Source organism: Microcaecilia unicolor, chromosome 3, assembly GCF_901765095.1.
Source record: "Microcaecilia unicolor chromosome 3, aMicUni1.1, whole genome shotgun sequence".
Lineage (NCBI taxonomy): Eukaryota > Metazoa > Chordata > Amphibia > Gymnophiona > Siphonopidae > Microcaecilia > Microcaecilia unicolor.
The window spans coordinates 213294638-213366726 of NC_044033.1; the positions used below are offsets into that span (position 1 = coordinate 213294638).

The 72089-nt window shown below is 44.3% G+C and overlaps 1 protein-coding gene across 2 annotated transcripts; it reads left to right on the top strand.

The window, feature by feature from the left end:
- Nucleotides 1–866: 866 nt before the first annotated feature.
- On the top strand, nt 867–51144 carry LOC115464955 (zinc finger protein 665-like). Of its 2 annotated transcripts, none has more exons than XM_030195349.1 (10): nt 867–926; nt 27358–27487; nt 28620–28733; nt 28887–29000; nt 32219–32326; nt 33402–33475; nt 34856–34982; nt 35906–36019; nt 36180–36290; nt 48833–51144. In XM_030195349.1, the coding sequence occupies exons 1-10, from the start codon at nt 903–905 to the stop codon at nt 50983–50985; spliced, it is 3069 nt and encodes a 1022-aa protein (XP_030051209.1). In that variant the 5' UTR covers nt 867–902; the 3' UTR covers nt 50986–51144. The 2 variants fall into 2 exon arrangements, with proteins under 2 accessions (XP_030051209.1, XP_030051210.1); XM_030195350.1 differs by lacking the exon at nt 867–926 and adding an exon at nt 18739–18946.
- Nucleotides 51145–72089: the final 20945 nt, after the last annotated feature.

Sequence of the window (72089 nt, forward strand, 5' to 3'; positions counted from 1 at the left end):
AAAAGGTGGATGAGGTGTGTGCCATGGGAAGGGGGTGAGGGCTGCAGGAAGGTGAATGGGGTTCTGTATGCCATGGAAGGGGGGGGCTGAAGAAAAGTGGATGTTGTGTGTTTGTGTGCAATGGGTGGGTGGGAGGGGGGTTGGAGAAAGGTGTATAGTTATGTGTGTGTACGGGGGGGGGGGTGAAGTGCTAGAACAAGGTGATTGGGGGATGTGTGCACCTGGTGGTGGGGGGGAGAAGCCAGTCCTTATAATGAGGGAATGCTGCACAAGAAAATTACAAATAGTGCAGAATCTTGCAGAATTTTCAAATATTGTGCGCAGAATTTTGAATTCTTTTTTGCACAGAATTTCCCCAGGAGTAAAAGAGGATTGTGCCTCTGGATCTTATTTCAGCATTTACTGAATTCAGGTTTGGAGGAGGGGGAGCAATCTGGGAAAAATATTAAAAGGACCCCCCCCCAAAAAAAAAAAAAAAAATAAAGGTGCCCAGAGTCCTTTAAAAGGTTAAAGCAACCCTGGATGCAATAGGTCTTAATTAGATTTCAAAATTTTTTCATGTCTCCACATGGCATCAGCTATTTCTACACATCCACCTTAAGGAGGCAAGATTTCCCTGCTCCCCACCTCCCCATCAGCCAAGCAGGTTTGGGCATGTGCTCCTTTTTCTTCATCTAATGTCTGCAACAGCCTTGTACAGGGGTAGGAAAGACTCAGATTCAAAGGAGAAACTTTCTGCCTCCCCAGGACTGAAAATCCCCACAAGCTCCAATCTCAGGTCTGAGGAAGGGAGTTTCTCTGAGACCCTCAGGAATCATCCCAGACCCAGCCTCCTCTGTCTTATTCATCTTTCTAGGAACAGCCTGGATCCATCTCTCAACAGCTGCAGAATTCAGACGGAAATGTCTGCCCCGCTTTCCGATCAGGTAAGAAATTCTCTCGTTTTGTTCACACACATGGCACCAGCTCTGAAAGGACAACTTTCCCCTGTGCAGTTCTTCCAACCCTCCTTGCTCGTAGCACAGAGAAAAGCAGGAAAAACCATTTGCACAGTAGGTGACGTCATGCAAGGATGCTGATCCCAAATTTGCTCCTCCAAGAATCCAGAAAAACCTGAAAGCCTTTCTGAGCATGCACAACCCTCTCGGATGGCCATATTTTTTAAAATTCTTTCCAACCCAGTAGAAGTTATAAAGAATTATACAAAAAGGATAGAGAACGTCAGGTGAAACTGATGTGCAGCAGTTCAACAACTAAGCGTCTTTGCCCTGGAGTAGTGGCCAGGGTTTTGTGATGCTCCCTTGAGGACACAACGCAGAACTTGTAGCTTTTTTATTTTTTTGTGCAGACTTGAAGCGGTGCAAAGTGGTAAAAAGACTGGAAGCAGTTCAAAGAAAAGCCACAAAAATGGTATGGGATTTGTGTTGCAAACCGTACGAGGAGAGACTTGCTGACCTGAACATTTATACCTTAGAGGAAAGACGAAACAGAGGTGACATGATACAGACGTTCAAATATTTGAAAAGTATTAATCTGCAAATGAACCTTTTTTGGAGACGGGAAGGCGGTAGAACTAGAGGACATGAATTGAGGTTGAAGGGGGGCAGACTCAGGACTAAGGAAGTATTTTTTCATAGACAGGGTGGTGGATACTTGGGATGCCCTCCCGTGGGAGGTGGTGGAGATGAAAACGTTAATGGAATTCAAACATGCGTTGGATAAACACAAAGGAATCCTGTTCAGAAGGAATGGTTCCACAGAAGCTTAGTGGAGATTGGGTGGCAACACTGGATAATTGGGAAGCAAAAGTAGTGCTGGCAGACTTCTACGGTCTGTGCCCTGAAAATGGCAAAGACAAATCAAGGTCAGGTATACGTATAAAGTATCACATACTGTTACCTAATGCTTGAAAAATGGCTCATTCCGTCAGCTGGCCCTGACCCCGACCCTAAAGGAACAGAGGGGATATGATATAGATCTTTAAATACTTAAAAAGGAATTACGGAAGAAACAAAGCTTTTCTAAATGAGTAGAAAAGCTAGAATTGGAAGACCATGATATGAAGCTACAGAGAAGCAGTGTCAAAAGCAACTTCAGAAAACATTTTCTTCACCAAAACAGTAGTGGATGCCCAAAATGCTGCTCTGAAAGAGGTGGTGGAAGCAAAACAAGTCCTAGAGTTCATAAAGGAATGGGATATACACTGCGGATCCCTATAAGGCAAAAACATGTACATCTAACACAGAGCAATACAAGAGTGGGAAAAGCAACCTCGATAATACAAGCGTAGGGAAAGGAACCTGCACGGTGCAGCTGGTATAACTCCAGCAACACAAGAGTGGGAAAAGCAACCTGCAAGTACACGGCAAATATAACCCCAAAAATCTTCCTGTGCAAGCTTGATGAATCATATTGGTCATTCTCTGCTGTCATCTATTACATTACTATGTTTTTCTTCAGTTTACCAGCAGCCTCATTAATTGGCCCCAGGTGCTTAATCGCCTTCACCATGGAATGATCCCAGACTGCTTGTCTCTCTCAGCTCATTTTTATTTAGAATTGTGCTCCATACTCCTCCTAGGGGGGGGGGGGGGGGAACATCTCCAAATAGGTTTGTTTTGGGTATATCATGACAGCAATGACCCTCACTCCTAAAAATTACTGAGTTGGAAATAGCGAGGGCTGCTCAAAAGAAAATGACATGCAAATGAGCTGCTCATAAAAACAGCAAGCACCTCAGCAGGGAGGAAGCCAATCGGTCACCCGAGCATGCACAGAACAGCCAATCGCATACAAGCTGCGCATATGAAAGCAGTGTGCAGCTTTTTTTGTTCGTTTTCAAACTTTTTTTTTTTTAATCGCCACCAGACCCTCGGCAGCAGTACAGGCAGAGAGGGAAGCAAGGGAGAGCGAGGCAAAGGCGAGAGTGAAGGGCTGCCGCCGTGCAGCGGGGAGGGCGGGCTCTACAGATGCCACAGCTCTCCTCAGCCATCCGGCAGTTGCTATTTCAGCAGGAATGGGAAGGAAACAGCAGTACCAGCAGCACCTGACCACCCGTAAAATTTCATCGTAAAGGTAGGTGGTCCTTTCTGTGCATGGCTAGAAAAACTGATGTACATCACTCGGAATGCACATTTGAATAGTAATTAGCTAATTTAAATAACTTTGCATGCAATTTTTGTTAGCTGTTACTGTGACAGGAAAAGAGCCCACACAATCCTTTTGTGCATGTCTTGCTGAACTCCGTGCTCGCTAAACTGGCTAGAACCAATATAAAAAGCACATTGCTGGATCGTTAAGTTTTCCGCATCTGGATCTCAGTTTCTTAAATTTACTGCTAACACCTGCCACAGTACTTGCATCATACCTACTACTACTACTACTATTTAGCATTTCTATAGCGCTACAAGGCATACGCAGCGCTGCACAAACATAGAAGAAAGACAGTCCCTGCTCAAAGAGCTTACAATCTAATAGACAAAAAATAAATAAAGTAAGCAAATCAAATCAATTAATGTGAACGGGAAGGAAGAGAGGAGGGTAGGTGGAGGCGAGTGGTTACAAGTGGTTACGAGTCAAAAGCAATGTTAAAGAGGTGGGCTTTCAGTCTAGATTTAAAGGTGGCCAAGGATGGGGCAAGACGTAGGGGCTCAGGAAGTTTATTCCAGGTGTAGGGTGCAGCGAGACAGAAGGCGCGAAGTCTGGAGTTGGCAGTAGTGGAGAAGGGAACAGATAAGAAGGATTTATCCATGGAGCGGAGTGCACGGGAAGGGGTGTAGGGAAGGACGAGTGTGGAGAGATACTGGGGAGCAGCAGAGTGAATACATTTATAAGTTAGTAGAAGAAGTTTGAACAGGATGCGAAAACGGATAGGGAGCCAGTGAAGGGTCTTGAGGAGAGGGGTAGTATGAGTAAAGCGACCCTGGCGGAAGATGAGACGGGCAGCAGAGTTTTGAACCGACTGGAGAGGGGAGAGGTGACTAAGTGGGAGGCCAGCAAGAAGCAGATTGCAGTAGTCTAAACGAGAGGTGACAAGGGTGTGGATGAGGGTTTTGGTAGAGTGCTCGGAAAGAAAGGGGCGGATTTTACGGATGTTGTAAAGAAAGAAATGACAGGTCTTGGCGGTCTGCTGGATATGAGCAGAGAAGAGAGAGAAGAGTCAAAGATGACCCCAAGGTTTCGAGCTGAGGAGACAGGGAGAATGAGAGAGCCATCAACAGAAATAGAAAACGGGGGGAGCGGGGAGGTGGGTTTGGGGGGGAAAATGAGAAGCTCGGTTTTGGTCATATTTAATTTCAGGTGGCGTTGAGACATCCAGGCAGCAATGTCAGACAAGCACGCTGAAACTTTGGTTTGGATGCAAGGTGAGATATCAGGGGTAGAAAGGTAGATTTGGGAGTCATCAGCATAGAGATGGTAGGAAAAGCCATGGGATGAGATTAATGAACCAAGGGAAGAAGTGTAGATAGAAAAGAGGAGGGGACCAAGAACAGAACCCTGAGGTACGCCGACAGGCAGAGGGATAGAAGTAGAAGAGGATCCACCAGAGTGAACACTAAAGGTGCGGAGGGAGAGGTAGGAAGAGAACCAGGAAAGGACAGAGCCCTGGAATCCAAGTGAGGACAGGGTATCGAGAAGTATGCTGTGATCGACAGTGTCAAAAGCAGCGGAAAGATCAAGAAGAATGAGGATGGAATATTGACCTCTGGATTTAGCCAGTAATAGGTCATTGGAGACTTTAGTAAGCGCAGTTTCGGTTGAGTGGAGAGGGCGAAAACCAGATTGTAATGGGTCAAGAATAGCATGTGAGGAGAGAAAATCAAGGCAGCGGCGGTGAACAGCATGCTCAAGTAATTTGGAGAGAAAAGGAAGGAGGGAGATGGGTCGGTAATTAGAGGGACAAGTAGGGTCAAGTGAAGGCTTCTTAAGGAGAGGTGTGACCACAGCATGTTTAAAGGCAGCAGGGACAGTCGCAGTGGAAAGTGAGAGGTTGAGAATTTGACAGATAAAAGGAATAAGAGTAGGAGAGATGGCATTAAGAAGGTGGGTGGGAATGGGATCAGAGGAACAGGTGGTACATTTTGAGGAAGAAAGGAGAAGTGTAGTTTCCTCAATAGTAACTTCAGGAAAGGAGGAAAGGGAATGAGGGGAAGGAGAGAGAGGGGAACGGACTAGTGGAGGGAGAGCTGGTGAGGAAGAGAAAGCAAGGTTTATCTTTTGAACCTTGTTGTGAAAGAATTCAGCAAAGACAGGGGCCCTTTTACCAAGCTGCGCAAGCATTTGCGCACACCCAACGCACGCCAAAATGGAGTTACCACACAGCTACTGTGTGGCTCTTGTGGTAATTTCATTTTTGGTGCGTGTCCGAAAAATTTTATTTTCGGACGTGCGCCAAGTGGCATTTGACGCGCGTAGGTTATTACTGCTCAGTTACCGAGCGAGTCTTTACCGCTAGGTCAATGGCTGGCGGTAAGGTCTCAGAGCCGAAACGGATGCGTGGCAATTTTGATTTTGCCGCACGTCCATTTTCGGCAAAAAGTTTGTAAAAAGGTCTTTTTCTTTTTTCTTTTTTTTTTTACAGGCACGCTGAAAAATGGATCGGCGTGCGTCCAAAACCCATGCCTATGTTACCGCAAGCCATTTCTCAGCGCATCTTAGTAAAAGGACCCCACAGCTTCCTTCTGGAGTTTGAAGGGTTTCACATGCCTAGGCAACCCATCCCTTTTAATCAAGCCTGTGACTCCCAGCGGAATGGGAAATATTTCTGTATCTGTCTTGCCGCATTTTCTTGGTCTCTCACTACATTCTTTGGTGTTCAAGAATCTTCTCCCTCTCCACCTGATTCACAGGGTGAAAAATATCATTTTAGTTGTTTCCTCTTTTACCGCTGCGTCCAGTTTCTTTGCATCCAGCTTTTTATTGGTTGAAACGGGGACGTCCCAGATGATCACAACCTTTTTCTCTTAGGGCAAAAACACAGCAATCATCAAGAAACTTCAAACAGCCCAAAACACTGCAGCCAGACTCATATTTGGTAAAACAAAATACGAAAGTGCCAAACCCCTAAGAGAAAAGCTACATTGGCTTCCACTCAAAGAACGTATTACGTTCAAGGTCTGCACTCTGGTTCATAAAATCATTCACGGAGATGCACCGGCCTACACGTCAGACCTCATTGACCTGCCACCCAGGAACACTAAAAGATCAGCACGCACATTCCTGAATCTTCACTTCCCCAGCTGTAAAGGACTAAAATACAGATTAACACATGCGTCCAGCTTTTCCTACATGAGCATGCAGCTGTGGAATGCATTGTCATTTAACGTGAAAAAAATGTGCGACCTAATCAACTTTCGGAAATCACTGAAGACTTATCTCTTCAATAAGGCATACCACCATGATCCATCATAGGAACTGTAACGCATCACCGTTTATCTGATATTCCGAACATAATCTTTCTATACTTGATTGCTTAATTCAATTATGTCATCCATGTTCTTTATGTAACACCAATTGTATCTTTTACTCTGGAATGGCGATTGCCATGATGGAACATTGTAAGCCACATTGAGCCTGCAAATAGGTGGGAAAATGTGGGATACAAATACAATAAATAAATAAATAAATCACAACCTTTTTCTCTTAGGGCAAAAACACAGTGGTGGGTTATGTAAATGTTTTCGTTTGTTTTTGGGGGTTCTTTTACTAAGGTGCACTGAAAAATGGCCTGCAGTAGTTTTTGGGTGCGCGCAGATCCATTTTTCAGCAGGCCTGTAAAAAAAAAAAAAAGGTCTTTTAAAATTTTTTTACCAAAAATGGACATGCGGCAAAATCAAAATTGGCGCGCATCCATTTTCAGTCTGACACCTCACTGCCAGCCATTGACCTACCTGCGTCAAATGCCACTTGGCACGTATCGGATGCGTGCCAAAAATGAAATTACCGCAAGAGCCATGCGGTAACTCCATTTTGGTGTGTGTTGGGTATACATAGGCGCTTACGTGGCTTAGTGAAAGGGCCCCTTCATTTGTTAACCCTTATTTCTTCGTATCTTTCAGGTATCAGCCACATTCGGTAACGTTGCTGCTTATTTCTGGGAAGAGGAATGGGGCATTCTGGGAGAAAGCCAGAAGGAGCTTTACAAGAAGGTCATCTTGGAGATTCATGGCATCCTCATAACACTGGGTAAATATGTCTTTTCTGTCGTTACCAGCCATAGACATCAGGGGCGTAGCCAGACACCCAATTTTGGGTGGGCCTGGGCCCAAGATGGGTGGGCAGAAGAACCTTACCTGTCCCACAAGTGGTTTGGTCTCTCTCTCTCTCTTGCCTGCATGCCAAATGGTCTCTCAAACATCCCCCCCCCCTACTACTACTACTATTTAGCATTTCTATAGCGCTACAAGGCGTACGCAGCGCTGCACAAACATAGAAGAAAGACAGTCCCTGCTCAAAGAGCTTACAATCTAATAGACAAAAAATAAAAATAAAGTAAGCAAATCAAATTAATTAATGTGAACGGGAAGGAAGAAAGGAGGGTAGGTGGAGGCGAGTGGTTACAAGTGGTTACGACTCAAAAGCAATGTTAAAGAGGTGGGCTTTCAGTCTAGATTTAAAAGTGGCCAAGGATGGGGCAAGACGTAGGGGCTCAGGAAGTTTATTCCAGGCGTAGGGTGCAGCGAGACAGAAGGCGCGAAGTCTGGAGTTGGCAGTAGTGGAGAAGGGAACAGATAAGAAGGATTTATCCATGGAGCGGAGTGCACGGGAAGGGGTGTAGGGAAGGACAAGTGTGGAGAGATACTGGGGAGCAGCAGAGTGAGTACATTTATAAGTTAGTAGAAGAAGTTTGAACAGGATGCGAAAACGGATAGGGAGCCAGTGAAGGGTCTTCAGGAGAGGGGTAGTATGAGTAAAGCGACCCTGGTGGAAGAAGAGACGGGCAGCAGAGTTTTGAACCGACTGGAGAGGGGAGAGGTGACTAAGTGGGAGGCCAGCAAGAAGCAGATTGCAGTAGTCTAAACGAGAGGTGACAAGGGTGTGGATGAGGGTTTTGGTAGAGTGCTTGGAAAGAAAGGGGCGGATTTTACGGATGTTATAAAGAAAGAAACGACAGGTCTTGGCAATCTGCTGGATATGAGTAGAGAAGGAGAGAGAAGAGTCAAAGATGACCCCAAGGTTTCCAGCTGAGGAGACAGGAAGAATGAGAGAGCCATCAACAGAAATAGAAAACGGGGGGAGCGGGGAGGTGGGTTTGGGGGGGAAAATGAGAAGCTCGGTTTTGGTCATATTTAATTTCAGGTGGCGTTGAGACATCCAGGCAGCAATGTCAGACAAGCACGCTGAAACTTTGGTTTGGATGCAAGGTGAGATATCAGGGGTAGAAAGGTAGATTTGGGAGTCATCAGCATAGAGATGGTAGGAAAAGCCATGGGATGAGATTAATGAACCAAGGGAAGAAGTGTAGATAGAAAAGAGGAGGGGACCAAGAACAGAACCCTGAGGTACGCTAACAGGCAGAGGGATAGAAGTAGAAGAGGATCCACCAGAGTGAACACTAAAGGTGCGGAGGGAGAGGTAGGAAGAGAACCAGGAAAGGACAGAGCCCTGGAATCCAAGTGAGGACAGGGTATCGAGAAGTATGCTGTGATACCTCCCCTGAATACCTTTTAAATAGCAGATTTTTACCAGCAGTGAGCAGCAACTAATACACACTGCTCATGTCGGCCCCCACAGCCTTCCCTCTGATGCAACTTCCTGTTTCCGCATAGGTGGGAATACGTCCGAGGGAAGGCTGTGGGGCCGGTTCGAGATGTATCAGTCACTGCTCGCTGCAGGTGAAGATCTGCTATTTACAAGGTATGCAGGAGGAACAGTTGTTGGGAGTTTTTAGCTGGTGGGGCTTGGGGATCCCTGCCAGCCACATCATAGGTGTGGTGCTACTGGGTTGGCTGCTGGGCCCACCCATAGCTACGCAGCTGATAGACATGTTGAATGTATAGAAGATTTTTTACATTGCTGGCCCAATTTACTGGAATAAGTTGCCGATGTGAATAAGGAATTTTACATATTTAAAAAATAAGTTTTAAAAAAGAGCTCAAGACATTATAATTTATGCAGGCTTACAGCTGGGGTGATGAATGATGATTTTGAAGACATTTTGTAATTTTGCTTGTATGTTTTAGGTTGCTTTTAAATTATGTATGTGATTATGTAATCTGCTCAGAGCTTTGGATCTAGCAGAATAAAAGTTTTTAAATAAATAATAATAATAATAAAAAAAATCAACCCAGAGAGAACATAAAAAAATGTACAGAGAAGACCAACCTTTTCAATGTACCAATTCTGGAGAATCTTTTGCATATAGAGCACAGTTTACAGACCGTCAGAAATTTCAGAAAGTAAATAAACCATTTAAATGCTCTGAATGTGATAAATGTTTCAGTCAGAGAGCCCACCTGCGACAACATAAAATGGTACATACAGGAGAGAAATCATTTAAATGCTCTGAATGTGATAAGTCTTTCATTCAGAAAGCCCACTTGCGAAAGCATGAAATGGTACATACAGGAGAGAAGCCATTTAAATGTTCTGAATGTAAAAAAGGCTTCATTGAGAAAACCCAGCTGCAAAAACATAAAATGACACATATCGAAAGAAAAGCACATGAAAGCTCTGAATATAATAAATATTATTCTCAAGAAACCACCCAGCAAAAAACGACAAATACAGATCAAAAAACATTTAAATGCTCAGAATGTGATAAGTCTTTCAGGCAGAAATCTGCTCTGTGGCTGCATAAGAAGGTACACACAGGAGAGAAACCATTTAAATGCTCTGAATGTGATAAATGTTTCAGTCAGAAAAGTCATCTACAACAACATAAAATGGTACACACTGGAGAGAAACCATTTACGTGTTCTGAATGTGATAAGTGTTTCATTCAGAAAATACACCTGGAACAACATAAAATGGTACATACTGGAGAGAAACCGTTCACATGTTTCCAATGTGATAAATGTTTTATTCAGAAAGCCTACCTGCAAAAGCATAAAATTGTACATATGGGGAAAAAAGTATTTAGATGTTCTGAATATGATAAGTATTTCTATCAGGAATCCACTCTGCAGAAGCATAAAAGGGTGCATACTAGAGAGAAGCGATTTAAGTGCTCTGACTGTAATAAATGTTTTTGTCAGAGAGGCCACTTGCAACGTCATAAAATGATACATACAGGAGAAAAACCATTTAAATGTTCTGAATGTGATAGGTATTTTAATCAAGAATCCAGCCTGCGACGGCATGAAATGATGCATACTGGAGAGAAACCTTTTAAATGCTCTGAATGTGATAAGAGCTTCACTCAGGAATCCAGCCTGCGGCGGCATAAAATGACACATACTGGACAAAAACCTTTTAAATGCTCTGAATGTGGTAAAAGGTTTACTCTGAAAGGTCACCTGCAACAGCATAAAATAACACATTCTGAAGAAAAACCATTTAAATGCTCTGAATGCGATAAGTGTTTTGGGCTCAAATTTGTACTCCGGCGGCATAAAATGACACATACTGGAGAGAAGCTATTTAAATGCTCTGAATGTAATAAATGTTTCCGTCAGACAGGCCACCTACGGCTGCATAAAATGATACATACAGGGGAGAAACCATTTAAATGCTCTGAATGTGATAAGTATTTTAGGCAGAAATCTACCCTGCATCTGCATGAAATAACACATAATAGAAAGAAACTATTTAGATACTCTGAACATAAGTATTTCAATCAGCAATCTACCCTGCAGCCGCATAATATGAAGGTTACTGGAGAGAAACGATTTAAATGTCCTGAACGTGATAACTGTTTCAATCAGAAACGCTGCTTGCAAGAGCATAAACTGACACATATGGGGTCAAAAAGAAGTACAGGGGGTCAAAAGGGATTGCAGCATAAAATTCAGCAGCAGCAGCTAGAGGATTGCTGTGCATCTCGCAGGGGTAGAAAATAAAGCTTTCTCATCAAGTTGTGCTGAGTACCCTTCACATGATGATTCTATTGTATAACATCTATTCTGAATCCCAGCAGGACAACACTACAACTGAAGTATGATTAGAATGAAAAGAAAGAATTCATACTGGTCACATGACACCCAGGGATAAAGAGATACCTACCCATAGCTTATGCACTGGAGTTAGAGATGATGGCTGCCATAATAAAGATACTGCAAATGAAGATAACAACCCTGATGCAGAAAAGGGAAAGGGTAGATTAGTTCATTGATCCACTGCAGTTGGAGATAAATCACAGGAGGTAATGAAAATGTTAAGAGGATTAACCACAATTAAGTGGCATAACAAGAGAACTGGAGGGAAGAGGAATATGGATGCCACAGCCTTTTAAAAAAACTTTATTTTTATTTCAAATCTTTCAAAATAACACTCAACTTTATATTATGTTGATATGATATCCTTAATGGGAGTGCCACATATGGACTTTGGATATAAGAAGGTGGGGGAGGGGGATAAAAGTCCACAGCCTTATTTTAAAGGAATTTTCAAGCATACTTGAATAGGTTGTCTATGCATCTTACGAACTCCAGAAGGAAGCTCACTTTGGCATGAACAAGCACTACAATGAGTGTTAGCAGTAAATTTGGAAGACTGAGATTTTATATATATATATATATATATATATATATCAAACATATAAACGGCGAGTGACCGACTCACTCGCAAATGCGCAGTAGAGACTTCCCTCTCTGTCCCGCCCCCGCGTCAATACGTGATGACGAGGGCGGGACAGAGAGGGAAACTGCGCCGCCGAGGTTGATACCGCTCCCCCCCCACCCGCCCACCTGAGGTCGCCGCTACCGTTACCCCCCCACACACACACACACCCGGCCTGGGCCCTCTCTCCGCTACTAAACTTACACATCCATTCGCCGGAACACAGCACGCACATCAGCTGAGCTGCCGTCGGCCCTTCCTTCTCTGCCTGTGTCCCGCCCTCCTGTGACGTAACGTCAGCGAGGGCGGGACACAGGCAGGGAAGGAAGGCCGACGGCAGCTCAGCTGATGTGCGTGCTGTGTTCCGGCGAATGGATGTGTAAGTTTAGTAGCGGAGAGAGAAAGGGCCCGGCCCGGGTGGAGGGATGGCGGCGACTCCGGGGGGGGGGGGGGGGGGAACGGTAGCGGTGGCGAGCTCGCGGGGAGGGAGGGAGGGAGGGGGAAGGAAGGAAAACCCCAATACCAGCCCGTTTTTACGGGCTCAACGGCTAGTAATATATATATAAGGTTCAAAGAAAAACGACCAAAATGATAAAGGGGATGGAACTCCTCCCATATGAGGAAATGAGGGAGGATATGATTGAGGTGTACAAAATCCCGAGTGGTGTGAAGTGGGTGCAGGTGAATGATTTTTCATTCATTCAAAAAGTACAAAGACCAGGGGACACTCAATGAAATTGCATGGAAATAATTTTAAAGCAAATGGGAGGAAATATTTTTTTCACTCAAAGAATAGTTAAGCTCTGGAACTTGTCACCGGAGGATATGGTAATGGAGGTTAGCATATCTGGGTTTAAAAATGGTTTGGACAAGTTCCTGGAGGAAACGTCCATAGTCTGTTATTTATTTATTTATTTATTTATTGCATTTGTATCCCACATTTTCCCACCTTTTTGCGGGTTCAGTGTGGCTTACAATATGATAAAAGTGAAGGAAATACAATTTGTTACAACTTGGTTATGGATTACATTGTGTAGAGTTAAGCGAGACAATCGAAGTAACGTTATGGAATATAACAATGGAACGCAGACATTGAAACCTTGGAAGGGGACAATGAGAGGCTTAAAGGGCAATATTAAGGCATGAAGACATATGGTAAACATATTTCTCTGATTGGAGGTATGAATGATGTGAGATTACGGGGATGAGATTGCAGAGTTGGATGTATGATGCATTAGTGAACAGTGAGTATGGACTTTATGTGTTTTGGCTCTTTCCGTATATTTTTTCAAAAAGATGAGATTGACATGGGGAAGCCACTGCTTGCCTCGGGATTGGTAGCATGGAATGTTGTTACTCTGTTTGGGATTCTCTCAGGTACTTGTGACCTGGATTGGCCACTGCTGGAAGTAGGATACTGGGCTAGATGGCTATTCTTATGTTCTTATACTCCACATATGTCTATGTTTATTAAAAACTTGCTATACCACATATTCCAAACTGGAGGATCTAAGCAGTTTATAATCTAAAAATGCAAGTATAGTAAAAATGGAAAGGAACTCCATAAAAAATAATAGGAAAGATGAGACAGGCATTCACACGGGTCCCTCACAGCAAAAAAAAAAAAATAGAGGCCTATCTTTAACTGCTATTAACAAACGGCTTGCACTGACCATTTGCTTAGCTGGTTAAGTTGCCACAGCCAAAACTGAAACTGCATATTCATTACCAGTTGCCGGATATGGGCTGGCATTGAAAATGTGGGATCAGCATTGCCTGATGTAATGGAAGATGTAAAGGATTGCTTTAAAACCCTGCTTTGTCCGATAATACACTCTGAAATCTTCTGTCTTTGACCAAAAGTAACTTTCCTTGTAAATACAAAAACAAGTTGGAATGTGGAAGATAAGGCACATCTCTGACCAATTCAGTTTGTGGAGAGAAACAGGATATGCTTGGAGTTCAGGAGATGAGCCACCTGGCCAGTGGTTTGTTTACTTGGGCCGGAAGCATGTGACTGCATTTTCTTTAGCTCTGAACATGAGTTCTAAGCCTTATAAAAAGGGGAGTTTCTTTCAGTGAAATTGGGAGCTCATCTGTGAGTAACGGACGAACTGCGCAGAGAACCATGTTTCCTGGTCAAAGAAACTCCTGGCTTTCGCTGTGAACAGGCCCCCCCAACTGATGATAAGCGCCTGGATAATGTAAGGACCAGTGATGATTGTATGTATAGTGTTTTATTGCTTCTTTTCCTGGTCTAGGAACTCTTAGCATTGCTTAGATGTAGAGACCAGTGATGTAATGATTGTTTATAGATAGGTATTGTTTCTTTTTAGTTATACAAGCCATTAAGCCCATTAAAATGGGCTAGATTTTTTATTTCTGAAATGTAATTTAAAAGTTGATGAACGTAATGTCAGTTGATGTCACTTTTATATACTATGTTGTTTGTGTAAACAGCATTAGATCCTTCAGAATTCGAACCTTGTTATTGTTACTGTTTGACTTATGTGATTTCCCATGTCCCTTATTGTTCTAATATTGTCTGTGTGTGTGTGTGTGTGAGAGAGAGAGAGAGAGTGAGTGTGTGAGAGAGAGAGAGAGTGAGTGTGTGAAAGAGAGAGAGAGAGAGAGAGAAAGTGCCTGTGTGAGCATCTGTGTGAAAGAGAGAGAGAGTGTGAGAGTGAGTTGAGAGAGAGACAATGTGAGAGAGAGAAAGAGAGAGAGCTGGTAGGAGTCCCTGTGACAGTGGAGGGTCAGTTGCTCCTTATAGGCATTTGTTTATTGTTCTAATATTGTGTGTGTGTGTGTGTGTGTGTGTGTGTATGTGTGTGTGTGAGAGAGAGAGAGAGAGAGAGAGAGAGAGAGAGAGAGAGAGAGTGTGTGTGTGTATGTGTGAGTGAGAGAGAGAGAGCTGTTAGGAGTCCCTGTGACAGTGGAGGATCAGTCGCTCCTTATAGGCAGTTGTTTATTGTTCTGTTTTGTGTGTGTGAGAGAGAGAGAGAGAGAGAGAGAGAGAGAAAGTGTGTGTGTGTGCGTCTATGTGAAAGAGAGAGAGATTGTGAGAGTGAGTTCAGCGAGAGAGAGAGAGAGAGAGAGAATGAAAAAAAGGTGAAGAACTTCAGCTCCGGTGGGAAGGGGGAGCTGTTCCACTGTAAGCAGCAGGAAAAAAAATACAAAAACCAAGCCACTGCCACCCCCGTACGTCGGTGAGAAGAAAGCAGCAGGCTGCACACATTTGCCAACTGCAACCTGGGAGAAGAGAGCTGTGCAAAGCTGCAGCTGTTCCCCCTGCACGCCCCCGGAGCTTCAACGTCCCTACCTTTCATTAACGATAAATGCGACCCGATGTGACCACGCTGTTTCGGGAAAGGTAGAGGGAGGTGGGTGTAGCTTGGTGACAGCTGCCGCTTCTTACCGGGCACGCTGCAGTCTGCGCACACCTCGTTACTCCGCTGCTGCTTCGACATGGTTTTCCCCTCGGCAGCCCCCCGCCTCCAGATGATGGGAAGGGAGGGGAAACAGGAGCCGGGTTAAGAACCACTCTATCAGTCACTTCAGCTATAACGTCTGGGGGAAATACCGGTGCGGCGTCGGGGTAGCTCCTGTAAACGACACACGGCGTTGACCTTGTGGGCTTGGAGGGGAGGTAGCGGCTGCATATTGGTTGTAATGAAGCAAGGTGGTGGGGATTTTCCACTTTGGGGGAAAAGGATCGGGCAGTTGTAGGAGAGCAACCATGAAACTGAAATGAGGTTTAATACAAAACTTGCAGTAGCCTTTTTTCCTTGGAAAACCTTGAACTCCTTAGCTGTTCGTTGGCAGCAGTCATCCGGTACCGGACTGCCTGGGAATGGTTCTCTCTCTCTCTAGGGGGGGGGGCTTCAACACTTCCTGGCAGCGATCGCTCATTTTATAACCCACCACAACAGTGTGCTAGCTCCTCTTGTCTTGCTGAAACCATCTGCAAAAGCCGCAGGAACGTCACTAAGCTCATTAAAACGGTCAAGACATGAGAGTTGATGTGTTGGGTTTGGTAGAGAGAGAAAGTGTGTGTGTGAGACAGAGCCATTAAGGAGAAATGTGCTGTGATACCGAAAGTAATTGGTGTGCTGGAGAGATAGAGTGTGTGTGTGTGTGTGTGTGTGTGTGTGTGTGTGTGTGTGTGTGTGAGAGAGAGACAGACAGACTGTGTGCGAGTGTGTGTGTGTGAGAGAGAGAGTGTGTGACAGTGAGTTCAGTGTCTGTGTCTGTTTTTTTTCTTTTGTTTTTTAGATATTACGCTTCCCAGTCTCCACCTGTCATGTTGTGTAACCCATGGTGTGCTGGAGAGAGACGCTGTGTGTGTGTGTGTGAGAGAGAGAGAGAGAGAGAGTGTGACAATGAGTTCAGTCTCTGTGTGTGCTTTTTTTGTTGTTGTTTTTTTACATATTATGCTTCCCAGACTCCGGCTCTCATGTTGTGTAACCGAAAGCAATTGGTGTGCTGGAGAGAGACAGAGTGTGTGTGTGTGTGTGTGTGTGTGTGAGAGAGAGAGAGAGACAGACTGTGTGTGTGTGTGTGTGTGTGTGTGTGAGAGAGAGAGAGAGACAGACTGTGTGTGTGTGTGAGAGAGTATGTGACAGTGAGTTCAGTGTCTGTGTGTACTTTTTTCTTTTTGTTTTGTAGGTATTATGCTTTCCATACTCTGCCTGTCATGTTGTGTAACCCTAAGCAATTGGTGTGAGAGAGAGAGAGTGTGTGTGGGAGGAATCGGCGGCGGCCTTGGGAGGGGGAGCAGCAGCGACGTGGAGGTGGTGCGTAGGGGGGCAACTGGGGGGGCATGTCCCCGGGGGTGGGCTCGGCATGCATTAATACCCCCTCACCCCAACCCAGTCCACCTGTAGCGCGACAGCGCACCTTCTGCTTCTAACCGTGCACCATGTGTACCCACGTAGCCACCGTACCAATCGTCGCGCCGTGCGGTGTTACGCAACCAAGGAGGGGGGCTGGGACTGTGAGGAGGGAATGTGGAGTACATGCTGCTGTGCAAGGATGTAACCACGCGTTTACCCGCCCACAGCACGTTCACATTGAAGCCTAACAGCAACAACGCAGCATTTTATTCGGCTCGCCGCCTGGGCCGCTCACACCACGTTCTGATTGGTGGAGTTTAACCGCAAAAAAGCAACAGTGTATTCAGCTCGGCGCCCGGTCCGCCCACACCACGTTCCCATTGAAAATGGCCTGTGTAGTGACGCATGTGCAGAACAGCTGCGCTGTTCTGCACATGCATGACACGTCAGGAGAGACCTGTGCAGCTGTGCAGCTGTGCTGTTCTGTGCATGCACGGCACGTCGGTCACTCTTCATTTATATAGTAGGATAGCTAATCATTGTGTGTACAGTATATAGCTAATCATTGTATATGTCTTAACCATTGTATATATCTTAATCATTGTATATTTTAGCACCTCTAATAAAGGTCTTATTTACCTAATACGAATCCAAAAGAATCCATGTTAATTATTGAGTAGTCTGTGTCAGTGAAGCTGGCTGTAAATCCATACCAGTACACCTGCTGCCAGCTGAATATTGAGGGGTTTGAAAAACGATGTATGAAAAAGAAAATTGCTCCATGCTGTCAAGGTCATTTATAGGAATCAATGCATGTGAACACTTTACATTCTCCAAGACCAAGGAGTGATGGGCCACACAGAAATAGCCAATATGCCTCCAGGCTAAAGGTCCAGAATCCATCTCCATCATTAAACTTGACCAAGAGGCCTATTTTCAAAGCACTTAAACTTACAAAGTTCCATAGTCACCTAAATGGTTTGAAAATGAGCTCCCAAGCGTTCCAATGAGTAGAAGAAATGAATGACAATCCTCCTGAGAATCCAGCATTATGCATAAGGAAGGAAGTAGCAAAGTTATGCTTATTGTTACGTTTGCGTGATGCCACTTATGGAGCCCTAAGTGGGAATCCTAAACAGCTGCTTCGTCGAACTTTTGCATGCGTGCATCTTCCCATCCTCCATCATTAGGGATCCTTTTATCAAGCCGTGCTTGAAAGCGGCTGGTGCTGCGATTAGCATGTGGGTTTGCCGCCCATTCTGGCCACTTTCTAGCGCCACTGAAAAATGGCCGTGGTTGGTTTTAAAAAATTTTTTTTAATGGCAAGACACTAATTTCCTCATTAGCATGTGGCTGTTACCACTGGGAGCTCCTCCCACATTACTCTTGTGGTAATTGGGTAGCACAGGGTAATGTGCTCATGTTGGCCAATTAGCACAGGCAAGCCTACTCTCTGCTTCCAGACATGTGCTGCTGCCCAAGCTACCATGGGGATGCCTCAACATATTTATTTATTTGGATTTTGCTCACACCTTTTTTTTTTCATTAGTAGCTCAAGGTGAGATACATTCAGGTATTCTGGCTATTTCTCTGTCCCAGCCCAGGAGGACTCACAATCTAAGTTTGTACCTGAGACAATGGAGGGTTAAGTGACTTGCCCAAGATCACAAGGAGCAGCAGTGGGATTTGAACTGGCCACCTCTGGATTGCAAGACTGGTCCTCTAACCACTAGGCCACTCCTCCACTCTCAGCCCTATATTTACACAATCAAAGCCGATCATTAGTGAAACTTCAATATGGCCTGCCAGCACTCAGTCCTGTACTTCTGCCCTCACTGCAATATTTGTTGGTGGCAGGGCAAGGTGTGCGTCTGTAGCTCAGGATGTTTCATCTGACAAAGCAAAAACAATAAAGATGATTGTGCCTCAGGAGCTGCTGATTTCAGCATTTACTGAATGCAGGATTTGGAGGAGGGGCAGTTTGGGAAAATATTAAAAGGGAGCTCATCCCAAAAAGGCAGTCCAGGATGCAACAGGACTAAACCAGGTTCCAAATTGTTTCTCCTGCCTCGCAGCAGTTAATCTGTTCTCTATAGATCCACCTTAAGGAGGGATTGCCCCCCCCCCCCATCAACTACCCAGCTTTGCGCATGCTCAGCTCCTATTTTCCTAATGTCTGCAGCAGCCTAGTAGAGAGCAAGAAAGATGCAGATGGAAAAGAGAAACTTTCTGCCTCCCCAGGAGCAAGCCCCAGATCTGAGGAAGGAGTTTATCTGAGACTCTCGGGAATCAGCCCAGCCTCCTCTGTCTTATTCATCTTTTTAGGAACAGGGAACTCTCTAGTCTGGATCCATCTCAGCAGCTGCAGAATTCAGAGGGAAATGTCCGATCAGGTAAGAAATTCTCTCCTTTTGTGCACAACACACATGGCACCAGCTCTAAAAGGACAACCTTTCCTGCGCATAGCACAGGGACAAGCAGAATAAATCATCATGCAAGGGAGCCGATCAGGGTTGCCAGGTGGAAAATTTTTTGCCAGCCCAATCCAGCCCCAAAACCAGCCCAAAACCCGCCCAAACACAAACCCCGCCCCTAACACCCCCCACCCCCGCGTCATCACCCCGCCCCCGCCGTCATCAACCCAGCCCCCGCCGTCACCGGCCCCGCCTCCCCGTCATCGGCCCCGCCTCCCACGTCACCGGCCCCGCCTCCCCGTCATCGGCCCCGCCTCCCACGTCACCGGCCCCGCCTCCCACGTCACTAACCCCGCCCAAAACGTCACTAACCCCGCCCAAAAAAAACGTCACTAACCCCGCCCCCCCGCGGCCGAAAAAACCGCCCTGAAGCCCAAAAACAGCCCAAAAAACCGCAACCCGCCGCGGGCAAAAATTTCCCGCGGCGGGTCGCGGAAAACCGCCCAATTGGGCGGTAAAACCGCCCACCTGGCAACACTGGAGCCGATTCTGGAATGGATCTGCTCTTCCCAGAAAAGCCTAACACCCTTCTGAGCATGCTCCAGCCTTCCCACATGATTATCTGCTCCTCCCCCTCCTGTCCATGTCTTATTCTTTCCAACCCAGTGGAAGTTGGAACGAATTATACAAAAAGGGTCAATAATGTCAGGTGAAATTGATGTGCAGCGACCAGGGTTTTGTGATTCTCGCCTGAGGACACAATGGAATGAGAGCGAGAGTTTGTAGCTTTGTGTGTGTTGTAGACTCCATCACAATTGCTTGGTTGTGTGAGCAGAGGTTTGCCATGACCTGAAGCCGAGATGACTTTGCACTTAGATTGTCATTTTATAAAAGACTTCTACACCGCACAAATCCCAGCTTTGCGGTTCATGGCGGTGCACATTTTAAGAGACACACAAAAATGAGGAATTGCATCAAAATCAGGAAAAAAAACAAATCTTAAAATTCATCAAACCAAAAAATTTCAACTTCTTTTGCAATTGCATATACAGAGACCCTTTTACCGAGGTGCATAGGCTCCTACGCAAATCCAACGCATGCCAAATTGGCACTACTGCATGCCCCGGGCGGTAATTCCATTTTTGACGGGCATCCAAAACACGCGGCAGAAAATATTTTCTATTTTCTACCGCGTGGCGCTTACCCGGCGGTAATCGGCAGTTTACGCGCGTTGACGCTTACCGCCCGGTTAGTGCATGAGACCTTACTGCCAAGTCAATGGGTGGCGGTAGAAAATGGACCTGCCCACGTCCAAAACACGCGCCTACACCAGCACAGGCCACTTTTAGGTGTGCCTTAGTAAAATGGCCCCACAATAACTTACTTCCAATTGGATATGTTGGCTCTTCAAACGTACGCCATTAAATGCTGGAAATTTCAGTAGGAAGCTACCTCATACTGGAGAAGCTGCATAAAATGAATAGGAAAAGAAAATGAGCAATTCCAAAGTTGTACCATACAATACGTGAAAAATCAAACGAACAACTTTAAAAACAATGGGTGCTTTCAAAGAACGCCAGTGATATCTCTTCACATATTGAGAGATAAGTTCATATATTTTTCAAGTGAAAAACTAATTGCACCGCTGTGTTTTGTATCAAATACAACTTCTTTAAGTACATAAGTATTGCCATACTGGGACAGACTGAAGGCCCATTAAGCCCAGCATCCTGTTTCCAACAGTGGCCAATGCAGGTCACAAGTACCTGGCAAGATCCCAAAACAGTACAATACATTTTTTGCTGCTTATCCTAGAAATAAGCAGTGGATTTTCCCCAAGTCCATTTTAATAATGGTCTATGGACTTTTCCTTTAGGAAGCCTTTTTTTAAACCCCGCTAAGCTAACCGCCTTTACCATATTCTCTGGCAACAAATTCCAGAATTTGTACAACTATTTAGCATTCGATCCAACATAAAGAGAATTACAATAGTTCAAATGAAACAATACCAACATTTGGACCAGTAAAGCAAAGGGAGATTCATAAAAATAAGATCAAATCAACCACAGCTGTCACATACCATATAAGGTTCTTTTCCACAGATTATTAATTTGTGATTCAAAGGTGAGTGGAGAGTCCACAAGACCTCCCTAAACTCTGGACTCCTATTTTAAGCCTTTTATCGAAAGACATGTAGGATCCATAAGAACATAACTGTCACCATATTGGGACAGACTGAAGGTCCATCAAGCCCAGTATCCCGTTTCCAGCAGTGGCCAATCCAGGTCACAAGTTCCTGGCAAGATCCCAGAACAGTATAACAGATTTTATGCACCCAGAACTTTGTGTTCTAATCATGAAATGAAGCTGAATGTCCCATCTGTTGAGGTTTGTCGAAAGGCAGTCACAAGGCACAGATCTTTCATTGGAAGAGGCCAATATTTTTGGAATAATTTACCAAAAGATATCAGAAATATCGCCTGCTACTCTGTATTCTGGAGAACAATTGGGTCAACAAATGATCTGAGGTCATAAAAGTACAAGTAGCACATGTAATCGTGCATCCAGTACAGCCGACGCAGGGTCACACGCGTGGTGCTAAAAACGTGTGCGCCACTGGATCATTTGTTGACCCCTGACGAAGAGGGCATAAGTGCCGACACTTGGCCAAGTTGGGTCAATGTACAATAAATACGCTTTTGGTGAACTTTGAGTGCTTTCCTTCCTTGGACTACCTCTGTTTTGAGTTGTTTCCCTATTTCTACTGCCCACTACCCCCAATGATAACTACTGCCACCAACCCAAGTTAGATGTATTGCAGATCTACTGTTCATATGTTCTGTTTTTCACGTGGCTTTTGGGTAGCATATTTGCAGGGTGTTTTGTTGCTGTACAGTATCTGGCAGTAGAGGAATTTTGTGTTGCTGTTACTGAGGTGACACCAGAATTTAAATATATATGGCAAGCCTATAGGGAAACATCCTAGCTGTATACTCTAAAATGGGTAAAAGTTGATTGATGTTGACAATAAGTTAGTATGAATTTGTCTACCATTCAACTCATTATCGAAATTTGTATATAGTCCCAGTTAGCATTCAACCTGTATTTCTTAAGAAACAATAAATCATTCTAGCAGTAGATTAAAAAATAAATTGTGCTTTAGAATATTTTACGTTTTCCCTGCATCATTTTTTAATAATGATAATATTTGGGATTTTATTTTTATTCAGCTGTGAATTTCAAGGCCCTGTTTACTAAGCTGCGTTATAGGCGTGTTAGCGTTTTTAACGCGCGTTAACAGTGTAAGCGCCTACAATATCCTTATAGGTGCCTACACAGCATGCACGTTAATTGTAGGCATGTTAAAAACAGTAACGCGCTTTAGTAAACAGGGCCCTTGGTGTTTAGTATGTTACACGCATGAACATCTGTCAGGTCTGTCGCAACAGAAGAAGCGTTGAGAACCACTGGTCTAGAGGAGAGAAGGGACAGAGGGGATATGATACACATGTTTAAATACTTTAGACATAAGCATCGCCATGCTGGGACAGACCAAGGGTCCATCGAGCCCAGCACCCTGTCTCTGACAGCGGCCAAAAGAACAAGCATTTTGTCCCGCCCATCCCAGAAATAATGGATTATTCCTACGTCCATTCAATAACATTATGGGGCTCATTTTCAAAGCACTTAGCCTTACAAAGTTCCATAGTAACCTATGGAACTTTGTAAGGCTAAGTGCTTTGAAAATACACCTCTATATGTCCTTTTCCTCCAGGAAGCCGTCTAACCTTTTTTTAAGCTCCGCTAAGCCAACCGCCCCAACCACCTTATCCGGCAACGAATTCCAGAGTCTAACCACGCGTTGAGTGAAGAAAAACGTCCTCCGATTCATTTTGAATGTATTACACTGCAGCTTCTTCGCATGCCCCCTTGTTATAGTATTTTTGGAAAGCGTAAACAGACACTCCACATCAACCCGTTCCATTCCACTCATTATCTTATAGACCTCTATCATATCTCCCCTCAGCCGCCTTTTCTCCAAGCTGAAGAGCCCCAGCCTCTTCAGCCTTTCCTCATAGGGAAGTCGTCCCATCCCCTGAATCATCTTTGTCGCCCTTCTCTGCACCTTTTCCAATTCCACTATATCTTTTTTGAGGTGCGGCGACCAGAATTGAACACTAAAGAAAGCTAGTGAAAAAAATGTATTAAGTTAGTCCAATAAAAAAGGTATCATCTTATTTTCTTTTCTCTGTTTTGTTTTATTTCTATTTATTACCTTTGAAGTGGATTAACACGGTTACCACACCACTTTTACTCAATACTTGAAAGGAATTCCGGAACAAAAGCTTTTCTAAATGAGGAGAAGCTACAGAGAAGCAGTGTTGAAAGCAACATCAGGAAATATTTTTTTTCACAGAAAGGGTAGTGGATGCCTGAAATGCTCCTTCTGTGGTGGAAGCAAAAGGAGGGCTGGAATTCATGCATAATATCTCTGTTATTTGAATTTTAGTGCTGTTAAATGTGGATATTTTTTATACTGTTTCACGGTAGTCCTATTATTTAGGTTATTTAAATATGCCGTTTTCAAGTTTCCCTCAGTTATTATATTGATTTATATTTGGTCTTTTTTTTACTATCATTATGCTGTTAAATTGTAAGTTTGTTAAACTCTATCTGCTGTACATGGCCTTGGGTGAATCTCTTCATAAAGGCGGTTAATAATTCCCGATAAATAAAGGAGTGGGTCATGCAGTGAATCCCTAAAAGGCAAGAAGCTGTAAACCAAACACAGAGCACTTCAGTTATGTAAACTTTTGTCCTTCTAAGAAATGACAGGGAAAGTAATGTAACCTGCACTGCATGGCAGGTACAATCCCAACAGTCTTTCTGGGAAGACTTGAGGAATCGCATCAGTGGCGTAGCCACAGGTGGGCCGGGGCCCACCTACTTAGGGCTCAGGCCCACCCAACAGTAGTACACATAACTGGTGGGGATCCCAAGCTCTGCCAGCTGAAGACTTCCCCCTGATGGTAACAAAAATGCTGATATCCACGATACTGGTACCTGTGAATGTTCAGTTTTCAGATTGCCAAGGTGGAGAGAAGCATTTTCCCACCAGCTGAGAGATTTTTTTGGTGTGGGGGGGAAACACTTGGTGCCCACCCACTTCTTGCCTAGGCCCACCCAAAATCTGCTGTCTGGCTAAGCCCCTGAGTCACATTGCTCTTTTCTGCCGTCATTTATGTTACTGTATTTGTCTTGCATTTATCAGAAGCCTCATTGATTGACCCCCAGGTGCTTAATTGCCTTCATTGTGCAGGGTTCGCAGACTCCTTGTATCTGTGAGCTCATTTCTATCCAGAGTTCTGTTTCATACTCTGGAGCTTCTAGTGATCAGTGGATTGAAACATCTCCAAATAGAAACATGAAACATGACGGCAGAAAAAGGCCATATGACCCATCCAATCTGCCCATCCTCTGTAACCCCTAATTCTTCCTGTTCCTAAGCGATCCCACATGCTTATCCCATGCCTTTTTAAATTCCGGAACAGTCCTCGACTCCACCACCTCCACAGGGAGGCCATTCCACACCTCCACCACCCTTTCTGTGAAATAATACTTCCTTAGGTTACTCCTAAGCCTATTCCCTCTTAACTTTGTCGTATGCCCCCTCATTCCAGACCTTCATTTGAAAAAGGCTCTCTTCCTGTATTTAAATGCCTTGAGTGGGTTAGTTTATCGCATACTGTGACCACAATAAACCTCACATCTAAGTCAGGGTACGTGAACTCTGATTTCAGTCTCTAAAACGCATCATACCAAAGACAGCTTCCTTCTGGAGTTCATAAGTTGTAACACGTATAGGCAACCTATCCGTGTGTGCTTGAATATTCCTGGCATAACGGGAAATATTTCTGTGTCTTTCTGCCATATTTTCTTGGTCTCTCACTGCATTTCTTGGTATTTAAGAACCTTCGCTCTTTCTACCTGATTTACAGAGTAATCGCTCAGAACTGACACCTCTATGATGAATATCATTCTAATGGTTTTCTCTCTTACCGCTGTATCCAGTTTCCCTAATTCAGTTAGTGGCCCTTTTACTAAGCCGCATAGGTGCCAACGCGTGACCAAAGCGAATCAATTTGGAACTACCGCCCAATTTCATTTTTTTACGCGCGTCCACTAAGCGCGCCAGAAAATAATTTAATAATTTTCTGGCGCTCGGCGCTACCGGCCAGTAACAGGCATTTGATGCGTTTAGACCATTACTAACCAGTTAACGTGTGAGACCTTACCACTAAGTCACTGGGTGGCCATAAGGTCTCAGACCCATAATGGATGTGTGCCAATTTTCATTTTGCCACACGTCCATTTTCGGTCAAAATTTTAAAAAAGGCATTTTTACAGGTGCGCTGAAAAATGGATCTGCGCGCGTCCAAAACACACGCTTAACACTAGCACACCTTAGTAAAAGGACCCCTTAGGTCTATGTCCTTAATTCTCTTTGGGTAAACATAGTGGTGGGAATGTCAGGAAGTATTTTTTCACGGAGAGAGTGGTGAATGCTTGGAATGCCCTCCCGCGGGAGGTGGTGGAGAGGAAAACGGTAACGGAATTCAAACATGCGTGGGATAAACATAAAGGAATCCTGCTCAGAAGGAAGGGATCCCCAGAAGCTTAGCTGGTGGTGGGAGGCAGGGCTGGTGGTTGGGAGGTGGGAATAGTGCTGGGCAGACTTATACGGTCTGTGCCAGAGCCGGTGGTGGAGGCGGGGTGGGTGGTTGGGGGGCGGGGATAGTGCTGGGCAGACTTATACGGTCTGTGCCCTGAAAAAGACAGGTACAAATCAAGGTAAGGTATACACAAAAAATGGCACATGTGAGTTTATCTTGTTGGGCAGACTGGATAGACCGTGCAGGTCTTTTTCTGCCTTCATCTACTATGTTACTAACCAGCTCATTTTCGAAAGTGATCGCCGGCCATCTTCCGACACAAATCGGGAGATGGCCAGCGATCTCACAAAAGCGGCCAAATCAGTATAATCGAAAGCCGCTATTTTGATACCATCGCCGCTTTCCCGTCGCAGAGCCGGCGAAAGTTCAAGGGGGCGTGTTGGCAGCGATGCGAAGGCGGGACATGGGCGGGGTTACGAAATGGCCGGCTTTAGCCCATAATGGAAAAAAATACCCGGCGATGAAGAGCATTTGGCCGCTTTTACTTGGTCCCTTTTTTTTCAGGTCCAAGCTTCAAAAAGGTGGCCGAACTGACCACATGACCACCGGAAGGAATCGGGGATGACCTCCCCGTACTCCCCCAGTGGTCACCAACCCCCTCCCAGCATAAAAAACAGGTTACAAATACTTTTTTGCCAGCCTCAAATGCCATACCCACCTCCATGACAGCAGAATGTGTTCTGTCCTCCGACAGCCTTTGCCTGCTTGTGATGTGGCTCTGGGGTGAGTGTGGCATCTTTTCTGTTATTTGCACTGCAGAGTCACATCAGCAATGCATTGTGGTGGGTATAGGTATTGGTAGTTGGTAGGCTCTGCTTTTCCCCCTGCTTACTGGGTCAGAGTGTGCCCTGTTTTGTTTCCTGTTGTAGTCCATGTGGTAGTGGCCATTTTTGTAAGCCAGTTTTAGATCCCTTTCCTGTGTTACCCACGTCAGAGAACGTAGTTCTTACCTTGAATGGTGCTGAAAGAGGGCATTGTACACCATTGTGCTAGCTCTGACCTACTGCTAATCTTAGTACCAGGGGACTCTTTTCCAGTGGGGCACAACCTCTGATCTGCAGTTAACTGTGAGTAAACGTGGTTATTTCAAGAAAGGACTTTTTCAGAGAGATTAGTCTTCAGGTGTGAACTGGTGTGCCAAAATTATACAGCAGCAATAAGTCCTAGAGGCTGTATGCAGGTCCCTGGAGCAGTTTTAGTGGGTGCAGTACATTTGTGGGTAGTGGGTTTTGGAGGGGGGGGGGGGGTTGGGGGGCTCAGCTGCACTAAAAATGCTGGCTCCTTCCACAGCCAAATGCCTTGAATTTGGCCGGGGTTTGAGATGGCCAACATAACTTTCCATTATCGCTAAAAAACGAAGCTGGCCATCTGAAACCCCGGCCAAATCCAATGCATTTGGCTGGCTGGAACCGTATTATCGAAACAAAAGATGGCCGGCCATCTTTTTCGAAAATACGGGTCTGGCCAGCTGTTTGCGGCGCCACCAAAATACTTCACCGGCCATGTATTTCGCCGGCGCCGTTCGATTATTCCCCTCTATGTTACTCAACATATCAGAAAAGGTGCCACTTTATCTTGTCTTTGTTTTTATTGGTTAACCCTTATCTCTTTGCACTCACGTGGACTAAAACAGCAACCTTACTCCTTTTCTTTCAGGTACCGCCAGTCACATTCAGCGATGTCGCTGCTTATTTCTGGGAAGTGGAGTGGGATATTCTGGGAGAAAGGCAGAAGGAGCTTTACAAGAAGGTCATTTTGGAGATTCATGGCATCCTCATGTCACGGGGTAAACATACTTTGCTCTTTTATCAGGGCTGGAAAAATCCAGGGTGCCAGATTAATGGGCATCTAAAAAATTGGGTCTGGCTCCTGATCTCATTTCAGGTCCAGTAGAAGATGCTGTGGCCCTGCAGGATCAAGTGAGAGACACCTTTGCTGCAGGCCTGACAAAAGATGCTACTCTGTGCTGCAAGACAAAACTTATATATTAGCTAGAGGCTTTATATATGACCAGAAGGAGTCTGTGACACGTTTCTTTACAATAAAAGCAGTCACAACGGAACAGGAGAAAAGATTTCTCTCTCCGACTCCCAACTGTGAATCACAACTTCTGTGTAAAGGCAGAACATGTTAGCTGCACTGTACAACATGTAACCTCTCCAGATGTCAGAGGCCAGTAACATAAGCAGATGTGAGCCTGTGTCTCCTTCTGTAATCCTGCTCACTAATACATCACTACTGGGCAGGAGGAGTTGACATACTGATCAGCAAGTCACAGCAACAGAGCCGGTTTATGTGAAATAAATCTTTTGCTGCTAAACCCAAGATGGCCGCCTTTTCAGAGAAGGACAAGATGGCTGACACAGCTGGCTAGGCACAACATGGCGACTGATGCAGTATAGTCACTCAGCTTCCTAATTAAAAGAAGCTGCAAATCCCAAGTTGGCCAACTTCTGAATTCCTATGGGTTGACAGTCTTTGGTTGGTGACTTAAGATGCAGGATGGAGGGAGAACTACAGGGAAGGTTTGGACCCATGGATCTTTTGTTGATTGCTGCTGGTTCATCAAGTGAAATGGGAAAAGGCCAGTTAAACCTTTTGTGTGCCCGATCAAGTAGAACGCTCGCAGGAGGAAGCTGGACACTGCTTGAAGATGTAATTGCAGAACCTGTAGCGCAATGTTTCCCAAGTCCGGTCCTGGAGTACTCCTTGCCAGTCAGGTATTCAGGATATCCACAATGAATATGCATGAACTTGATTTGCATACACTGCCTCTATTGTATGCAAATCTCTTTCATGCGTATTCACTCTGGATATCCTGAAAACCTGACTGGTAAGGGGTACTCCAGGACCGGACTTGGGAAACACTGCTGTAGCAGGTTCAATTTAAAGGTTAATCTTCCTATTTCTATTTACAGGTTATTCAATTTTTAATCCAGATGCTATTTTCAAGATTAAAAAGGGAGATGGAAAATATTTCACTCAACACTGTGAATGGGAAGGAAAAGAAAACCTGAATGACCCCTCCATGAGTAAGTAAATATTTTGGATTTAAAGGGCTTTGCATTTTCACAGCACCAGAAATGGTCATTAACTTTACAACTGGAGACTTAAAATTCATTTCCTAGTATAAAATAGCAGGTCCTTTGTGAATTCTTCTAGATATGTTGGTTTCCTCATCACAGGCCTTCCGATTATAACATCTGTGTTCTCATTGAACATTAAACAAGAGGAAGATCCCCCCTTCATGGATCATCCTGAATCGGAGACAACTAAACAGATTCACCCTCCTGAAACAGGTAAGTTTGAAATTCCTCCTGCAGGTCTTTACTGTGGTGAGCAGCACCATTTAGGAATACAGCACAGAGAGGACAAGAGGTGATCATCCTTTCCATTTAGTGTCTGTTTCCCTCTTTTGGAGGGGGGTGTGCCCCCTGATGAAAAGTATCAGACTGGCAGTGCCCTTAGGTTTGGAGTGTCATGGGGTTGAGGCATCAGTAATGCAGAAAGTTGGGGGGGGGGGGGTAGAGAAGACAAAAGGATGAAAACGGTAATGGAATTCAAACATGCGTGGGATAAACACAAAGGAATCCTGTTGAGAAGGAATGGATCTACGGAATCTTAGAGGAGATTGGGTGACGACGCCGGTAATTGGGAAGCAAAACCAGTGCTGGACAGACTTCTATGGTCTACGCCATGATCATGACTGAATTGATAGGGATGGGCTGGCGTGTAAATTTTAAGGGGCTTCGACATTAGCTTCAGAACTTAGTACAACAAGAATGCTGGGCAGACTTCCACGGTCTATGCCCTGAGAACGGCAAGGACAAATCAAACTCGGGCATAAAGTATCACATACCATGTAAAATGAGTTTATCTTGTTGGGCAGACTGGATGGACCGTCCAGGTCTTTATCTGGCGTCATTTACTATGTTACCTGGTATATTTCTGAAATGAAAAGCATTAGAGGTGACATCAGCGACTGAGGGTGGGAACCAAGTCTGGTTTCAGGTAAATAAACCCCCAGCAGGGATATTTGACTGAGCATCGGTGGAAGTGTAATTGTAGAAGAGAAGACAGAGAAAATAGTCTCGTGTGATACCTTCTGTAAGGTCCAGTTGTCTTCTCTGGTGGTTCCTATCATTTTGGTCAAATGAGAATTAAAAATGTCCCACTTAAGTCGATATCCAGTGCTGTTAACCAAGTCTGTCAGCCCTGTTCCTATCACTGTCATCTGTATCTATCCCAGGTGTTTCTAAATTCAGTTGCAGTACCGACCTCCACCACCTGCACTGCTAGTCCTTTCCAAGCCTCATCATCTTCTTTTTGGTTCTTAATCCAATACCCAGTCCCTCCCCCCTCCCCATGTCTTCTGTCCAGGCTTTGTTATTTCTGTTTAAATCTATTTATTAAACTTGTCATGCAATACACATAAAAATAACTAGATCCCTCCATAAATAATTTTTCAAGTAGCGTTTTGAAATACAGTAACCCCCCCCCCCAACAAATACAAAGAACAATTTAAAAAAATACGTAATACTACCCAATAATAGATAATAAAAAAATTAGAAAAGAAAAAGGAGAAGCTTTTCTCTTATGCTCCCCTATTAATTTGTCCAAAGGATCTAGTCGTAGAAAACAGCATGCTTACCCCCTCATCTCTCCTATGAAATTCCCTCTCCAAATACAGACTTTATTTATTGTGCTGTGCTGTGTTTTTGACATAATTTAGTGATCCATAAATGTTTGAATGAAATTTGAAACGACTGAAACAGCCACCACAACTAGGGACTATCTTACCAAACCGAGCTAGCGATTACGGTGCGGCAAGTCGGCATTGCCATGCCGGAATCATTGGTGCGGTTTGGTAAAAGAGGCCCCTAGCTTGGCTGTTGCCTGAAACATCCGGCCGCTCCCGGGAATCTCCTTGCAGTTAACTCCAGCCTTCTTGGAAGCCTGATTCAGGGCCAGATACTCATAAGTCACCGTTAAATACCACGTGCGTCCATATCTGTGGCTGAACTTACTGATTTTGAAACAACGATTGATGCTCAAAGGAAATCACATGCAAATGAGATGCGCGGAAATTCCGCAAGTGGCTCAGTAGGGTAAGCGCCTACCACATGCATAGAACAGTCTCGCGGTTAAGTGTCAACGTTATACTCATGCCCAAGGAATAAAGGCAACAACCGCGTCATAAGCGTGCATCCACTGATGTGACGTCACATGGAGTTTCTTTTTTTTTTCTTTTTTTGTTGCACGACAACTTTTTAATAGTGCTAAGTGCAGAACACACACTCATATAATACACACACATACAAGGCACATTTAACACACACGTGCAGACACTATTAAAAAATGCAAGCAGACCACACCACCGAGAAGTTGCCCTCGTGCAACAACAGCTCCAGACCTGCTGAAACATTTTGAACATTAAAGGTAGGTGCTCCTTTCTGTGCATCGCACGGAATGCTCATTTTAATACTAATGAGCTCATTGTAAAAGTGATGCAGAATCCATTTGTGCACCAGACGCTGAATTATATGCACGTTAGACTGGATATAACCCCCCCCCCCCCCCCCCAGCTGAAGACTTCATCCATCGCTGGTCTGTGGCAGTGCCGCCGCATTGCCTACCCTACTGTCTCTTCCCCTCACGTCGAGCATTCTCCTTTTAGTGGAGCAGTTTCAATAAAAGGAGCGTGTCGGACATGAGAGGAAGAGAGAGCAGGGCAGGCAATGCAGCGGCGTTGAAGACCAGTGCTGGACAAAGTTTTCAGCTGGCAGGGGTTGGGGACCCCCGCCAGGCAAGATGTACAGCGGTGGCAGTGAGGGGGGGGGGGGCAGCAGGGCGGCAACCAAAATGTGCCCCACACCTTGGGCTCTGGCCCCCTCCCACCTCGCGGTCTGGCTACGCCCCTGGATGCAAGCACGGTGAGCTTTGAGAATTCCCTCCCTCAGTCATTCCGGTCATGTATGTTTGGGTTGTGATCAGGCCCACTTCCTGCAGGTTACCCCAGCTTTCAGCCATTACAGAAAAGGGTCCTTGGGGTGCCTAAATGGAAGGGCAGAGTTACAGACTTGGCCCCTGTGTGTACAACTAGCTAGTTAGTCGTTTCTTCCATTAAAGGCTTGAGAGAAGCCAGGCTGTCACCTGATTCCTGAAGTTAAGATAGGCTGCGCCTAATGCAAGACTGTCTGAAAGTGCGTTCCAGAGCGTGGGGGCTGTTCCAGGGAAGGCTCGCTAGTGGGTGTCACAATATGCCTATACATATATTTTTTTAATAAATTAGGCAACACAAAAGCTCCATTTTTGGCAGATGCCTTGTTATGAAATCCCCCCACCCCCCTCAATGTGTTCCTCGTATTTTTAATTGCTTGAACTGGATGTTTGTACATTTATCTGCATTCTGCTTAGAATCCTTTTTCAGTAAAACAGGCAGATTATCAGATTATGTAAATAAGTGAATACAGACTCTGAGGTAACTTTGGTATTGTACCGTCTTTTCCTATTACAGGCTCCCCCGGTGTCAAACCCGACATTTTAATCCGATTTAAGCTGGAGGGATCCCAGACTGAGCCCCAGGGATCAGAGGACGGAAGGAACCTGCCCATTCCAGACCCAGGTGAGGAACTGCATGAAACAGGTGACGCCTTCTCTGAATCAGGCGTTGTGAGTATGAGGCATATAATTACGGCCTTTGACTTCTAACCTTTGCTATGTGGATAATTTATTTCTCCTTGTTCCTCTATTTCTTAATTCCTCCTTTCATTTTCAGGTCTGTCTTTGTCGTTGATCCTTCTCTCTCTTATTCTCCCCCCCCATCCTTTTCCTACAGCCTGGCTCTCTTCCCATGTCCACCTCTTCTCCTCCTCTCCCCAGGCTTTTCGTCCTTCCCCTTATGAAGTCTCTCTTTTCTGTCCCTCTTTTCTCACGTCTCTCTCTTCCTTCCCTTCATCACCTACAGTCTTGATTTTGTTCATTCTTCCAGCCATTACTTTATCCAGACATGTCAGTGAGCTCCAGATTAAAGAGCTGTACGAGGTCAGAAATTTCACCCATATCCACCCGTACCCGCTATGATCCATCCCCACCCGTTAATATTTAGTCCCAATTTATTTGATATACCACAAATACAGCAAAAACGTATGCGGTTTACAGTGTAATTAAAATATAAGGGGAGGGGAAACTGACAAAACATAAAAACAATGTCATTAAAATTAAACTGGCTAAAAACAGTCTGGAGGGCCTAAGGAAACAAAATTAGCAGGTAAGACTTAATTTCCCCTTATTACCTGGATATCAGACTGCTTTAGATTCTGCTATTAGCAAACTGATCAACAGCTCTCAGCGGAAATTGGTATCCTGCTGGACTCTGGAGAAAGGGAAGTTGCCACTTATGACAGGGGTTCTTCCAGACAGCAGGGGAATGCAGCCACTCTTATCTTCCCTCCTTGCCTTAATCAACAAGAAGGGCAGGGTAGGTAGAGGACAAACTGAAGAGGGAGAAAGAGACTTTACCCAGCAGACGAATGCCTGCACATGGTCAGATGGCAACACCATATAGTGTGTTAAAATGTTCAGAGCTCACAGAATTACCATCATCTCATTTTTGACTGATTGTTGATATTCTTAGGTTAATATCCCTGATTATTTAAAAGTTAAAGAAATTGTTTTCCTTTATTTTTTTTTTGTGACAGACAGCCGAACAGACAGTCCTGATGCCACAGTAGAGACCCTGAGAATGGAAGAGCCTCACGTCCGTGACCATCTGGTGAGCAAAAGGTTCTTTACAATAAGATATTTCATGCAAGTCCTCAGATGTGCCTACGATGAGCTGATTTCATCTTTCCTCATATCCCTGCAGCTCAGGCCTGAATTCCTTTTGCTTAAATCAAAATTAAAAGGTCAGATTTGATATTGGGAAATTCTGTAATGGGAAAAGATGGTGGTGCTTCGAAAAGTTACTCCAGAGCCTGTACTGTCAGTGCAAGTGGCTACAGAATGATGCTGGTTTCATAGGCAGAGCGGAGTCAAGAGGGGTGCTGCTGTCCTGATCATCATCAGAAATTCAGTTTAGTGGCATCTTGATCGTTTTGTAGTAAAATCTCTTTTATCGGTGAACGCAAAACAAAATAGACCAATGCAGGAGTCAAGAATATTCCAACATGACTGACCAAAGAAGTCAACTATCACCATATTTTGAAGTTGCAATATAACATTCCCCCTTCCAGTACCCGATGTTCCCTATTTAAGCCCTTCCCTCAAACCAGGGGCATAGCCAGCCCTCTGATTTGGTGGTGGTGGGGGGGGGTGGGTCCCAGAGGAGACAGGGAGGACAACACATCTCCCCCATGCCAAAAATAATACTTTTTCTGGCAGAGATGCAGAAGCCCTGCCAGCCAAATCTCGTCCTCACACTGCTGCAGTATGGAAGAATTTGGCATCGTGCCTTCAGCCGCCAATGCCGGGACTCCCCGAGCATGCTCAGTTCTTGCGCAAAGTGAGCATGAGCGAAGAGCTCGGCGTTGGCAGCATGTCTTCCCTAGTCTTACATAATGGTTGGTGCAGCCCTGGACAGAGGTTTCTTCAACTCAGGGGCGTAGCCAGATGGTCAATTTTGGGTGGGCCTGAGCCCAAGGTGGGTGGGCATGGAATTCTCCCCCCCCCCACAGTCCCCCTCTGGTTTGCTTCTCTTTCCACCCCTCCCTGCCCACAAACCCCAAATATTAAATCCTCGAGCTGACAGAGATCCCCAAACCCTGCCAGCTGAAGATTTCCTCCTCCTCCTTGAGCAGCCAGCACTCTTCTAAATGGCAGCCAGCAGCACTTGCCTGAAACTGATGCTGCTGCCGGCAGACCGTGCATGCTCAGTGCTTTTGCATGTGCAAAAACTGAGCATGTGCAGAAGGGCTGGTCTCAGCATCAGCTCAAGGCAAGTGCTGCTGGCTGACATTTGGAAGAGCTCTGGGGAGAGAAAATCTTCAGCTGTCAAGGTTTGGGGATCCCCACCAGTCACAGCAAGTGTGTAACAATTTTGGGTGGGCCTGAGTCACTGCTTCAAGTTATAATGTACTGGAGATCTGATCTCAATGATAAATGAAATATAACACTGAAGGGAGAGGGGTTTATTGTGTCCTGTTTGCTGTTTCAGGCATTGGTCACATTTGCCGACATTGCAGCTTATTTCTGGGAAGTGGAGTGGGACGTTCTGGGAGAACGGCGGAAAGAGCTGTACAAGAAAGTCATCAAGGAAATTCACAGCATCCTCATCTCACGGGGTAAAAATACCTTTTCTATCATTTACCACCTGCAGACACAAAAGAATGAGTCTGCTGTTTTATCAGGGTTGGCCTATTCCCGAGTGCCAGGTCCCACAAGCACCTAAAAGCCTCAGGTACAAACTTAGATTGTGAGCCCTCTAGGACAGAGAAATATCCAGTGTACCTGAATGTAACTCACCTTGAGCTACTACTGAAAAAGGTGTGAGCAAAATCCAAATTAATAAATATAGAAGTGTCTTTCTCAACATCTTTTGTTGGGTTTCCAGTAGTGATGCCTTTCACTGGGTCCCAGAGAGCCACAGGGGCTCCTGATGGACCTGATGTGACATCATAAGCCAAACCCTAAATTTTAGATGCTCATGGGACGTGTCACACCCTTATATGGTGCTCTAACCACTAGGCCACGCCTCTATTCCATATAAGGGTGTGACAGGATTTTGCTGCACAGTTTGTAGAATCCTAAGGGCAGTGATATGTGTAACTGTTAATTAGTGTCAATTAACACCAATTACGGCCAATAATTGGTTGTAAATGGCAGTTAGCAGCTAATTATTAAATTAAGTTATACATATATTCTATCAATTGTATGCACAATTTTGTGTGCTAAGAATAAAAATGCGTTTGCAGATTTATATAACTAGGAGATAAGTCCTTCATGTAGTAACCAGATGTCACAGGTAAAATATTCCCTTTCTTCCCATCACTGGCCTCTATATATCTAGATAAAGTTCCTTAGCATCCCAACAGATCAGACCAGAACTTGTGGCTTATGTTCACCGACCAGTGGATGGAGACAGAAAAAGAAAGTAGTTCCTTGTGATTTGCAGAACATAGATGCCCCCCCCCCCCCCCACCAACCTTCTGCCCCATGGGGAATTCTACAAGTACACTTTAAAAGTCATTCTATTTTTTATTGACAGGTTATTCAATTGCTAATCCTGATGCCGTATTCAAGATTAAAAAGGAAGACAAGAAATATTTCACTCAAAGCTGTGAGTGGGAGGCAAAAGAAAGCTTGAACGACCCCCTCATGAGTAAGTAAATGTTTAGGATTTAAAGGGGTTTGCATTTTCAGATCACAGGACATAAGTCTTTAATTATCAACTTTTGGAGACTTAAACTCCATGAATTCTTCACAGTGTGTATACAAGGTGTGTGTCAGTATCTTTCCACATGTTGGTTTCCTCATAACAGGCCTTCCGATTGTAACATCTGTGTTTTCACTGAGCATTAAACAAGAGGAAGATCCCCTCATGGATCATCTTAAATCACAGTTGGCTGAAAAGATTCACCCTCCTATAACGAGTAAGTTTAAAATTCCTCATGGACGTCTTTACTAAAGTTTGCTGGTGCCTGTGAGTGATTGAGTGTGTAAGTGTCTGATCTGGAAGGCAGAGATTGTGTTTAGAGCGGAGGGGTACAGAAACATCCTGTTAGTTTGGGGAAAAAGCACTAGCGCCGTTTTGTATTTCAGAGCTGGTGGGATAAGAAAGTGAGAAGGAAGATCCCATCCTTAATCCATCCCCCAGATGAAAGAAAAAGTACCAGGAGCCTTCACAAGCAGGACAAAATCTTTATTCACAAGAATCCATGACCCTGAGTATGGTTGGCGGGATAATTGTACATTGGGTTTTGCTAAGACTAAAGTTTGGTCCAATTTGGACTCAATTGTCAGTGGATGAATAGAAAGCAACTGACCCCTGACGCAGGCGCTCATGCGCCGAAACACGGCCCGTGTCGGGTCAGTGATATACGGAATACCTGCAGTGTGAATAAAGATTTTGTCCCGCTTGTGAAGGCTCCTGGTACTTTTTCTTCTTTGTCTGTGTAATAATCCAAACAGCCGTTAAAACTAGTCATGCTGTTAACCAGCAACGATCATTAATGTTAGTGGTATATCCATAGCTGCTCTGTGCAGGTTACCCCAGTGTGGCTATTTGGCTCTGCCTGTCTGTGGGCCGTTTTCATCATTTTGGTAAGTTAAATTTTTTTTGGGGGGGGGGGGGGACGTCCTTCGAATAATGATGACTAAGGAAGTGGGTGGGGACAAGAAGAAGGAAAAATTGCTTTTTGGAGGGGAGGTCTTTGGAATGAATGCCTAGAAGAGAAAAATGTTGGGGGTCATCAGAAGAACGAGTGGGTGGGGGTGACAAGAGATGGGATGGAATGTTAGGATGGCTGGGTGGAGGTACAGAAAGTTTTTAAAAAAAAGACATTTTCTTCAGTTTGGGTCCCGTGGTGGAGAGGGTGGGAACAACCAAGGAGAGCCCAAATTAAGTTGGAATAGGGAGTGGACGGGGCAACCATGCTTTCAGGGCCTTCAGGAGAGACAATCAATCCCTTGCAACTGTGCTTTTTGTTGTTGTTGTTGTTACTGGAGCAGGCGTAGATGCTACAGGGAGCACAGCAGCACCTGCAGCTTACAGGGTCCTGCGTACCTCCTCCAGCAGAGAAAAAAACAATTTTATTTTTATTTTGGAGGGGGGGATGATAGAGAGGGAGAGGGTGTCTGGGGGCAATGAGTGAAGGGTTGGTGAGGAGAGGGAAAGGTAGGGGTACAGAGGGGAAAGAAAATTATTTGGAGTGGGTGGGGATAACAAAAGAGAAGGGATGGTAAGACACGAGGAATGGGAGTACAGAGGTGAGAAAAAAAGTGTTAACTTTTGGGCTGATGATAGAAAGCAAGAGGGTGGGGGAAAGATGAGAGAAGGGGTGGTGAGGACAAGAAGGTGGGGTAAAGAGGGCAAAAAATATTCTTTTTTTTTTTTAAACTGTTGGGGTCGTTGGAATGGTAGAGAGGGGGTGAGGGAGGCAACGGGATTGGGGATGGCGAGGACAGGAAGAGCTGGGGTTCAGAGGGGAGAATTTGGGGTAGCAAGATGCCAAAAGAGGGGAAGAGGCAGCATAGAAAAAGGGAAGAGTATAAGTGTGCCTTTGTAAAAGGAGGGAAAGGAGAGGATGGGGGGCAGGAGGGGAGGCCGAATAAAGCAAGGGTGTGGAGCAAAGGAAGTTTGGTGAAACAAGGGAACACAACAGAGAAGGCAGGTGGCAGAGAGTAGGGGAATGTGAGGTAGATGTGAATTTCAGCTACTCTTGTTGTTTCTCTGGGGATGTGAGAGGTAATATATTGGGGCTGCTGAGTCCCTTTTGCTGTTTTTCTGAGGTTGGGATGCCCCCAACCCTAGAGAAACAAGAGGTGCTTGGCAGTCTCAACAAATCACATCCCATTAAGAAAAACTGTGTGGGGCCAGGAGGTGTTTTGTCCTGAGTAGTGGTGACCGCTTAAACTTTTTTTTTTGGAACAGACAGCCATGGACCACTGCCTCCAACCAGCACCCACTTGGAAGACATTGTACAAAATTTGATTAAAGTTCCTTTCTGTAGATTAAACTTTGAAGAAAAACAAAACATTATTTCCAAAGGAAGAAGCACTCCAGATCTTCCAGAGTTAATGCAGGATGGAAAACAGTTTGTCCGACACTTCCAGAGAAGTCGGTATGATACGACAGAGTGGTTAACAGGAAGCGTTTCTCTGAGTAAACTCTTTTGCTGGCCATGTCTGCTCTTCAATATTGACAAAGGAACATGGAACTACAATGGATTTTCTCAACTGAATAATTTGACAAAAGCATGCCAAAAACATGAATGCTCTCAGGCACACTTGCGAGCTACTTTGGAGCTCAAAATGTTTGGCCAAACTCATACTGATGTCCAACTTGATGAAGAGCGTAGACTTGGAATTCTGAAACACAATGAGATGGTCAGAAGAAACAGAGATGTTTTGAAGAGATTAATTGATGTGGTTTGTTTTCTCGGTCAACAAGAACTAGCATTTCGAGGTCACGATGAGTCTGTACAGTCGCTCAATAGGGGGAATTACGTGCAACTGCTACAGTTTTTGTCAAGTTATGACTCGGTTTTGGGTCGACACCTGGAAACAGCTACAGTGTTCTCAGGAACATCAATCCATATTCAGAATGACATCATTTCTTCAGTTGCCGCAGTGATTGATTCTTCAGTTAAAGAAGAATTACAGAAAGCAACATTTGTTGCTGTCTTGGCTGATGAATCCTCCGATGCAGCAAATCGTTCTCAACTTTCTATATCTGTAAGATATGCTACAGATGATAGCGGACCAAAGGAGAGATTTTTGGGGTTCATCCAAGTGACAGACAGAAGTCCACAGGGAATTTCAACACTTATCCTCCAAACTCTTAAAGAATTCAAGTGCTTGGAAAAGCTTATCGCACAAGCGTTTGATGGTGCTTCATTAATGGCTTCAGATTTGCATGGAGTGCAATCCATGATTCGAAAAGAAGCACCCGATGCAATATTTGTTCATTCTTACGCACATAACTTAAATTTAGTACTGAGTCAAAGTGCTGGATGTAATCGACAGTGCAAAATTTTCTTTTCTACTCTGAGTGGAATAGCTGCATTTTTCACAAAATCAAGTAAGAGAACTCAGCTACTAGATGAGCTTGTAAAAGTAAGAATTCCTGCAGTGGCTGTTAAACGATGGAACAATAGTTCACAGATTGTTAATATTGTGAAAGAGAATAAGAAAGGATTACTTGAGCTATTTCAAGATATAATTAATCACGCTCAAGAGTGGGATGATGAAACAGTATCTGCTGCATCAGGTTTTCATCATAGGCTCGGCGATTTTGAGTTTTCCTTCCTGTTGACGATTTTCGCTGCTGTTTTTGCTCACACAGATGTCTTGTTTTCTATCTTACAAGCAAAACGATTTGATATTTCGTATTGCCAACAAAAGGTAAAAGAAGTAGAAGAATTCTTAATTGGTCAGAGAGAAAAGTTTCAGGAAATATATGAAAGCTTGGAAGAGGACACGGGCCCTCCAATGAAACGAAGTTGTGGAGATCATTTTGAAGGTAATACCCAGTACAAGCGACTGTTCTATGAAATAATCGATTGCTTGTTACTCCAAATCAGAGAGAGGTTTTCGGACATGGATAAGCTGAAATTTGTAGCTCTTCTAGATCCTTCTAAATTTATAACACATGCCAAAGCTTTCCCAGACGATGCATTCTCGTCTTTGAAGGAAACATACAGTCGGCATTTTGACTTTGTGAGGCTTAAAAATGAGCTGACAGTGATTTATACATCTAAAGCGTTCCACGGGAAATATCCACACGAAATCCATAAAGTACTAAGAGATACTGGGCTAGGCTCAGTTGGCTTCAGTGAAACTTACAAACTTGTCACACTGATGGTTACAATCCCAAGCACTTCAGCTACAGTGGAAAGATGCTTCTTTTCTTTAAAAAGAATTAAAAACTACTGCAGGAATACAACAGGGCAGGAGAGACTTTCATCTCTAGCAAAATTATCAATTGAAAAAGAGATACTCTTGACTTTAAGGTCCAATACGAAATTCTACGATGATGTCACCGAGCATTTTATAAAAAAGGAGAGGCGGATGGAGTTTCAGTTTAAATGAGCATTTCCAGAAAGCTCTTAGCTCAACATATTCTCCAGCCGAAACGATCTGTCACGTCCCTCGCTTGTTTTCCATGGTCTCCAGCAGCATTCTGTGCCAAAAGAATCTGTTCAACTTCTTGGAACTTTTGCACTTCCTTTTATAGCCCTTCAATAGGGCACTGACTGATGTCATCACTTCCTGTCTTGTGGTATATAAGGAAGTTCCTGACTCTACCAGTGCCTTTGCAATGGGTCACCTAGCCTGGTCTATTGTTAGTTCCAGTCCTGTTCCAGTTCGTGCCTTCAGCCTTGTTCCAGCTACTTCCTGGTCTTGACTCTGTCAGGCCAGCCACTTTCTGCCCTGCTTGTTGGAGCACCCCCAAGGGTTCTTTTAAGAGCTATTCCTGGCCTAGATTCTGTTAGATAAACCCCCAAAGGCTCTTTTACAAACCACTTTCTGGTCTGGTCTTTGTCGGGGCGTGATTCACCTGCTGCCAGCCAAGGCCCACCTAGCCTTCAGGTTGGGTAGGCAGCGTAAATCCAACTGCGGCCCAAGGGCTCACCTACCCTGAGCCGAGACATTATCGTTGACTGAATGCTTGTTAACTGGTTCTGGTTCAAATGTTAAGGGCATTTTCATGGATGTTCTAGGCTGCTGTACTATCAATTCGGCCCAAAGCCACAGTGATGGCTGCCTATATATGTGGGTTTTTTTTTTTAATTTGACCGCTTTATTTTTATTTATTTGAAAGTTTCCCATATGTAACCCAAGTATTTTAAAATCTTGGGGGGGAGGGGGAAGGCGGGGTGTCCTGGGGGGGGAGCTGTGGTCCCGCTGGAGTGCACACTTATTTTTAGAGCCGCGGGTACATAAGTACATATAAGTACATAAGTAATGCCATACTGGGAAAAGACCAAGGGTCCATCGAGCCCAGCATCTTGTCCACGACAGCGGCCAATCCAGGCCAAGGGCACCTGGCAAGCTTCCCAAACGTACAAACATTCTATACATGTTATTCCTGGGATTTTGGATTTTTCCAAGTCCGTTTAGTAGCGGTTTATGGACTTGTCCTTTAGGAAACTGTCCAACCCCTTTTTAAACTCTGCTAAGCTAATTGCCTTCACCACATTTTCCGGCAATGAATTCCAGAGTTTAATTACACGTTGGGTGAAGAAATATTTTCTCCGATTTGTTTTAAATGTACTACACTGTAGTTTAATCGCATGCCCCCTAGTCCTAGTATTTTTGGAAAGCGTGAACACATCTACCTGTTCCACTCCACTCATTATTTTATATACCTCTATCATGTCTCCCCTCAGCCGTCTCTTCTCCAAGCTGAAAAGCCCTAGCCTCCTTAGTCTTTCTTCATAGGGAAGTCGTCCCATCCCCGCTATCATTTTAGTGGCCCTTCGCTGCACCTTTTCCAATTCTACTATATCTTTCTTGAGATGCGGCGACCAGAATTGAACACAATACTCAAGGTGCGGTCGCACCATGGAGCGATACAACGGCATTATAACATCCTCACACCTGTTTTCCATACCTTTCCTAATAATACCCAACATTCTATTCGCTTTCCTAGCCGCAGCAGCACACTGAGCAGAAGGTTTCAGTGTGTTATCGACGACGACACCCAGATCCCTTTCTTGGTCCGTAACTCCTAACGTGGAACCTTGCATGACGTAGCTATAATTCGGGTTCTTTTTCCCACATGCATCGCCTTGCACTTGCTCACATTAAACATCATCTGCCATTTAGCCGCCCAGTCTCCCAGTCTCTTAAGGTCCTCTTGTAATTTTTCACAATCCTGTTGCGAGTTAACGACTTTGAATAACTTTGTGTCATCAGCAAATTTAATTACCTCGCTAGGTACTCCCATCTCTAAATCATTTATAAATATATTAAAAAGCAGCGGTCCTAGCACAGACCCCTGAGGAACCCCACTAACTACTCTTCTCCATTGTGAATACTGCCCATTTAACCCCACTCTCTGTTTCCTATCCTTCAACCAGTTTTTAATCCACAATAGGACATTTCCTCCTATCCCATGACCCTCCAATTTCCTCTGTAGCCTTTCATGAGGTACCTTGTCAAACGCCTTTTGAAAATCCAGATACACAATATCAACCAGCTCCCCTTTGTCCACATGTTTGCTTACTCCTTCAAAGAATTGAAGGAAATTGGTCAGGCAAGATTTCCCCACACAAAAGCCGTGCTGACTCGGTCTCAGTAATCCATGTCCTCGGATGTGCTCTGTAATTTTGTTTTTAATAATAGCCTCTACCATTTTCCCCGGCACCGACGTCAGACTCACCGGTCTGTAATTTCCCGGATCTCCCCTGGAGCCAATCTTCTGGTACCACAACTTGGCCTCAAGGCTCAGGCAGAGCTGAAGTCTGTCTTAAAGCTGCCCCCTACAAACATTGAGCCTCCTGCAGCTCCAAAAGCAAGTCTACTACTCTGGAGCGCCTGTACCCGCGGCAGGACCGCGACTCACCCCCCAGAGTTTAAAAAAATAAAAAACCTCGGGTTACATATAGGAAGCTTTCACATGAATAAAAAAAAAGCTGTCAATAACATCTGCGAATGTTTGGAGTTACACAATATGGCTGCCGCATGGGGGAAACAGCTTCAACCTTTTGGCATCATGCCGTCTCTTGTCATAAAACCTCCTTGGCTAAATAACCATCCACCGACCTTTTGGTATTGGAAGAACAAGCTTCATATGTTGATGTTCTGGGATTCTTATGGAGCTCGCAATCATTTGACGAGACAAAAACAATTTCTTTTGATTTGGGAGTTTTATTTAAATTCCACCTCCCCCAGAGGTCACAGCCACGTTCTGAACAAGTTTCAAGATGTAGTCAGGGAGTGATAGGAAGACTGAGTTCCCTGGGGAAAGGGAGTTGGGGGTATTGGGCTCCTAGATCCTTGGTACTCTATCAGTGGGTCGGGGCCATAAGAGCCCAGGCTTCCAACTATACCTTGGTTGGGATGGTCGCATGTATGCACTTGGATTTGTGTTCAGTGGGGGCGGGAGTTTTTCTAGGGTTGGGGAATATGTTAAAAACTGGTGACTCCTCACCAATGTGCCGTTATAATATCTTTTCTGACATCCTCATTATTCCTTGTTCAATATTCATTGTTGTTTATGTATATATTGTACTTATGACACCAATAAAAAGATTTTAAAATTAATAAATTTCATAACATGAGAACACAAGAAGGTGGGGCCTCCTCTCATCTCTACATTTTCTCACATTTGGGTCCACAGATATAGCAATCTACAAATATTATGGCAGAGAAAAATCCCGTCCAACCTATCCAGTCTGTCCATCCATGCCAATTCCTCAGGTCTACAGTCTGTTTCCAGGGCCGCCACTCCCCCCCCCCCCCCTTCCCACGTATGCTCCTCCCTCAGTCTGTCACTCTCCTGTTCCTGTGTGCCGGGACCTGACACACAGCAGTAGGAGAGAGAGAGAGAGGTTGAGGGAGCAGAACCTTCTGCCTGTCTCTGGAAGCCTTGGCAGTGCCGGGCCCCCCTTGGAGGCTGGGCCCGGGAATCTCCCCCCCCCCCCCCCCCCCCCCCCCCCCCCCGCCTATCTGCTCATATTTTCTGGCAAGACAACCTTAGGGTCTTCTGACACGTCCGCGTCAGGTTTCAAGCATTGCACATTTCGTAGCCTTCGTAGGATTCTTTTAAAAAATACTTAACTGCAGTCATTGCCTTGGGCCCCATTATGAACCATGTTTCACATTTCGCTGTTTCAAGGTACCCAATCAAAATTATTATATTTACAACTGTCTGTGATGGTCTGACTGCAGAGAAGTTATCAAGACTTTTTAAAACAATCCTGTTGGATATCAATGGTGTTAAGCATGTTTCACAAGGGAGGGACCCAATCCACAGGAACGGAAGTAGCCACCACAATTTCAAGGTGATCTAAAAGACGTTTATTATCCAATATATAACAGCTCTGACAAACTGTTCGCCGATTTGACTGTGGGAGTCTCTTTGACTTTCTTTGCGCTAAGGGCTTTAAAGTTTTGATATTTTATTTATTACATGTATCTATAAAAACTTTGTTGGCTTATAAGAACCCCTGATAAAGGCTTTGAGTGCCAAAACATGGCCCATGTTGGGTTCAGTTTCTCAGCTCTGCTATAGATTGGATAATAAAACATCTCTTTGATCGCATTGAAATTGTGGTGTCTTCCATTGCCTGTGGAAGATTTTGTTTTCCTGTTTTCTTTGCTTTGGGATGGGACCCAAGACAATAAATGCATTTTTTTTTTAAACAATCCTTTTGAATATCAACTGTGTTAAGTATGTTTGGGATATAAATGCTACAGAATGTGCAACGATTGAAACCTGAGGCAGACGTCTCAGAAGACCCTACGGGTCTGCTGTTGTCTCACCAGAAAATGTGAGCGCAATATAAAAAAAACATTTATATATAAGGCTGGTTTGGAGAGTTTTGAATACGTTATCAGCCTTTTTGGGATTGTGTTTTCTGGGCATCTTATGACCCCCTCACTCCAGAGCTTCTATTCTACTGACAAGAGGGAAAAGCATGTGGAGCACAGAAACCGGGAAAAATGGAGGCAGGTAAACACCATGGACTGGATTCAGTGAATGGCGCTCAAAATTTGTTGCAAAAAAAAAAAAAATTGGTGCTGAACAGTATTCTGTAATGGGCGTTCCGGGATAGCACAGTGTTTCCCAAGTCCGGTCCTGGAGTATCCCTTGCCAAAGCCGCCTACAGGGGGGGGCAAGATTCCCCGGGACTGGCGCCAAAAGGTTCTGCTCCCTCGGCCTGTCTCCTGTGTGTTGAGAACCGGGTGACAGACCAAGGGATGAGCAGACACAGGAAGGTATGGGGGTTGGGGGCGGCAGCCTGGGCCTGGCTCTGGCTCTTGGTGGCCCTGCCCCTTGCCAGTCAGGTTTTCAGGATACCCACAATGAATATGCATGAAAGAGAGTTGCATATCATGGAGGCAAAGTATGCAAATCAAGTTCATGTATATTCATTGTGGGTATCCCGAAAACCTGACTGGCAAAGGGTACTCCAGGACCGGACTTGGGAAGCGCTGGGATCCACACTGAACTTTGGATGCGAAGAGTTACGCCAGCTGAAACCAAGTGTAGATCCTGGCGCACGATGGGCATGGTAGATCTGCACTGTAACACTGCGCATTTTAAGGGAACACCCCTGACCTGCACGTGCCCTTCCCATGGCCACACACGCTCTGCAGATCCGCATGGAAACACGTAGGCGCTATTCAGATCTGCCTTTTCTGCCCCTTTTGGTGCCTTCCATCCGTTAAAACGCTTTCCTGTGAAGAAAATTTGACGTGGAAGTAGCACCATATATAGAATCCCCTCATATATGACCTAGCCAGTCTGCTCAACCGCACCGTCTACTCTTCCTTACAGATCCTATGTGCTTGTCACAAGCTCTCTTTAATTCAGAAACTGTTTTCATCTCCTCCACTTCCACTTGGAGGCCATTCCACAAATTCACCATCCTTTCTGCGAAGAAGTATTTCCTCAGATTACTCCTGACAGGGCTGCCGAGAGGGGGGAGCAAGATCCCCTTGCGCCTCGGCCATAAGCGTTACTACAGGGTGGCACAAATGGCTTTGCCACTCCAGTTTTACATGCAAACTGGCACTTCGCCACTGACCATGTTAGTAGCCACCCTCTGCACCGACTCCATCCTGTTTATATCTTTTTGAAGGTTTGGTCTCACCAATATGAGGTCTCAGCAGAGTCTCAGAAAACAGCAGGGCAGTCTACCTGCAAGGTTCAAGATGGCGACACAAAAACAGAACAGACGAAGAAATCTATACCAACAATGCCCGACACAGGCCATGTTTCGCCCATACATGGGCTGCCTCAGGGGCAAATTATGTTGAGAACTGGCTCCGTGAATCCTCCAGCGTCATTGCTAAGACAGCACTGTTTTAGCAATGACGCTGGAGGATTCACGGAGCCATTGATGTGAATTCCCTCGTCGTATGATTTCAGTCGTATGAGTTATAACACATATGTGAAGAGGTATCCAGTTGTCAACATACTTTGCCCCCGAGGCAGCCCATGTATGGGTGAAACATGGCCTGTGTCGGGCATTGTTGGTTGAATAAATTCGGGGCTGGTGTTTGGGTGGTGGGGCTAGTTCTGGGCAAGACTTCTACGGTCTGTGTCCTGAAAATGGCAGATACAAATCAAGGTAAGGTATACACAAGAAGTAGCACATATGAGTTTATCTTGTTGGGAAGACTAGATGGACCGTGCAGGTCTTTTTCTGCTGTCATCTACTATGTTATGTATGTTATCTTCATATAGATTTCTTCGTCCGTTCTGCTTTTTGTGCTGTCACCAGAGTCTTATACAAGGGCATCATCACGCTCCTACTGGCCATTTCTCTCCCTGTGCACCCAAGCATCCTTCTAGCTTTCATTATTGCCTTTTCTACTTGTTTGGCCACCTTAAGATCATCACATACGATCACACCCAAGTCCCGCTCCTGTTCTGTGCATGGCTTATGGAATTCTTTTCAATCCCTCTACATCTGCAGGTGTGCGTGAACGTGTCTGTATCTGTAATGCCTGTGAGGGGCGTAGCTATGTGGGGCCACGGGGTCATGGGCCCCCGTAAATTTGGCCCTGGCCCCCCTGCTGCCAACCCCTTCGACCCCCCCCCCTGCCAATCCTCCCCCACCGCCGCCGGGTACCTTTGCTGGCGGGGGACCCCAACCCCCACCAGCTGAAGTCCTCTTCTCCGGCGCGGCAGCGTTGCTGATCTGGAAGGGCAGGCTTCTGTTTCTGTGAGTCTGACGGGGACCCCTGCCAGCAAAGGTACCCGATGGCGGCGAGAAGAAGGGGTCGAAAGAGTTGGCGCCGGGGGGGGGGTCAAAGATGGTGGTGGTGGTGGCGACGGGGGGGGGGGGGGGGGGGTAAAAATGGTGGGGGGGAGGGGTTGGCATCACTGGGGGGGGGGGGGAGAGCTAAAATGTGCCCCCTCACCTCGGCCTTTGGACCCCCATCCCGCCGAAGTCTGGCTACACCCCTGCTGTGAGTGTGTATTTGTGTGTGTATATCTCTGACCTGAAAGCAGAGGTTTTGATTAGAGTGGAGGAGTACACAAATATTCTGTTGATTTGGGAAAAAAAAAGTATAAACTGAAACCAGTGTGATAGAATTTCCTAATATTACATGTCACTGTCGACATATTTCAAAGGTTGGATTTAACAGTTTAATCACACAATGACTCTTTTCCAAAGTAACAGATGGTACCATGCTTCTCCATCACTAGGTGTCAGTACACATAGCAACCAGTAGCAATTTTGTAATATTGTACTTAACAACTATTAGGAAAAACTGTGTGGTTCAGTCAGTATTTCTCACCATAGAATTTACAAATATACAGACATTCAAATATTTGAAAGGTATTAATCCGCAAACAAACTTTTCTGGAGACGGGAAGGTGATAGAACTAGAGGACATGAATTGAGGTTGAAGGGGGGCAGACGCAGGACTAATGTCAGGAAGTATTTTTTCAAGGAGAGGGTGGTAGATATGTGGAATGCCCTCCCGCGGGAGGTGGTGGAGATGAAAACGGTAATGGAATTCAAACGTGCGTGGGATAAACACAAAGGAATCCTGTTTAGCAGGAATGGATCCATGGAATCTTAGTGGAGATTGGGTGGCGACGCTGGTAATTGGGAAGCAAAACCGGTGCTGGGCAGACTATGCCCTGATCGTGACTGAATAGATATGGATGGGCTTGAGTGTAAATTTTAAGGGATTTCGACGTTAGCTTCAGAACTTAGTACAAAAACAGTGCTGGGCAGACTTCTACGGTCTGTGCCCTGATCAAACAAAGAAAATGAAATACATATCTAAATCACTAAAAACCAGGACAGCAGGTATAAGGCTGTGGCAGCAGGGGGAGAGGGACCTATTGCCCACAGAAATGGAAAACTGGTCACCTCGGAGGAATTACGTAACTGAATGTTCAGGAGGGGAAGAATTAGGATCCCTCTGGCCTCCTACCTAACTTCCACTCAGGCTCCCCCTAAGAAACATTAAATGGGCAGACTTGAACCAGGACACACTCTCTTGGGGCTATCCCGTTAATTTCACCTTGAGCTGTGTACGATACAAAATGAGCAACCACTGTAGAGACCTCATTGGTGAGACATGGTCATACCTACGTAACTCTCCTACAATCCTTTCAGTGATATGTTGCACCAGCTGCAAACATCTTAACACTTTCTGAGGTAGTTCATTACAAAACATATTACACTAGTACAATCTGAACAAAGAATCACGGGGATATTTCTCTCTGTCCTTCTCCATTGCTGTAAAATGACTATGCTCTCTTTTTATCCCACAGATGAATTTGAGAGGCACAGTGAAAGGATGAGAAGGTGCAATAGCCAGCAGAGGGAGGAACGGAAACAGACAGACCTCTCCAGAAAGAGCCCAGAGCCCTCCGCTGACTGTGAGGGAGGTATTAGTAGAGTGAAAAAGAAATCTGGGAAAGGAAAGACATCAAATATATGTATGGAGCAAGAGAGCAATTCCAATGGCCGCCCAAATCTTGAAAACATCAGCAAAACTTTACACCCAAAACAGACTGAATTTGGGAACAAGTTGAGAGAGAGGTCTAGACGCCAATGTATCCAGTATCATAGACTGAGGAAAAAATGTTCAGGTGCTGACTGTGAGGAAAGAATCCCTGAGAAAACAAACCTTACAGAGTATAGAAATCTTCACATGCAAAAGAAATCATTAAGACAGATTGACGGTGTAACTGAGCTGGAAAGGCACATAAAAATTCACAAAGAAGGAAGACAGTTTAAGTGTCTTGAGTGTGATAAAATGTTTCCAAAGAAGTCAACCCTGATAGGACATAAAAAAATTCACAGAGAAGACCAGCATTTTCAATGCACCGACTCTGGAGACTCTTTTACTTATAGAGCACAGCTTACAGGTCATCAGAAATTTAATAAAGTAAATAAACCATTTAAATGCCCTGAATGTGATAAATATTTCATTAAGAAAGGTCACCTGCAACAACATAAAATGGTGCATACGGGACAGAAACCATTTAAATGTTCTGAATGTGATAAAAGTTTCAGTAAGAAAGCTCATCTGCAACAGCATGAAATGGTGCATACAGGAGAGAAACCATTTAAATGTTCTGAATGTGATAAATGTTTTAGTCAGAAAGCTCACCTGCAACAGCATAAAATGGTGCATACTGGAGAGAAACCATATAAATGTTCTGAATGTGGTAAATGTTTCATTCAGAAGGTCCACTTACAACAGCATAAAAGGGTACATACAGGAGAGAAACCATTTAAATGTTCAGAATGCGATAAAAGTTTTATTCAGAAAGCCCAGTTGCAAAAGCATAAAATGACACATGTTGGAGAAAAAACACTTAAATGCTCTGAATATGATCAGTATTTCTATCAGGAATCCAATTTGCAGCAGTACAAAATGACACATACTAATGACAAACAGTTTAAATGCTCTAAATGTGATAAGTGCTTCACGCAGAAATCAGCGCTGTTGCGGCATAACAAGACACATTCTGGAGAGAAGCTATTTAAGTGCTCTGAATGTGACAAATGTTTCAGTCAGAAAAGCCACCTACAACAGCATAAAACGGTGCATACAGGAGAGAAACCGTTTACTTGTTCTGAATGTGACAAATGTTTCATTCAGAAAGGCTACCTGCAAAAGCATAAGATGTCGCATATGGGAGAAAAAGCATCTAAATGCTCTGAATACAAGTATTTCAATCAGGAATCTACATTGCAGTGGCATAAAAAGCGAAATAGAGAGAAGCGGTTTAAGTGCTCCGAATGCAGTAAATGTTTCCGTCAGAGAGGCCACCTGCTCCGACATAAAAGGATACACACAGGAGAGAAACCATTTAAATGCTCTGAATGTGATAAGTATTTCAATCAGGAATCCAGCCTGCGACGGCATGAAATGATACATACTGGAGAAAAACCCTTTAAATGTTCTGAATGTGATAAATATTTTACTCAAAAATGTAGCTTACAACAGCATAAAATGACACATACTGGAGAGAAACCTTTTAAATGCTCTGAATGTGATAAATGTTTCAGTGTGAAAGGTCACCTGCAACAGCATAAAATAACACATTCAGAGGAAAAACCATTTAAATGCTCTGAATGTGATAGGTGTTTTGGGCTGAAATCCGCATTACGGCGGCATAAAATGACACATACTGGAGAGAAGCTATATAAATGCTTTGAATGTAAAAGATGTTTCCGTCAAAGTGGCCAGCTGCGGCTGCATAAAATGATTCACACAGGTGAGAAACCATTTAAATGCTCTGAATGCGATAAATATTTCAGACAGAAATCTACTCTGCAGCTGCATGAAATGACGCATACAAGAAAGAAACTATTTAAATACTCTAAACGTGATAAGTATTTCAGTCAAGAATCCATCCCGCTGCTTCATAAAATGGTACATACTGGAGAAAAACTATTTAAATGCTCTTAATGTAATAAATGTTTCAGTCATAAAAGACACTTGCAAGAGTATAAACTGATACATATGGGGGTCAAATGGAAACACAAAGGTTGAAAAAGGAATGCAGAGGGGTTAAAAGTGAGCATAGCATAAAATTCAGCTGCAGCAGCTGGCGGATTGCTGTGCATCTCAGAGGGGTAGACAATAAAGTTTTTTTTTTTCATTTGATGACTCCATCTAGACAACACTACAACTGAAGTATGGTTGGTTTGAAAAGGAAGAATTCATACTGATCACATCACTTGAGATATCTTGATGGGATTTAGCATCTGATGAAAATTATTTCTAGACTTCTTTTAAATTTTCTAATTTGCTTTCTGTTTTTCCTGTAATTTTGTGGACAAATGTAAGTTTATTTTATACTTATTAATATTTTCCTTTAAAAAAAACATTTTGCTGATTTTAATTCCCACAATGATCGTTGTGATTATATAATTTGGGGAAATCTTAAAAACATAAAAAAGTTGGTCGCAACAATAGTGCAGACATTGCAGATGAATACCACAACCCTGATGCAAATAAGGGCAGGGTAGATTTGTTCATAGACCCATCGCAGCTGGAGATAAACCATAGAAAGTTAATGAAACATTTAAGAGGATTAACTACAAATAAATGGTATACCAAGAGAGTTCACCAAAAACTGGAGGAAACTGGAATGTGGGTGCTAAAAAGGAATTTTCAGTTACACCTGGATATGGCACATGTTACATCTTATGAACTCCAGAAAGAAGTACTATGGTGAGCATTGCCAGTAAATTTGGGAGACAGATCATATTCCATATACTCTGGCTGAGGAGTGAAGTTCATTACTGTCATGATATGCACAAAACTAGCCCACTGGGAAACGTTGCCCTTAGGAGAAAAATCAGTACTGATACGGTTCTAAAAAAAGATACCATATTAACATCACATAATTGTATGAAAATAGATTCTAAACAGATAAAAGATATTTCTTAAAAAGATACATTTTTCAAGTTTTTCTAAAAACCCAAATTCTCTGAAATAATACAGATCTTGACTAGAAGAGAATTCCAAAATTGAGTTGCTATGTATTGAAAGGTAATAGAAAACAAGCTGCTTATAACGCATTCCTGGTAGACTAGCTCTTTTTGACCCAGCCAGAAGACAGACAAAATCCTTCTTGTATATTGGGGCCTCGAAGAATCTTAAAAGCAATAGTACACAACTTAAAATACAAATGAGCCTCCAGTATAAGACTACAATTGATAATGGAGTGCCTTAACATCACAGAATAAGATACAATCCTTTAATCAACTGACAATTTACACACTCTCATACAGGTTTTGAATTGTAGAATGGTCTCTTAAAGATCTTTAAAACAATTGGATGTCTAAACAAGAAAACTTCTCCATGCCCACAATTCAGTTATAAGAATCAGTGCATGCATACATTTCTCAAGACGAAGGAGAAATGGACCACATACTGAGTATGTAGCCTAGGCCTCCAGGCTTTCTTATCAGCATCGTCAGATCCAAATATGCCAAAGTTGTTTGAAAGATGAACATAAAGGTCCAGAATCCATCTCCACCATTAAACTTGGCCAAGTGTTCCTATGAGTAGAAGACATGAGTGAGAAGGAAACAGAATTAGAAAAAGAAGAGAAAACAACATTACTGACCGATAGCAGAAGTTCTCTGAAGACAGCAGGACATCACTTATGGAGTCCTGTGCAGTAAACCCTTCCCAGCTCCTTTCTAGGACTTTTTGGAACACCTGCCCGTGCATGCGTGATTCTTCCCACTCGTCATCATAATGTGAGACCCAGTCTAAGATAGCTAGCTGAAGGAATTCAATTCCTAGGGGATGTGGACAGGAACTTAAGAAGAAGTATCTATCTATCCGACCTGAACATGTATACCTTGGAGGAAAGGAGAAACAGGGGTGACATGATACAGACGTTCAAATATTTGAAAGGTATTAATCCGCGTACGAACCTTTTCCGGAGACAAGAAGGTGGTAGAACTAGAGGACATGAATTGAGGTTGCAGGGGGGCAGACTCAGGAGTAATGTCAGGAAGTATTTTTTCACAGAGAAAGTAGTGGATACTTGGAATGCCCTCCCGCAGGAGGTGGTGGAGATGAAATCGGTAATGGAATTCAAACATGCGTGGGATAAACACAAAGGAATCCTGATCTATGGAATCTTAGCAGAGATTGGGTGGCGACGCTGGTATTTGGAGAATAAAACCGGTGCAGGGCGGACGTCTACGGTCTCTGCCCTGAGAAAGGGAGGGACAAATCAAACTTGGATATACATATAAAGTATTACATACCATGTAAAATGAGTTTATCTTGTTGGGCAGACTGGATGGACCGTTCAGGTCTTTACCTGTCGTCATTATGTTACTATGCTCCATTCTACAGGTGTGGAACTTTGTTTTCTTCGCGGACAGGCGGAATGCACTTATTCTTACGTTTGGGAATCCCTAGCTACCAGGCAGCCCTGAACAAAATACAGGGTGAATAGGTAGGCCCACAACAGACTGGGACCTAACCTTGAAACAGTAACTAAGAACTATATATGTTAACGATAGTTCTCCATTTCTGAGGCAGCCTGGAACAGAAACACATAGGCCTAGAGGGGCAGAGTTGAATTCTAGACCCCAAATAAATTCTGAAGGACCGTCTGACCAAATCAGCCGTTGCATTGGAAGTCTCGTTCTAAAATGGGATGTGAATGTGTCAACCAAAGACCATGTTGCAGCTCTGCAAATTTCCTCTATGAAGGCTGATCTCAAGTGGGCTACCAACACAGGCATAGCTCTGACAGGACCCTTCAGGGTCAGCCCTGCCCAGGCATTTGTAGTCTGCTATCTAATTTAAGAGTGCATTTGCCAATGGCAGCCCCTATCCTGTTTGGATCAAAACAAACAAAAAGCTGGGTGGATTTTCTATGGGCTTTAGTCATCTCCAGATAGAAGGCCAAGGTTCTTTTGCAGTTCAAAGTGTGCAGTATGCTTTTCCCCTTGATTGACGTGTGCTTTCGGGTAGGGGAGTAGCCAGACCTCGCGGTGGGAGGGGGCCAGAGCCCAAGGTAGGGAGGCACATTTTAGTCTGCCACCCTACCGCCTCAACCCCCCGCCACCCTTCCGCACCCCACAGCAACAAATACCTTTGTTGGCGGGGATCCCCAACCACCCCCACCAGCTGAAGCCTTCTCCAGCGCCGCCATATTCATTGCCCAGCATGCTCAGTTTCACTTAAGGAAGCATGCAGGACGTCAGGAGGAAGAAAGAGCACAAGGTAGGGAACGCGTCATCGTCAGAGACCGGCGCTGAAGAAGGCTTCGACCGGTGGGGGTTGAGGACCCCCGCCAGCAAAACCAGGGGCCAGAATGAAATTTTGGGGAGGCCCAGGCCCCCACCTAGCTACACCACTGCTTTCGGGGAACGTTGTCAGAACAGTTGTCTGGTTAAGATGAAACTCCAACACTACTTCAGCAAGGAATTTACGATGTATGTGGAAGACCAGCCTGTTGTAAAATTTTGTGTAAGGTGGATCAGCTCCTAAGACCTAGAGCTCATTGACTTTGCGAGCTGAAGTGACTGGCGCCAAAAATGAGACCCCCCTTCGAAGTCATGTACTTCAGATGACACATTAACTGGGTCAGGACGATGCTGAGATCCCTCAACACTCTAGCAGACTTGATGGGAGGTTACAACAGTAACAAGCCTTGTGACCTGGATTGGGCACTGTTGGAAGCGGGATACTGGGCCAGATGGACCACTGATCTGACCCAGTATGGCTATTCTTATGTTCTTATGACACATATCTGTACCATTCTGTGGAAAGAAAATGACTGTGTGACAGTGGAGAGTAGAAAGTCTTACACGTGTGCCGTCAGCACTGCAAAAAGTGGGCTTAACTACAAAGAAATAAAATAAAAGCAGATACAGCACCCCGCTACAATACTACTTCACTCTTTTGTTTTATTCGATACTACAAGCGTTGATCCTGTGTAAGCAGCCGGCTATAAGATAAAAGTTAAACCCCTGAAGATGCCAGTTGGCGAAACGCAGTGCAAGCGTTGGGTTTAATGATTAAGATTACATCTGGTGCTGAATTGTTAAATTTTGGCCATTATGGAAGGTGGAGTACTGAGCCAATAAGAGATTACCCAAGGAAGAACCATGACACTAGTAACTGAGAATGACGACGGAACAGTAGGATCTAATTACTTGATAACTGTGAAGCTTGAAAAAGAGTCGTTTGATTGGATGGAAAAATACAATTATTATGAACTGAGGCTTCTTAAAAGTGATGTGACATTTATGTTAACTGTAATTGCTATTTTGAAAAGAAAAAGTGATAATGCAACTGTTTTGCTAAGTACCTTAGCATATTTGTAAAGAACCAATTATAAGTTGTCAACCTGTTTACGGGAAGTGATATCCTAGTATCATGTGATCACCTTTGGTTTGAAGCAGATTTAATGAGTTTTGATGTGAGGTGTCTGTATGTGCTTTGAGAGTGAGTGAATGTAGCTATAAGCACACTGTTTGATATGTTAAAACCATAAAGTGGTATTTATAAGAAGAATAAATTGATGTACAATTGGAATAGCAGTTGCTTGAGTTATATTGTTTGTAGTGACTGGATTGAAATATAGGAACTCAGATTAATTACTTAATCTGTATGTATACTTTGGAAGATAAGGCAGTAAAGGGTAGATATGATGAAGACATTTAAATACTTCCATGGAGTGGAGGAGTAGCCTAGTGGTTAGTGCAGTGGACTTTGATCCTGGGGAACTGAGTTCAATTCCCAATGCAGCTCCTTGTGACTCTGGGCAAGTCACTTAACCCTCCATTGCCCCGGTACAAAATAAGTACCTGAATATATGTAAACCGCTTTGAATGTAGATGCAAAAACCTCAGAAAGGCAATATATCAAGTCCCATTTCCCTTTCCCTATTTGAGATTCTACATGGAATGTTGCTCCTATTGGAGATTTTAGATGGAATGTTGCTACTGTTTGAGATTCTACATGGAATGTTGCTATTCCACTAGCAAGCAACATTCCATGTAGAAGCCTGCCCTTGTAGATCAGCAACGCAGCCGCGCAGGCTTCTGTTTCTGTGAGTCTGATGTCCTGCATGTACATGCAGGACGTCAGACTCAACTACTTACTACTACTACTTAACATTTCTAGAGCGCTACTAGGGTTACGCAGCGCTGTACAATTTAACAAAGAGAGACAGTCCCTGCTCAAAGAGCTTACAATCTAATAGACAAGTGAACGGTCGGTCCGATAGGGGCAGTCAAATTGGGGCAGTCTGGATTCACTGAACGGTAAGACTCACAGAAACAGAAGCCTGCACGGCCACATTGCTGATCTGCAAGGGCAGGCTTCTAAATGGAATGTTGCTAGTGGTTAGTGCAGTGGACTTTGATCCTGGGGAACTGAGTTCAATTCCCACTGCAGCTCCTTGTGATTCTGGGCAAGTCACTTAAGCCTCCATTGCCCCTGGTACAAAATAAGTACCTGAATATATGTAAACTGCTTTGAATGTAGTTGCAAAAATGGTATATCAATAGAAATCAAACAAAATAAAACATGGAAAAGAAAATAAGATGATACCTTTTTTATTGGACATAACTTAATACATTTCTTGATTAGCTTTCGAAGAAATGTATTAAGTTATGTCCAATAAAAAAGGTATCATCTTATTTTCTTTTCCATGTTTTATTTTGTTTGATTTCTATTGATAACCTTAAGAGTGGACTAACACGGCTACCACACTCCTCTACTAAAAATGGTATATCAAGTCCCATTTCCCTCCCCCCCCCCCCCCTTCCATGACATAAAGGTGGACCTCTTTCAATTTAAAGGATGTTCTAGAACCAGGGGGCACAGGATGAAGATGAAAGGGGATAGATGAAAAGAAATACCTTTTTACAGAAAGATTTGTGAATGCATGGATTGGCCTCCCAGCAGAAGTGATAGTATCACAGTAAATGAGAGCAGATAAAGACCTGAACGGTCTATCCAGTCACACTCATTATCAAGTCATGATTAAACCAGCAATGAATGTGATACGAAATACTTGATCATTGTCTCTCTCTGGCATTTCTGGGACATATACCGTTGAAGTCCGCCCAGCTTTGTCCGTAGTTTCCAACTGCTAAAGTTGACGTTGAAGCCTACTCCAGCCTATCCAAATTCGTCTTGTCAATTGAGGGACACAGACTATAGAAGTCTGCCTGGCACTGTGCTCACATTCCAAATTACTGAAGTTCGTCGAAGCCCCCTCCAGCCCATCCTAAACCAGATTGCCATATACGGAACTCAAACCGTACAAGCCTACCCAGCACCGGCTTCAGTCCTTCACATCCGGAGTCGTTATCTAAAGCCCCACTCGACATGCAAATACAAATGCAACCATATAAAGTTTAGCTTTTCTTTTATACCATTCATTTTCTAATTAAGAGATTCTCTGTGTTTATCCCACTCCCTTTTGAATCCTGTCACTGTTATTTTTCTCCATCATCTCCCTCGGGAGGGCATTCCAGGCATCAACCACCCTCTCCATGAAAAAGAGGCTCTATCTGGATTCAAGAAAGAAGGGGACAGGCACACTGGATTTTCTAAGGGAGTGGAAAGGATGGCAAAGATTAGTAGCTAATATGGATGGGCAGGCTGGATAGGCTATAGGGTCTTTATCTGCCAACGTTTTTATCAGGCCTATATTCGGCCTATGGTGGTCAGTGGTTTTTAAGCTGTGAACAGATTGAAATCCAGATATTTAATGCCAGGCCACGTCCAGGCACCAGAATTGAATATCCAGGGTCAGGTGCCAACCTGGAAGTTATGCAGCTGCCGGATGAGGTTCAATGTCAAACACCCACATAAGCCATGCGGTCACTAAACATGGCCAGTGCTTGCATAACTGCTGGCTCATCCCTGACTGCAAAAAAAGCAATGAACAGGAAAGAGCCCCTATGACAAGTCCAAAGATGTAAAGGGAAAGTGGGGGATGACGCAATGACTCCCAACAGTCAGATTGATGTAAGCACGAACTTCAGTGAGTAAGCACCAAGAGTGGACCTGACACAGGACTGTGTTTTGGTGGAAAACACCACCTGCCTCAGGGGTCACACACACTCTGTACATAAAAAATAATAAGACATGTCAATAAATAATACTAAAATATTTGTAGATATTAATATAAGTATAAATATATACAATTTTATTTTTGTGAAGGTGACACTGAACAATCAAATTTATACACTGATAAATATCTATATCCCCAGTACAGATAAGAGTCATTCTATGACTTAATTGTGGAGAAGCTATAGAGGTTTGGGGAAGGGATTCTCATAATGAGTGGGGATTTTAATTTAAACAACTGATCCTAGAATAAACAGTTCTAAGAGTGAAGCAATGAGGAACAAGATACACAGGGCCAAATTGAAGGGCCTACTCCGGGCGTTTGATATTTTTAGAAGCCTAGCAGGAAACACATCCAAGGGAACGGGACTATTCATTCTTTTTTCCAAGTCCATGGTTCAGATTCACATATTGATTTACTATACATAGAAAGAGAATATTTAGTGGAGGTAAAAAACTGCCAGACTGAGAATATTGCCTGTTCCGAACATCTGCTGATATGGTTGGGAATAAATATGAGGTCTCTTGTCAGGGGACATCAGTACTGGAAACCGGATGACTCTTGTAGATAATAAACACAGTTATGCACCCTGGAGTAGAGTCAAAGGGCAAAGGCCATAAATTGTGAGGCCCAGGAACTTATGATCTGATATGATATCCTTACAGCCAAACAGGCTTGGGAAAGGAGGAAGGATAAACAAACATGAGAATGTGGTTTAGCAGGTGAGAAAAACCAGATGACTTTGAAAGAAGGCAGGATGATCCTGGGTAAGATAGCTTGTTGAGGCATTGTAAATCATTGTTAAACACAAGTGTATAAAAATAGCTGTTTTAGTCCAGTATGTTACAGCGATAGATATAACCAGCATATTTATTCAGTAGTTCTATCCTCCCATGAGAAAATATTAATTGTATCAATACTTGGTAAGTGAATAAAAATACTTTCTCATAGACGCGCAGCCTTGGTGTTTTATCTCTGCAAATTGTGGGTAACTGATATATGAAGATTTGTAGAGGTGGTAAAAAGACCTAAACATTTAAGGAGGGTTAATTCACTCTTTGCTAGACAAGAAACAGATAAGGGAGCAGATGGGAAAAGATATTGTGGAAAATTTGCTGGACAGCAGTCACCAGAAGTCTTAAAGGCAGCAAGAAAAAGCAGAATAAGGAGGAAAGGAAAGCTATATTTAAGAAAGAGGTAAGACCCAGAAAGGAAACTCAAAAAGGGGCTGGTTTATCAATGAGGAAGGCATTGGAGACAGAGCAGAAGAGTGTCCAAGAACTACAGTCAAAGGAAATCAGCTAGGAAATGCTGAAAATGAAGCAGGTAGTTTTTGAGCAGCTCATTAAGGTGATTAAATTGATGGTCAGGAAAATAAGAAAGTTCCAGAAAGTCAGAAGATAGGCAAGGAATTAGTTGGGGCAGATGAGATTAGGTAGTGTTTTGTAGAATTTTATAAAGATTTCCATACGCCTTGGGAATGGGCTTTGAGGAGAAGATAGGGAGATATTTGCAAACAGCTGAGCTCTCCAGGCATAGGAAACGGAGAGATGCCAACTAGGCCCATCTTCACCCATGAAGGCTTAGTAACCCTTCCAACGGGTAAAGCACCAGTTCTAAATGACTTCACAACTCAATTTTATAAAACTTTTACAGAACAGTTGGTACAGCCTCTTCCTAGAGGGCAGAATGGATGGACCGTACAGGTCTTTTTCTGCTGTCACCTACTATGTTACTATGACATGGGGACAAAGTTTATCCCTGTCCCCGCGGGTTCTGTCTCCCTTCCCACCCCATCCCCACAGGTTCTGTTTCTGTCCCCACCCCCTCCCCATGAGCTCTGTCCTCATCTGCAGAGGCCTCGAAAACTTATGATTTTATATTTAAATCTTTTTATTAAAGTATAAAAAAAGGAGCTGCCGGCGATCCAAGATGGCGGCGTAACAAGTTGTGTGAAGAGACGCTCTGAATCCTGGCTTGGAAATACAAATTTTCCTGCGATAAAATGCCACATTCTAAAAGAAAGGGGGTGACGCGGATAGTTCCCCCACCTACCTCGACTCCCTCGATGACCCAAGCAGGCCTCGAACGTTTCTTCGCGCCAGTCTCCCAATTAATTGGAGGTATGGATCCCATAGCGGGGATCTCTGGGGAAGCGGGGACCCTGCTGGGAGAGGAAATATCTCTCTCTCCACCGACAACTATGAAACCTCCGTGTCCGGCGTCAGTAGCGAAGCCTGATGAGGAGCGCTGCCCTACCGGAAGTGTTGTGGGCAAGGTTCCCAGTGAGGGTCGGGAGACGTTAGAGCAGACGCCGGGAGCAAAGGCAGGAGCCTTAGGACGAACGCAGGAGGTAAATCTAGCTATGATATGGACAATGCTGAATAAAATGGATGTGACGTTACAACAGACCTCAGGAGAAGTCAGCACTTTTGATAAAAAATTTCAAGATTTGAATTCAAAGATAGACCTGATTAAAGGGGAAATAGCAGAAAAAGTAACTGCTCTTCAGCAGAAAGTAGATTCTATTCAAGAATTTAAAAGTGGAGTGATAAAAGATAATCTCGAGATGCGAAGAAAAGTGGAACAAATTGAAAATTTTAACAGGAGACTTAATTTGCGACTACTGAACTTTCCTCAACTCCCTGGGATTAACCCACATGACCTATTCAAAAAATACCTCAATGAAGTTTTGAAAATACCCCTGGATGCAATACCCCCTGTAAACAAATTATATTATATTTCAGCTTCTAAGGGAGAATTTGGAAAAAAACAAGATGTATCACACACTAATTTAGATCTTGATGATATATCAGCTATTTTGGAACAAACTGTAGATGAGACTACGCAAAGGTCAACTTTGATTGTTTCCTTAATTTTCGAACAGGATTTGAATAATATCATGAAAAAGTACTTTAGGAATTTACAAACCTGTTTTGGCGGAGTAAAGGTGCAGATTTTTCCTGACGTTACAGAATCGACCCTTCTTGGCATTAAAAAAAAAGAACGCTTGAGATAGGAGGGATGTTTTTTCTTGCCTATCCTTGTAAATGTCTTGTTAGGTTGGGCCAGGTTAAATACACCTTTTACTCACCAGATAGTCTAAAATCATTTCTTGATTCTAAACAACTGTAATAGTTAGAAATATTATGGGAGAATATATGCCGCCTTAATTTCTTTTGATTAAAGATTTGTAATAATTCTTCCCTAACTCTGATCGCCCCTTTTAATAATGGGGTCTAAGAAAGCTTAATGAATCATGATTAAAAGAAAAAGTTTTATGTTTAGGAAGTATATTATTACTTTCTTTGAGATTTAATTTTGAATGTTGTTATTGTTTCTTAAATAACGTGTTATGGCTGTATTTCAAAGCAAGGGTACTCTTGTTTAAATGAAAAAATTAATAAACAAATTGAAAATAAAGTATAAAAAGGAACAATATGCTGTGCAATTGTTGTGCATAAATTACAAATAGAAAACAATAATAACAACAAGCAGCTACAATAACCCTCCTCATCACCACCCTCTACCCTTCCAACCCCAAAAGTAGCTGCTTTCTACTACCCCAAGGAATCCTAATCCAACCTGTTAAAATGTCCAGGTACAAAATACTACCCGTTCTGTATGCCCTAGAGGGGAGAAATATGCCCTATGAAATACTGTTATGATTTTTTAATCTGTGGTGGTTGGGAGGTGGGGATGGTGCTGGGCAGACTTATATGGTCTGTGCCAGAGCCGGTGGTGGGAGGCGGGACTGGTGGTTGGGAGGCAGGGATAGTGCTGGGCAGACTTATACGGTCTGTGCCAGAGCCGGTGGTGGGAGGCGGGGATAGTGCTGGGCAGACTTATACGGTCTGTGCCAGAGCCGGTGGTGGGAGGCGGGGCTGGTGGTTGGGAAGCAGGGATAGTGCTCGGCAGACTTATACGGTCTGTGCCCTGAAAAGGACAGGTACAAATCAAGGTAAGGTATACACAAAAAGTAGCACATATGAGTTTATCTTGTTGGGCAGACTGGATGGACCGTGCAGGTCTTTTTCTGCCATCATCTACTATGTTACTATCAACAATCTCGGGATTCAGTCTAGCTCTCCTGTCTTCCACAGTCCTTCCTGCAATAAAAGATGTCTTCTTAGAAGATGTGCTGCTAGCAGGAATCCCCTATGCAAATTTTGCTAGTTGTGGCCAGCATGTTCACTTGTTTTTCCAAAAAATCAAAATGTCATTGTGTGCATGACTCAAACATAAATAACAGTCCAGTTCATTAACAGGCTTCAAAGTAGAAAATGACATGGGGACAAAGTTTGTCCCCATCCCCCGGGCTCTGTCCCCTATCCCCGCCACGGCCCCGTGGGATCTGTCCCCATCCCATCCCCACAAGCTCTGTCCCCATCCCCACGGTTACTGCGGGTCCCTGTCCCCATGTCATTCTCTACCTCTTACCACCTTGACAATGCACTCTGCAAGGGAGTAGAGTTACCAACTTCAATGAAACTCACAGGGGTAAATATAATCTTAAAAGAAGACAAAGATCCTATATAATTTCCCTATTAGGGATAGATCGTAAGATCTTTACTGTCTATTGCTGCCTAAATTAATACATATTGACAAGTTGGGATTTGTCGTAGGCTAGCAAGCCTTAGATAATACTTGGCATGTTTTAAATTTAATGTGGAGGGTGCAAGATAGACCAGTGCTAAAGCTCGTCCTGTTGGTGGATGCTGAAAAAGTGTTCGATCACGTGTGTCATGACATTTCAGTCATACCTGTTAATGTCCTTTCCTTAAGTCCTGCTGCACCATCCCAAACGATTGAGTTTTAGCCCCTTCCTACTAGCAGATGAGGTAAAGAAACTGACTTTTCCTGGTGACTTATCCTGCTCTGTGGAAAAACTCCAGTATGCTCCTGCCAAAGCAGTGGAAGGTCTCATAATGCCCATGCCCAATCACGTAATAGGTAAAAAATTGGTTGAATGGTAGGAGACAGAGGGTGGTGGTAAATGGAGCTTGCTCTAAAGAAAAGGAGGTTGTCAGTGGAGTAACGCAGGGATCGGTCCTAGGTCCAGCTCTTTTTAACGTCTTTGTTAGCGATGTTGCGGAAGGGCTGTCTGGTAAGGTTTGTCTCTTTGCGGATGATACTAAACTCTGCAACAGGGTGGACACTCTGGAGGGTGTGAATGACATGAGGAAGGACCTAGCGAAGCTAGAGGAATGGACCGATATTTGGCAACTAAGGTTTAATCCCCAAAAATGCAGGGTCATGCACTTGGGTCGCAAAAATCCGAGGGAACGGTACAGTATATGGGGTGTAGTGCTTCAGTATGCGAAGGAAGAGCGGGATTTGGGGGTGATTGTGTCGGACGACCTTAAAGCTTTCAAACAGGTAGAAAAAGTGACGGCCAAAGCCAGAAGGATGCTTGGGTGCATAAAGAGAGGCATGACCAGCAGTAAAAAGGAGGTGATAGTGCCGTTGTATAAGTCTCTGGTGAGGCCTCATTTGGAGTACTGCGTGCAGTTCTGGAGACCGCACCTATGGAAAGATATAAACCGGGTGGAATCGGTCCAGAAGGCAGCTACGAAATTAGTAAGCGGTCTTGAATGCAAAAATTATAGGGACGGGCTTATGAACCTCAACATGTATACGCTGGAAGAGAGGAGACATGATAGAAACGTTTAAATATCTCAAGGGCATTTATGTACAGGAAGAGAGCCTTTTCCAAATGAAGGAGAGCTCTGGAATGAGGGGGCATATGACAAAGTTAAGAGGGAATAGGCTTAGGAGTACCCTAAGGAAGTATTATTTCACAGAAAGGGTGGTGGAGGCATGGAATGGCCTCCCGGTGGAGGTGGTGGAGTTGAGGACTGTTCCAGAATTTAAAAAGGCATGGGATAAGCTTGTGGGATCGCTTAGGAACAGGAAGAATTAGGGGTTACAGAGGATGGGCAGACTGGATGAGTCATATGGCCTTTGTCTGCCGTCATGTTTCTATGCTTCTATATGGAAGCCTGCATTACCTCCTGGCCCATGCGAGGACCATGGAAGAGGATGAACAAATCGTCTTCTGCAAATGCCTTTCAACTCTTGCACTATGGACCCTCACGTCTGACCCCTGACCCCACAAAGATAGGCGGACAGACCTCTTGATTCACATGGAAGGGAAAAATCACCTTCAGAAAGAAAGAAAGAGGGCACAGTTCAGAGAGACACCAAATCCTCTGAGAAGGAAAGATCTAGGTCCTGACAGGACCGTGCCAGAAGCTCTGACACTCTTCTAGCCAAAGCAGGATACGTACGTAGGATACTGGCAGAGAAATTCTGGACTGGATCCTGACAGAATGCATCTGCAAAACATGCTGCATGTCGGCGAATGGACCCACAATCAGCCTTAAGCATCCTGTTTGCTTTTTTGGCCGTCACCGCACACTGGGCATTGATACTTTGAGCCAACCCTGGCTGGACCTGATAAAGGATTCTGTCAGATCATCTGTAAATGTTGAAGAGATTACAGACCGGAACCGCTGCAGGTTTATGTGGAATATCCACAAAGAATTCTTTCAAAAAACCACATTTAAAACTCAGGGGTCCTTTTACAAAGGCGCGCTAGCATTTTTAGCATGCACTAAAAACGCTAGAGACGCCCATATATGCCAATGGGCGCCTCTAGTCTTTAGCACACACTAATCCTTAGCATGTGGTAAAAACACTAGTGCACCTTTGTAAAAGACCCCCCTCAATTCTGTAAACAGTGTCCAAAATTGGGCGTCAAAAATGCAAGCTATTCTATAAACAGCGCTCCAAATAGAACAGCGCAGCGCCAGGATCCACATCCAATTCTGGGCATGAGGATTTACACCAACTGAACACTGGTGTAAACCCCTGTACTTAAATTAGGTGCGGATCCCCCAAATTCTATAACACTGTAGGCAAATACTAGAACCGCCCTTGACCACGCCCCCTTTCAGATCCATGCAGAAAAATGTATGTGCACATGTATATAGAATAGCGACTATAAAGATGTATGAGCAAATTCCAATTATTGCTGTCATGAAATGCCTAGACACCCTGCAGCCACAGACGGTCTATCCCCAGCACAGCTCAGGTCCACCTGCACCTGCTCCTTGTGCTGTACAGTAGCACCCTTCTCCCACCGACTGGATCCTAACCGCCTCTGGGCGAGTCTCCCGTTCTCTAATTATCCCCAGCTATTCCTAGGTTACTAGAGCCACACTTCCAGTAGTCCCATATTTCCCAGAAAGCACCCACAGACCCAGCACACAAACCACCAGGATTCTTAGTCCAGACAAGCAGAGGTAATAAACTAAAAAATGTTTATTGTCATGAAAAATTAGAACAATGAACAGAAAAGGTGCAATCAGCATACAATAACAGGTAACTGAAATATGGATCAATTATAACACTATCTAAACATTCTTTTACTATCTAAATAGTACCTGGGGAATTCAAGACAAATAGTTGCTCACAGGTTATCAAATATAACTGTTCACAGGGCCTCTGCAAAGAAATCTCTCTCTCTTCTCCCTGGCTAAGACTGGAGAAAAAGCCAGTACATCCTAGCTGAATTTCAGCTCTTGGGCCAATCAGAGCCCAGAATATTTTTTTAAATTAGCTGGCCACATCATTGTAGGTTAACTTCTTCTCTGTATTAAACTTGAACAAGAACTGTTTATGCTTTCCGGACTCAATTCTGTAAACAGCGCTCAAATTTTACAGCAACTGAACCCTGGACTAGACAGCTGCACAGGAATGGGGATAGCAGGACTCCTGCAGGGACCCCCTCCAGCTCCAGAGTTCCCGTGGGGATGAACACAGGTCTTACGGTGTTCCTGCAGAATTGTAGTGCCAGGCCAGCCTCCCTATCCTTTCCTTGTGTTTCTAAGCTAGCTTAGCAATTATAATAGCACTAAAAAAATTAATGGACATGGTTGATAGCACTGAAATCCCCATAAGCACCGAGAAGGGAAGATATTTATTTATTTATTTTGTTACATTTGTACCCCGCGCTTTCCCACTCATGTTATCAACATGGGCTACTGTTAAATTGGGTTATTTTGCCACAAGTTGGGCTATTTTAGCACAGGGGATGGGCAGGGATGGAGTAGCTTCAACTGTCTAGCCTAGAATAAATCCCCACGCCTAAATTAGGTGCAGATTAGAGAGTTTCATGAGGACAGAAATCTTAGCCATCCCTGCTGGAATCTAACCCATCCCCTGTACTATAATAACCCAACGTAAGACATCGTTCTAGAAATGAAAGTTATCAGAGATGTACGTTTCCCATACCTGACATAGACCAGTTGATAAACTAAAATATATTTTTCTACCTTTGTAGTTTGAGCATTTTATTTCTCCATTCAATTTTGTCCATATCTTTTGATTTTCTCTGGGGGTTTTCCTGCCTTTCCGTCTATTTTCATTTCTTCTTTCTCCATGTCTGCCATACATCTTCCCTGTGTCTCTATCTGTCCTGTTCAGCACCTCTCTTCTGTGTCCCTGTTCCTATCTACTGTTCATTGGTCCAGCCCATCTCCCTCTAGCCCCTCATGCCCCCCTCCTCAGCTTTCACCCAGCCTCCCTGATGCCCCTCCCCAGTTTTTCTCATGCTCCCCTCCTCGGCTTTCACCCCTCTCTGATGCCCCCTCCCCAGGGTCCAGCCCCTCATGCCTCCTCCTCAGCTTTCACCCAGCCTCTTTCATGCCCCCTCCCCAGCCTCAGCTTTCACCCAGCCTCTTTCATACCCCTCTCCAGCCTGTCTGATGCCCCCTCCTCAGCTTTCACCCAGCCTCTTTCATGCCCTCCTCCTCAGCTTTCACCCTGCCTCTCTCATGCCCCCTCCCCAGATTTCACCCAGTTTCTCTCATGCCCCCTCCCCAGCTTTCATCCAATTTCTCTCATGTCGCCTCCCTAGCCTTCCCCCAGTCTCTCTGTGGCCCCCCTCCATCCTTCCCCCCTGCAGCCATTATTCACACTGTGTGCTGTGAGTAATGGCGTGGCGGTACACTTCCGGGGTTCCCGCAGTTGTGTACCATCACGACAGCCTATCTCCCTAATCTTCAGCACTGCTTCATACACCTCCTCTTCCCCTGCACAGCGATTTCGGGATCTGCAAAGATCTGAGCCGCATAATGCAGGAAGTTGGTGTGCCCTGAGAAAGGCAGGGACAAATCAAACTCAGGTATACATATAAAGTATTTACATACCATGTAAAATGAGTTTATCTTGTTGGGCAGACTGGATGGTCCACTCAGGTCTTTATCTGCCGTCATTTACTATGTTACTCTTTGGGGCTCTACATGGAATGTTGCTACTAATTGGGATTCTAGAATCTTGTAACTCTTTAGGATTCCAGAATCTTCAGAAGTTTTAGTACAGGAACAGTGCTGGGCAGACTTCTACGGTCTTTGCCCTGAGAAAAGCAAGGACAAATCAAACTCGGGCAGACTGGATGGACCGTTCAGGTCTTTATCTGCCGCCATTCACTATGTTACTATGTAGTCTTGTGGTTTGAAGTCCCACAAGACTTGCCGAACTTCCTGTACCGCATGGCTCAAGACTCTGCAGAGTGGCAGTGCCCAATCGCTGTGCAGGGGAAGAGGAGGAATTTGAAGCAGCGCCGAGGATTAGGGAGGTAGTCTGACACGGTGGTACGCTACCGTGTTGATCCCTGCGGGATTCCCGCAAACCCTGTTTCTGTGCAGCTCTCTAGTGCGGATCCCCCAAATTCTATAACACTGCGCAAAAATCCTAGAAATGCCCCTGACCTGCTCATGCCCCTTCCATGGCCACACCCCTTTTCGGATCTGCATGGAAACATTTATGCGCGCATCTTTATAGAATAGCGACTATAAAGATGTGTGAGTAAATTCCAACGACTGCCAATTAGCACCAATGACTGCTAGCACCCAATTATTGGCGCTAATTAGATTGTTAAGCAATTAAATTGCACGCACAATTTCGGTGTGCGTCCAAATCTGTGCACGCAATTTTCAGTGCTATACATAGAATTAGGAACTCTGTGTTCAGTCTTCGGTATAATTTGACTCAGACCATCTTTGAAAAGGTCCCCACCCATTGTCAGATTTCACATATTTCTTTTATAATGCAGTCAAGCTAGACTGTATATGGCTATCTGTTTTAGGACGGGCTGGAACGTGAGGACAGTGCCGGGCAGACTTTTTCAGCCTGTGTTTCTGCTAATGCTTTCTTACATCAGACAGGTCAGCTGGGGCTATCCTCGGTCACCTCTCTCTAAGGGGCTCTTTCACTAAAGGGTTACCATGTGGCAACCCGGAACTAGGCCAGTGGTACTTCCACCCCCAGCGAGGGGAGACATTTCCAGTGTTTGAAAGAGGATGGACTAGAAAAATCAGCTTGCTTGGCATCTCGAGGCAATTTTGAAACTACCATGAAGTCCATGTTGCTTTTGCAATTAGCACCGCAGGCTGTCTGAAAACTGCTTCCTCATTTCCTGTTGTCAGAGCGACATCTTATGGGCATGCTAGCAGAAATACTGAAAAAAATATTTCCGCAGGGGGTTACCCAGCGGTAATTGGGTTACCACCGGGTTAGCATGGGAGCCCTTACCGCCACCTCAATGGGTGGTGGTAAGTGCTCTCCCTCTCCCCTCCCCTCCCCCCCCCCCCGAAATGGCGACGCAGGAAGTGTAAACTTACCACACTGCCATTTCCTTTTAGGCCTGTTTACCTGCTATCCTTGTGTATAGGTGTAATTTGATGTCTGCTTTTCTTCTTCTGTTTCTTGTTCTTACTTGAATTCTGCCACCATTTTGTCTCTGCAGATATCCACCGCTCTCTGGCTGAACACTATTTTCTTTTACTGCTTCTCAGTCTCTCTCCTCAGCTTCATGTGACATGTTATGTTATAAAGGGCTCGTCTCTCGCCAACTCTCATTTGAGATTCGAGGCGAGTTACACAGAATAAAACTTACCCCCTTGTTTACTAAGCCTCACTAGAGGCTGTCGTGCGCTAGTGCCAACATAGCCCGTTCACTTAGTAAACGGGGGGAGGGGGGAGGGGGGTTAGTACTGATACAAAATATCAGAAATTACAAAAAAAAAGAAAAATACAATTACTGCACTTCAAATCTTATAAATTGCTATATAAGGAGGAAATATTTTCTTCACTCAACAAATAGTTAAGCTCTGGAACTCTTTGCGGAGGATGTGACAACAGCTGTTAGCATATCTGGATTTTAAAAAGGTTTGTGCCACATTTAATTCACTGTATCTGTAAAGATATAACTACATTGGCACTAGGTCTGTTTTTTTTCTCATTCTGTATATTTGACCTTGCATATTTTTGAAAAATTAATAAAAAGATTTATTTAAAAAAAAAAGGTTTGCACAAGTTCCTGGAGGAAAAGTCTATAGTCTGTTATTGAAACAGACATGGGGAAGCAACTGCTTGACCTAGGATTTGGTAGCATGGAATCTGCTACTCTTTAGGATTCCAGAATCTTGCTATTCTTTGGGGTTCTACATGGAATCTTACCTGTCTAGCATCAATTCAAGAATGGGCTAAGCACAACATACTTTGCCTGAACCCAAGTAAAACCGAGCTTCTCTGGGTCCCTAACATCAAAATCTCTTTTCATAAGTAAGAACTCCCCCTCAAATCAGTGGCGTTCCTAGGGGGGCTGACACCCGGGCCGGATCGTCGATGCACCCTGCCCCCCGGGTGCCGCCCCCCCCCCCCGAGTGCAACGCGACCCCCCCCCCAGTGAAAGGACCCCCTGCAAAGAACCCCCCGGGTGCACGCCGCTGGGGGGGGTGCCGCGCGCGCATGTCCTTCGTTTGTTCCATGCTCCCTCTGCCCCCACCTTGGTACGCCACTGCCTCAAATCACAAGTTAGGAACCTTGGAATACAGTTAGATTCAACACTTAACTGATTCCCCAAATTCAAGCAACCTTCAAGAGCTGCTTCTACTATTTGCAACAACTACGCTGCCTCTCTCCTTACATCGAGAAGGAAAATCTTATCCCAATTGTGCATGTCAAGATATTATCAAGTCTGGATTACTGTAATGCACTGTACAACGGTCTGACTACAAAAGGCCTGCACCAGCTCCAGTTGATTCAGAATCCTGCAGCAAGACTCATAGAAGGTTGCAAGCAACATGACCATATCACACCATTTTTGCAAAAACTTCAGTATAATACAGGGCTACATTTAAAACTTTATGTCTGATCTTCAAGGCCCTTAAAGGAAATGGCCCCGAGTAATTGAAGAACAGGATGACCCTCTACACACACCCAAGGACACTAAGGTCCTCCCAAGGAGTATCCCTAACCACACTCTCTCCAGAAGACATTACACGATGTGATACCCGCAAGCGAGCCTTCTCTGGAGTAGCCCCCACACTCTGGAATGCATTGCCTGAAAGGCTCTGCTTAACACAAGACTATCTCTACTTCAGGAAGCAGGTGAAAGCTTGGCTCAACCAGGCCTTTAATGGAAGAAGTAACTAACTTGTTAGTCTCACTCACACACACGAGGAGTGACACGGGCTGCTCATACTCCAGCAGGACATGTTTATCCATTCCTACCCTAGTTGAGATAACATTTTATCATCTCATGTGCAACTTTCTTTACATTAGTCACCTTATTCTCTAACTCCTCTTACCTATTTATATGTTCCATCTTTGCTTATACCCTACACTGTCTATTAAATTGTTCTATTATGTATTGTATTGAGATTGTAAGTAGTATACTATGCCCTACTTTTTATTTGAATATTTTTACTGCTGTAATTGTCTATTGCTTGTGTTTGATTTATTCTTACTGTACACAGCCTTGAGTGAATTCTTTCAAAAAAGGTGGTAAATAAATCCTAATAAATAAATATAAAGAAAAAATAAACACTGCTCACTGACTTCTCTTATCGATTGCAGTCTGCAAGACAATGCACTGGAGTTTGAAAGGCCTGAAGGCAGCGATGGCTCATCTTCCCCCTCCAACTCTTCTTTCTGCCAGCAGCTGATTTACCAGGGCAAAAGTCTACCTTCTGAAATATCACATCTGAAAAGGCCCCTCCTAGACATCTGGGCCCTAGGCCCTAGGTTTGATGAATAGGCAATGGTGTGACATCACAAAGCTGAAGTCAGTCCACCCAATGAGGTTTTCATTTTCCCCAGTGTAGCCACCGCCATCTTAGTACACCCAAAACAATGGCATTGATAGGGTGGCAAGCACTACCTACTGTTTTCAGCCCAGATAATGGGCCAAACATGATCCTGCCATCTCCTGTTCATCAAACCTCTGTGCCTTAATTACTGCCAGTCATCTGAGGGTATGAACTGACTAGCTAGCGCCAGAACTAGCAAATTGAAGGTAATTTAAAAAGGGTGCCCAAATATGGCCTCACCCAGCTGTATACCGAATCTCAGCCTCATGCTCCTTTTGATGGTGTGTACTTGCGTGTATCATGAAGTATACACACATTCCTCCTTCACAAAGTTGTGCTTAACCCAGCCCCTGCTGCTTGGATGCCTATCTGCTCTTTTTAGACATGCACTTGGTGCCTATAGAATAACCCCCTTCCAGTCCAGCCCTGGCGAACATAAACTTGATGCATGCACTGGAGGAAGAGGGGGAATTCGAAGCAGAACTGGTCTCCTAAAATTAAGCTGGTCTGTTACTCTATGACAGAAAACACAGAGCCATAGTCGGCTCTAGGGCAGGAGTTCTCAAACCAGTCCCTGGGATTCACCCATCCAGTCAGGTTTTCAGGATACCCACGAAGAATATGCACAAGATAAATTTGAATGCTCTACCTCCATTCTATGCAAATTTATCTCATGAATATTCATTGCCATTATCCTGACTGGCTAAGTGTGACCCAAGGATTGGGTTGAGAACCACTGCTCTATGGCATCAGGGACAGGCAGATCCAGGACGATTTTACCC

Coding starts and splice junctions, on each gene's coding strand:
- LOC115464955 (XM_030195349.1), top strand. CDS start 903: ATGTCTGCCCCGCTTTCCGATCAG. Junction 32,327..33,401: donor CCTGCCCATTCCAGACCCAG/GTGAGGAACTGC, acceptor TTTTTGTGACAG/ACAGCCGAACAGACAGTCCT. Junction 33,476..34,855: donor CTCACGTCCGTGACCATCTG/GTGAGCAAAAGG, acceptor TTGCTGTTTCAG/GCATTGGTCACATTTGCCGA.